The sequence below is a fragment of the Phyllostomus hastatus genome, unplaced genomic scaffold (genome assembly GCF_019186645.2).
Source record: "Phyllostomus hastatus isolate PE091 unplaced genomic scaffold, TTU_PhHast_1.1 phas_scaffold_78, whole genome shotgun sequence".
NCBI classification, from domain to species: Eukaryota; Metazoa; Chordata; class Mammalia; order Chiroptera; family Phyllostomidae; genus Phyllostomus; species Phyllostomus hastatus.
This window is the reverse complement of record NW_025334041.1, coordinates 106,416,983-106,489,071: the sequence shown is the minus strand read 5'-3', so window position 1 is coordinate 106,489,071 and position 72,089 is coordinate 106,416,983.

Below are 72,089 nucleotides of genomic sequence, written 5' to 3'. Positions count from 1 at the left end.
ATGGTAAAATTTGAATCCAAGTCTTCACCTGGTGCCCCTCACCAGATGTGGCCTCCTCAGCACTGCCCTGCTGGGACCGATGGCTCCTCAAGACTTAACCTGTTACTTATCCAATCAGTGGGGTTTGTACTGGGCTGGCCAAAAAGTCTGTATTTTTTTTCTGTAAAATAAAAGACACATTTTCACTTTCACCAATAACTTTATTGATTTGGATGTTTTGAGTATGTCAGCTATTTCTTGCATGGAAGAATGTTGATCGTTCTCAGTTAACGTCTCAATTTGTTTGCTATCAACTTCAACTGGTCTACCCAGCGGTGGAGCATCATCCAGCGAGAAATCTCCAGCACGAAACTTCGCAAACCACTTTTACCATATTCAGTCAATGATAGCACTTTCTCCATATACTTCATAAATCTCTCTTTTTTTAGCTCTTCAGTTGTGTTTTTACCTTTCTTAAATAATAAAGCATAATATGCTGAAAATGTTGCATATTCTCTTCCATCCTCAATACTAAAATGGCTGCACAAAAATTCACCAATTTCAGTAATATTTTTTAATATAGGCTGATATGACAGTTCTCACAATACAATCTAACAAAACTGTTTCAAATGAAGTTAAAGACAACTAAGCACTACTAGAACCATCTTATGGGGAAAAACCAGATGGACTTTTTTGGCCAACCCAGTATTTTAGGACCTGAGTGCCTATACCAGGAGAGGAAAGCAGCACCAGAGAGAAGCTGGCAGGGGCGCACAAGAGGGCTTTGCACACAGACCTCGGAGCAGATCACTCACACTTGACTTGCTCTGGAGAGAAATGAGTCTCCGTCATGCAAAAAGCCTCTGAAAGCTCTCTCTGCCAAATTCTAGAAGGCAAAGCCAGGGAGGGGAGATGCTGCTGGAGATACCTTTCTGAGTCATGACCTGAGGCTGAGGACCCCACAGACCCCTTTTCCTTCTCATCCTTTCCCTTTCTGGGAATTGATTCTTTGCTTTAAGGCGGAGAGGCCTCTCTCAGAGACTCTGGTTGTGGTTCCGAAGCTTACCCTCCCAGTTGGGAGTCTCACAACTAACTGTGAAACTGGCAACACCTCTCTTCCAGGCCCCTGGCAAGCCCCCAATTCCCCTTTCTTTATTCGTTGTGTGAATGAATGAATGAATGCTGGTCTGCACTTCTGCTCATGGGGCAAAGTCACCCAGACAGCTCATTTCCTGGATGGGGCCCCAGGGGCTTAAGAGGTTATCTTTTGCTAGAGAAATGCTTGATTTTAAGAAACAGATTAATAACATAAACCTTGAAGCTCTATAGCTCTAGTTGGAGAAGATAACTCACCAGAGGGCATTTTAGTTTACAAATGAATGCATTCAGATGAAAATTGATGCAGACTGCCTTTTACATAATTGGACTAGATGGTTGCCTGTTTGGTGTAACTGGAGAGGGGCTGGAATAGCTCTCATCTACCTCATTATCACTCACATTGGTCTGCCGCAGTGCCTGGGGTTCCACCATTAGAGATGCACTACATTGTCGTTTTAAGAAGAGCCTTTTGGACAAGCATGGTCAACAACACAAAATGTGGTGGTATGGTACTAAATATTCACATACATCCATTTCTCTGGTTGGGATTGCATGAAGATAACATCATCCTAATCAAATTAAAGAAAATCTGTGCAAGATGAGATTCATGTGCTTCCCAGTGTCTGAAACTGAAGTCACTTTGCTGACTGGCTCCGCCTCCCCTTTCTTCCCATCACCCTTTAATGTCTTCTATATTAGGGTATGAGCTCAGTAGACCTCCTGCTCTCTGGGATCTCCAGCAGGGCAAAGCCCTGAAAGGAGAGGAGAGTGTATGAAGAAGAAATGGTGTTGAAAACATAAAGAGTGGAGACAAAGGAGCCAAGTAAATAACAGAAGCAGAGGCATACAGAAAGAGGTGCTCATGGGGGAACAGGAAAGAGGACTATGTGTCTATCTTCCGTAGGAGGCAATGGTTTGTCCTCGTGGAGTAAGGCTCTAATCCTTTTTCCCTGGACTCACCTTAATGCAGTTTGTCCCAGGGCCTGGAATCCCACCTTTAGGGATGAGCTGCTTCATAACTTGCCAGCCTTCCAACAAACCTCTCTGGTCAGCTGGGGCTGGCTCCATGTGGTTGCTCATTTGCAGGGTCCTCTAGTTGAAGGTCAGGTGGTGAGGCTGGGCTATGTAGATGAGGCTGCTCGTGCAGATCTTTTGTTCACATCTTCCTCGACATCTTCCCAACCATGAAAGACTTTTTAGGAAGAACTAAATATGTGAGCTGGGTCTGATCAATTTGCCCAGTGGGGGTGTCTACCCCCAATGCAGAATGCTAGAGATAAAGATGGGAAGTTCAGCAGTGAGCTGGGTGCTACAACGTATTTCCTCCTTTGCAGCATTCAGCTCACAAGCCTCTGTTCTCCCAGTTCTTATTCACAGATGGGGGCAGAGGTTTGAGTGGGGGTAGGAGCGGGGGCATGGTGTCAGCTGCTTCTGGAGAGCCAGGCTGATGAGCAGATGTTTCTTTGCCTGTTTTCAGAACCCAACCTGTGTGTAGATATTGGGTCTTTGGAGATCAGCCCTTACCCGACGTCCTCAGATGTCAGGGCCAGGCACTTGTCCACCTGGGCAGCATTATCTAAAGCACTGGCTCTCCAGTCCACGCGAGAGGTTCAGTCTCTGCAGCAAAGGACTGCTGCCATAAACCCACCATGGGCAAAGCATGCACCTCACCCTTTGAACTTCTACTGGGTCTTCTGGACTGCAGGGTGGGGAGAAAATTCAACCTCTTGTTCGACTCTCAGTGAGTTTTTGCAAGGGGCTCTCTCTTCTCAGAACATCTCATTCCACCTCCTTTAGATTTTGAAATGCTTCCTGAAACTCGGGCAGAAGACTGATAGCTTCTCCCACTGAGCCAGAGGTTTCCACTCCATCCCCCGCCCCCCGCCCCTGACAGCTGTGGCACTGAACAGCAGCCGCTCTCAAAGTCTTTGGTCTCAGGACTCCTTCTCACACTTGTAAAAATTACTGAGGACTCCAGTAAGCTTTGTTTGTATGAATTATATCTATCCATGATTTCCATACTAGCAATTAAAACTATGAAAATTTTAAAGTACATGTTTAATAATTCATTTAAAAACAACAATTAAAAACAATTAAACTCATTATATATTAACATAAGTAACACTTTTATGAAAAATAACGACATATTCGGAAACAAGAACAATAATAAAACCTAGTGAGAAATCAACACTATTTTTCATCTTTGGAAATATTTTGAATGTCAGATTTATTAGAAGTCAGTTTGATTCTCAAATATGCTTCTGCATGCAGTCTGTTGTGATATCACCCATTATATAGCCCGTGGAAAACTCCAGTGTACACTCGTGAGAGAATGAGAATGACAAAAGCAAATCACGTCTTAGTATTGTTAATGAAAATAGTTCTGACTCACGGGCCATGCTGAGCACCACTGTGTTACAATATTAAAGTCGTGAGGTTTCCCAGTGTCAACTGCCTCCTCTTACACAGGTATACATGCACACACGTGCATGCTTGCCCATGCTTGTCTGGTATCTTTGTTTTGGTAATTTCATGACGGTCTTGGAATAACTGAAAACTGCATTGAGGACTGGCACTTGCACAATCTAGCTGGTAACAAAGTAGAGCTTATGGCCCCACTTAGTGCCATGTGGTCTTGGTTTTGGATCCTGGCTCTGTCACTGATGTGTTCTGGCCTGGGAAAAATTATATAAACTCTTTACCATATAAGTCTCAGTTCTTCTTCTACAAAAGGGAACAACAATAACTTCATAGAGGGTCAGGAGGATGAATATATGTAAAGCAGCAGCTACACCATCTGGCAGAGAGACAAAAGATGCTCAGTATGCAGTAGATAAGATGACTATCATTATCATTATTATTCAATAATAATGTAAGCTCATGGAGGTGAAGACTTTGATTACTGCTATAACTGCAGACCTCTAGTTAGTGCTCACAAGATATGAATGCATGGATTTTTGTACAAATACAACTTCCTTCAAAACTTATTAGCTTTAGCCCTGGCTGGCATAGCTCAGTGGATTGAGCACAAGCTGTGAACCAAAGCATCGCAGGTTCGATTCCCAGTCAGGGTACATGCCTGGGTTGTAGGCCATGACCCCCAGCAACTGCACATTGATGTTTCTCTCTCTCTCTCTCTCTCTCTCTCTCTCTCTCTCTCTCTCTCTCTCCCTCCCTCCCTTCCCTCTCTAAAAATAAATAAATAAAATCTTTAAAAAAAAACTTATTAGCTTGACTCAAGGTATAGTTAGGTATGTGAGAGAATAGGTGGCCCCTGCTCCTTGGAGATTTTGGTCTAATTAAGGGGGCAAAGACTCACACTTGAGAAAGACAGCCGTAACCAAAGGTGTGTGATGAAGAGTCAAAAATGACAGAGCTGCCAGCATCTGTTGCAGTGGGAACAGATGGGAACTTCTAACATAGGGCATGAGGATTGGCTCTGAGTTCTATTTGCTGGCTGCTGCTGTTGTTTTAATACCTCTGGCAGCTTACATGCACAACCATGCAGTGGGAGGAGAGAGGGAAGAGAGTCCTCAAAGATGGCTACCACCAAGTCTTCTTCTGCCTACACTGCTCCTCTCATCAAGAAGCCTGTTTCATCTGGGCTGGCCTTGTCACTTTGGCTCGAACAATAGAATGACATTTAGAGAACATTCTGAAACTCCCAGTAAGGCAGCTTGTGCTTCTTCCCTTTGGAAGCCAGCAGCTGTGTAAAAAGTTTGGCCATCCTAAAACCACTATGTTGTAAGAAAGCCCACCAAGAGGAAGGGGCACAAAGAGAAGCACTGGGGCACCAGGCACATGCATGAAGCTTTCCTTGACCTGCCAGCATGGCCCAGCTTAGCTGAATGCAGCCAAGTGAGTGATACCTGGCTGATATTATGTGGAACAGCACTGCCTGTCTAAACCCAGATAATCCATAGAGTGATAGAGAAAATAGATGGTTGTTTTGAGCTATTATGCATTGGAGAGGTTGGTTCCATAGCAATAAAAGCTGAAGCAGAAGGGCAGGAGCTGGACCGGAAGAGGGAAAGGTGACAGAATCACTGCACTCATATACCTCTGGGACTGGTAGTGGCACCCTTCCCCTCCAACCTCTGGGCAGAGATCAGATAAGAGAGTAAACACCACTTTGCTATGGTATTGCTGGATTTGAACTTATACCCTCAAAGGAAACCAATTAACAATTTTCAAGTAGGAAAAATGCTTAGGTAACAGATAACAGAGCTTCCAGGACGGACAGGATGGACATGCCTAAAGTTCACCATTAGTTAATGAACATATTCCTCCTGGTGGTAATTGCCACTACTATGGTTTCACTTGAACATTTTTACTTGGCATTTTACTTTTATTGGGACCACCTAATTCCTGCTACCTGGCCTTTGTCTGTGGTTTCTCCTTTTCTAGATAGCCCTTCTTCTCTCCCAATCGAATCCTGCCACCCTTCAACATTTCCCTTGACCTACTAACTCCATTGCAAGAGTTCTCTAACTTCTGCTCATAGTGGTCACACCCTTCATGAAAGCCCACAGCACTAGTTGTATGAGGTCTTTCCAGAAGGTATCCAGCCATGCAATACAAAAAATAGAGACATTTATTGAAGAAGATACAAGATACAAGAAACACTGTACACAGGACAATGATGCCTAAGTCCCCATCAAAGTAGGCACCTAGGGGCCTCACACAGTTTTCCCAGTCACCATCAGCTGCCCTGTCATATTTTCCTGAATCTCATCAACAGTCTGAAATCTTTTCCCTTTTAAAGCTGATTTTAGTTCTGGGAAATGCCAGAACTTTCAGGGTGCTAAACCTGGGCTGTAGGGAGGCTGAGTCACCTGGGTGATTTGATGTTTTGCCAAAAAATCTACCTGAGACATGATGCATGAGCAGGCGTGTTTCTCATGTCAAAGTGGTCAATCACCAGTTGCCCATAGCTGCAGCCTTCTGAATCATCTGAATAGTTTCCACAGAGGAATGTTCAAGATTAACACAAAATCTGATGTAGATTCGTTATCCTACTATCTCAGTCATTTTGAATGCCACAGTCACATAGTATATATGCTCACTCAATGGCATCTATCGCCTCCACTGACTAGTACAGTGAAGTTGTCATTGTTCACACATGCTCATTCCAGTCTACTCTCCTTGGCTGCCAGGTTACATCAATGTCACACAAACCATTCTCATTATACTAACAATAGCTGGACTTTTTCTGGACAGACCTTGTATGTTACATACACTCAGCTGCTCCGAATCCAAGCATCAGAGATGGTTAGAGCTGACTGGACTTCAGAGGTGGAGTATGGGATAGGAACCTGGAGCTCAGGGAAAGTGACTTGCCTAAGCTCCTATAGTTAGTAAAGCATGAGCATCAATATTGCAGTTTCATAATTTTGGTTACCCAAATTTACCAAACATTTGAGTTCAAATGGAACTGGAACAAGACCCATTCAGAACCAACAATTGTAAAACAGGCTCATACCTGTTGTAAAATAAAGAGAAGATATTCAGAGGGGGCAGTTACAGAGCCCACTTCTATAAGTCTATAGTATGGATAAGGTAAGATACTCAGAACAAGCACCATCTGAGGAAGAATATAAAATCAAATCAATAAAAATATATCTGTTTGGTCAGAGTCGATCATTTGGACAGTTCTGACATATAAATAAAGTCCCCATATAATAAAGTGCCTGGCCAACTGGACATGGCCCTTGGAAAACACCTTCATGTGTGCCTGGTCTGGAATCAGAACCACCCACCTGTATTTGCAAACTTACGTTGGCTTAGTAACTCTGACTCTTTAGGGTAGTTGAGTAAAAATCATACCAAACTGAAGAACAAAGAACTAAAGAAAAAAGAATAAAAAAAATGAGGATAGTGTAAGGAGCCTCTGGGACAATTTCAAGTGTATCAACATTCATATCATGTGGTTGCCAGAAGAAGAGAGAGAGAGAGAGCAAGAAGCAGAATATTTATTTGAAAAAATAATGACAGAAAACTTCCCTAAACTGGTGAAGGAAATAGACATACAAGTCCAGGAAGTGCAGAGTCCCAAACAAGATGAACCCAAAGAGGTCATACCAAGACACATCATACTTAAAATGCAAAAGGTTAAAGAGAAAGAGAGAATCTCAAAGGCAGCAAGAGAAAAGCAGTTAGTTACCTACAAGGGAGTTCCTATAAGACTCTTAGCTGATTTCTCAACAGAAGCTTTTGCAGGCCAGAAGGGATTGGCAAGAAATGTTCAAAGTGATGAAAAGCAACCTAAAACCAAGATTACTCTACACAGCAAAGCTATCATTCAGCATCAAAGGACACATAAAAAGCTCCCCAGACAAGGAAACCCTACAGGATTTAATCACCACTAAACCAGTATTACATGAAATGTGAAAGGGCATTCTAGAAGGAAGAATAAGAATAAGAATAAGAATAAGAAAGAAAATGAGAATGAGAAGGGGGGAGAGGAGGAGAAGAAGAGGAAGAAGAAGAAGAAGAAGGAGAGAAGGAAGAGGAGGAGGGAGATGAGGAAGAAGAGGAAGAAGAAGAAGGAGGAGGGGGACCGGGAGGGGAGAAGGAGAAGAAAGAGGAGGAGGAAGGGAAAGTATGAGCAATAAAATGGCAATGAATACATATCTATCAATAACTGAATCTAAAAAACAAAAAAGTGAACAAACAGAACAAAACAGAGTCATAGATACAGAGAACATTTTGACAGTGGCCAGATGGGAGGTGGGTTGGAGGGATGGATGAAAAATGTGAAGGGATTAAGAAGTACAAATTAGTTGTTACAGTATAGTCACAGGGATGTAAAGTACAGCACAGGGAATGTACTCAATAATATTCTAATAACTACATATGGTGTCAGATGGGTATGAGATTTGCTGGGATGATCACCTAGTAAGTTATATAATATTTAATCACCAGGGTAAATACCTGAAACTAATATAATGTGTCAACCGTAATGGAAAAATTAAAAATGATTTAAATTAAAAAATCACATATTTCCATGCCTTTAAAAAACAGATAGTTGGTAGAACAAAAAATGTTAATTAGAATAATGACAAAGAAAAAGGGAAATCAGCCCTGGCTGGTGTGGCTCAGTGGTTGAGCTCTGACCTTCAAACCAAAGGATGGCCGGTTTGATTTCTGGTCCCAGCACATGCCTGGGTTGCAGGCCAGGTCAGGCCCCCAGTAGGGGGCGCATGAAAGGCAACCACACATTGATGTTTCTCTCCCTTTCCCCTTCCCCTGTCTCTAAAAATAAATCAATAAAATATTTTTTAAAATACAAGAAAAAGGGGAATCACATTTAAGTGTGTAGTTTTAGTCCTTTTGTAATAGGTTTTAGTTTAAGTAAACTGATGAGTTTTGTATCTACAAATTACTGTCATTTTTTTCCAGTGTTTGCAGCAATTAGGAGAACCTGATATATTAGAATAGTAAAGACTTCCATTGCTTAATTGCATAAAAATGTTCACTTGTTAAGGGAATTTAATTAGTTAAGTTTATGTTTTTGAGTTATTATTCAGTAGCGTATGAATTCTCAAGATGTTAATTGCTTAAAAATTAGTAAATTGGACACTAAACGAAGTAGACATCATTGTAAACACTGTTTCCCATCCCTTAAAGCCTCTCAGACACAAACAAGCCTTGACTTCTCCCAGCGCAGTTCCTACCTCTAAGGCTGGACAGCCTAGCCCCTCCCTCAATCACACATCTCTCAGCACTCTTGCTTTCTTTCATGTGGGTTCATTTTCCATCATAAAGGCAGGAATGTGGCACCCTTTTTCCTTTTTCTTGCACTGTTCAGAGCAACCCAAGTCATCTTTACATTTTAAATTAATTAGATTTAACAGAATTGAGTGGAACTTTCAATCCAATGACAGCAGCATGCCTGGTTCTATCAAGAACCGAACTAGGCACAGTTCTGGTCAAGAAACGTCCCTATGGACACGACACAAAAGTGAAGGGGTTTCCATATCTTGAGAAGGAACAGTGTCAACATGCTCCTCTTGGAACATACTGTGCTTTCAGATAGTGGTGGCAGGCAGGTAGGTGGGGTTAAGCAGATATCCCAGAAGTAATCATGAAGGAGGAGATTATGACAGACTCCAGAATTGTCTTACTGGGCCAGTAGAAGAAAGAAGGCATGACAAACCAAGGGAGGCTAGCAATCATGGCTCCAACCTCTCCTTCCTCACGCCCTGTAGCCCTCACCTCTTCACTCAGGGACAGAGAAGTATCAGTATCATGCACAGGGAAAGCCAGAGAAGGGAGACAGAACAAAGATCAAGGGTACAGTGGGCTTGATTTGGGGAGCAAAGCCAAGAGAGGAACTTGGGATAATTTGATTTTTGAAAGAAGAGCTCTCAAGAGGGCCAATGCTCCTGACCCTAAAGGTGACACCAGGTTTCATGCCAACACAGTGGAAACTGAGACTAATGTTGCAGGAGATCTGGACGGCCAAGAGGGAGGAAAAGAAGGGTAGCTTGGATCACATGGAGAGAAAGGCTTTGGAGGTGTAGTGGCCAGAGTCAGTGCAGGAGATGCACAATGTTTCAAAGAGCCAGAGGCAGACCCAGAAGATGTGCGAATAGTGAGCCCAAGGAGGAGGCTCTGCCTGCACGGGGAGAAGGGAGATCAGCAGAGAAAGAAGGTGGCAGGGTCTTTTGGCCATCAGGCAATTCAGAAGCAGGTATAAGTAAAAAAAAAAAAAAAAAGCTGACCTGTGAGATTAGGTTGAGGTAAATAAAAACATGTGAGTCACTAGCACAAAGCCAGTAAGAACTATTCATAAAGGTCAGGTTTTTCAAAATATTGACATTTGGGACTAGCATTGGCCTTGGTGGCAAGAAGGATCTCTACGCCCATTGCAAGACTTTTAAAAGTTCACCCTATTGTGGTGGAAAAATCTGTTCTTTTATTTATACAGTGTGTGATTTTACACTTAGGGAAAAACATGGTGATGTGAATCACCCAAAATTTCCATCCTTGTTGAATTGGGTTGCTTGGGAGAGCCAGTAGACAAATTTCTTTTTTTTTAAAGGAGGTTACTGAAGTATTTAAGTATTTCAAGGTAATTCCTTGCTATCTGAACTGAATCATTAGATGTTATATACAACATGGCTGCTGATGTGGGAGGGACAGGAAGGCCAGGAATCCATACATCAGCCAGAGCTGACTGTGCTGAGCATGCAGTTGCACCAGGCATTGCTTGGAGCACGTTGCAGACATTGTCTCATTTACCAACCTGCCTGGTGAGGGAGTACTACTATTCACAGGTGGGGGACCTAAGGCAGAGAGGGGTTCAGTAACTCGCCGTAAGTCCCAGAAGTGCTGGGATTTTAGTGTAGGTTTGTCTGATCCCAGCACAGCTGATGACAGGGGTGGTAGGGAAGCAACGGGACTGGGATGGAGATGGCACCACAAACAGACGCATCTGCCTTAAACCAAGAACTAGTTCTGATGTACTTTTAATATGGGCAAAGGATGGATGATCCGCACATTAGTAGCTGTACCACATACTGACTACCCATGACTTCTTGCTTTCTTCCGTTATTTACATTTTCAGTATTTTTGCCTTGTCCCTTAACTGCTCCAACAGCTTCTGAAGAATGGGACTGTCTTGTGGGCTCGCCTCCCACCGATACCTATTGCATGCAGAAGCCCATCACAGAAAAGGTGACTGATTAGTTAGTCTTTTCAACTTCCTGCTCCACCCTCTTGTAAATGAAGAACAGTCAGACTTGTATATTTTTAAAATGTCATCAATAATTTTGTAAACACTTGATGAGGGAATTTTTAAATGCTCCACCAGTAGAGTGAATTTAATGATGCCTCAAAGTTTAGTGAAACTTCTTTCATGCTGTCTTCAGGTTGATGTTCAATTTAAAACTTTACACTAAACTTTTCATCTTTTTTTTTGCATTGAGATTGTCATGCTGTGGAGGTGAATGAAATATATATTCTGCCTATCAACATACCATTGAGGGCTATCCCACTGTCCCAAAAATTATGTTTTGCTTTAAAGAAAAAAGGGCTCTCTAGAGTTGTCCTTTAGATTTCCTGTGGAAAAACATTTTAATGCAACACTGAAAATATGATCAAAAAAGAGAGAAAGAAAAGAAGAGAAAAGAAAAAAGAAAACAGATACAGAAGCTAATGCTAATCCTCCACGGATGTGCGTGTGGGGAGCACAGACCCAACCCCATCAGGGTCTGGAATGGTCGAAGTACAGTCAACGTGCTGCTGACTTTCTGACCTGATCCCACTTGTTACTCTTTACCAGAACCAACATAGATAAAGAAGCACAAATCGTCCTACCGGTAGCAATAACTAGAACAACACCTTCCAGTTGAAGAAGGGAAATTCTCCCCCAGTGTGCTGCCGGCTTGGAACGCATGGAACTGCAAATACCCTGAGCTCATTAGAGTAGAACTGAGTCTGGGCAAGGACTGTACAGTCTCAGAGGGGGAAAAAAGGTTTCCTGAGGGAGTCTCTGGCAGGGGCGGTGAATCAACTATTGTCGCAGCGGACTTCAGGGAAGGCCCCTATTTTGCACAAACTGATCAAATACAGATGTTTCCAAGGAGTTGACCTTACTCACCGTGACTTCACTGGAGATTGAATGGCAGACAGCCGGTCAGCAGCGGGGTGAAGGCATGTTTTGGCGAGAGGGTGTAAATGTATACACAGTTGACAGGAAGTGAGTGACACTGGACAAACATCTCTTCTATTGATAAATATGTGTTTGACTTCCAAAAAGTTTTAGACCAGGGCGATGTGGTGAAAAAGAATATAGTTTTTGGCTTTGCTGGGTGTCTCCAGTGTACGTTGAACTCTGAAAGAGATGAAGGGGAAAAATAATAAAAATGGGTTCAACCTTCCGTCTTCCTGAAATATCAGTTTTCATATAAAACTCATCAGCTGAGCTGAGTATTAGGCTTGATCAATGGCAGGAAACTAGGGAATCAAATGCTAATAAATCAGAAACAGATACACGCCCCCCACCTCTAACAGAAAATATATCACAAAACTGAAAACAAGGAAATCATCTGATGATTTTCTATTGCATGAGCAAGGAGAAAATGAGCTTTTCTGGGGGAATATGGGGAGCTGCATCTTAAATAGCAACACAGGATAAGATTTTTAAAAACCTTAATCAGACTTGGTCTTTCATATATGCAAAAGAAACAAGAAAGATCCAGATATTTGGTACAGTCTGGACATTGAGGAATGTTCGTGGGCAGGCAGATATTAGGGTGGCAAAGTGAACACATAAAGACCTTGTTAATAATATTCTGCTATGTGTTTTACTGAATTTTTCTCTTTTGGAATTATATCCTCAGCCCTGTCTTTTAAAAATGTCTTGCCCCACAATCCCATTTCCTTACTTCTTAGTGTTTTTTCTCTCATTCATCTTCATTTTGTAAAGTAGATGTTTCATGGTAATAAAACATATATACAAAAATGCACAAATCACAAATTCCCAAATTCATAAGCTCAATGAATTTCCATAAAGTGGACACACCTGCAGAACTGGTGTCCAGGTTAAGGAGCAGAGCATTATCCGTGTCCTCAGAAGCCCCTCCTAATGTGTCCCAGTGGCAGACTTTTCCTCTGAGGGTAATCTTTATCATGAATTGTAACACTATAGATTCATGTTGATTGTTTTCGAGCTTTATATAAATGGAGGCATAAAGTAGGAATTCTTAGGTCTGCTTCTTTTGCTCAACATTATTTCAATTGTGCAATTCATCCATGGTGGTTAGCTGTGCACTTTATTAACATTTTCATAATACATACACATTCATTTCATTAATATAGTCTTATAGGTACAGAAAATTCTGTTTATTTCAACACAGTGATCAGACTTGACATGCAGAAGTACCGAAAATAACCCTCCCCCAGCAAAATCACAAAGAATCCTCTCTGCTGTGATAAAATTCTGCACTGAAATGTCTGCAATGAAAGACACATTATCACCAACACCTTTGAAAACTTCACTTTTTTCATTTCATTTTTTTCACTTCATTTATTTTTCTTACAAATACACACACAATTTTTTTTGTTTGTTTTGCCCACCTTAAAAAAGAACCTAGACAGAGTGGTCCTACTCTATGAATGGAAACCGTTTGTGTCTGTGAAAACAGAGAGCTAAATTAAATTAGAAAATCCTGGTATTCGGTAGGACTGAATTTCCCTTCCTTCCTACTTTCCCATTCCACAATCTATCACCTAGAGTAATTAAGACCAGGGAGGTATCATCTTCACTGGATTAACCTTAACTAAATTGTGCTCATTCAACATGTGCCCTTTTGATTAGTCCGAGCAGGGCCTGCTGTCTCGGATACACCCACCTTGTAATTCTACACACTTAATTAATTTCAGATGAATAGCAGAGGGGCTAAGCTAAATTCTCGATTAATAAACTATAAGTCCTTATGTGTGTCAGAGTAGCTCAAGATACTCATTCTTCCTTTATTTCTTTGCCCTGCCAAGGTGAATGGAAAATGAAACACACACATATAGACACACCATACACAGCTGCGATTGTGTGAGGTTGGTGAAAGGATCCCTGAGCCATTTCGTCACTGTAAAGAGCAGATCTTAAGAGAGAAAATGCTGCATGAATTGTTACTAAAATACATTATTTTTCTACCAACCATAATTTTCAATGTCCTCCCGCACCTGGACCTCAGCCTTCAGTTTTTATTTGCACGTATTTTCTGTGCCATGTCCAGATTCTTAGTTATGCAAGTTCAATATCAATGTCACATATTTTGTATTTTTAAATGCATTTCTCAGAAGTAAAATACTATTTAATAGTCTGAGAACTTTTCTGAGAAATGGTTTGAAATTACGTGTTTAATCATCAAATTTAACAGCTCTCAAATATATAATAAAAATTTGCCCTCATGGGCATCTCTGACAGCAAAGAAAATTATTTCCTTATAATAAAACCAATCCCAAAGATGTTTATATGCTATAATTTATCTCATTTTAAAAGATGGCTACAGAATTATACAAGATAGATTTACAGTCTCTCCTTCAACCCAGAAAATTTATATGTCTAGTTATTAGGGACTTAAAAACTACTACTGATCTACATAATTACATACAAAGAGTTTCCCCAGTAGCTTTCATGTCCTATGATTCAACCTAATGAGGTCAATTATATTCAGGGAATTTAAATTACTGATACTTAGGGAATATAGCCAACATAGCTGTTAGTTTCTTATGTTGGTATGTAAGGAATTCTAGTTACATAAGACAAAAATATGTATCTTAATATAGCCAATTTTATGTGTTTAATGAAGCAGAGGTTTTTTTTTTTAAAGGTCACTAGGCTATTTTATATAGAAAAATCATTCAAGAAACCATATACACAATTCATTTATGCCTTCAGATGTTACAACTGTTCTGGTTTGTTTCCTAAATTTAGCCTTTGTTCCAAAATGATTTTTGAAAAACCCTTTGAGTAATTCTGTTGGTATTTTCTACTAGTTTAGAAAATTAAACTGTGAAATCCTTGGACTCCGTTTTTAACTGCACCACTGTTTCCCAGGCTATTAGATATTCCTACAAGTTAAAGCACCGCTCAGTAATTTACCATTAAATGAGCAAGAGAGTGTGGAAGGTTTTACTGATCATCTCACTAATTGCTTATTTGTGAGAATTCTCCAAATGGTGGAGTCATTTGGCTAATTGAATGCAGATATTAAATAATTTTTGATTGATGACATGCATGCCAATAGGCACATTTTTCAGGATGCCTCAGCTCAGTGTCTGGTCAGGTTTGTATTATCTCCTCCATCTGAGGCTGGGCACGGGACATTTTAACTCTCGTCAGGAGATCTTATTCTCTCTGCCTTCCCTAAAACCAGATCCTACAATTTGACCTCTTAAAAAAACACAAAAGCAAGTAATTTAAGTCAGCCCACACCTGCACCATCTTCCAAAATATCCTGATATGAATGCTTAGCCCATCTCATCCCTGAGCACCTCGGGCGGCTAAAAAGGACCATTTATTCCCCAGGAAGAACAGAATACTGACGTTGCAGTCTGTCTTCTTGGGGATGGGAGAAAAATTGAGCTATCTTTCATGAAAGGGCAGCTAAGCTTGGCCCTGTGATTTAGACTTACCCTACAAACTCACAACTTTTGAATGGTGGAATTAGGTATTTACAGAAGGGGACTTAACAGTTCTTTAGCCTGGTTATGTTGGCTGTGTATGTGACACAGTCGGAAACCTCGTGAATTCCGTTTTAGGTGATGATACATCACCAAGAATTTTTACATAGGACAGTAACCGTACTACTTGGATTGTTTGCGGTTCGGAAAGTTGTTTAGCTAAAGTTTGCACTTTAAAAAGTAACACAAGAACTCATGAGGACGTCTCTGAAAAGTACTGTACGGTGGTCGCACCACCTATCTTAATTGCCATGTGTCTGCTACTCCCGTTGGCCTCTTTTAACAGGATTTGCAACACTAAATTCGAGTTTTTGTTTTTGCTTACAATCGTCCTTTCGATTAGGCCACGTCCGCAAACAAGAATTGAGGGTTTGATTTTTTAAATACAATTTGTAGCTGTTTATCATTCTGCCTTTGAGAGTCGCTTCCCTTTCCGTACACCCCCGCCGCCGCCTCTCCGGCTAGGTGAGTCTCCGCGCCCAGCAAGGTCGCTCTGGGCCAGTTTGTGTTTCTGTGTCTCTGCACTCGGATTGTCGTATCCCTCATTTCGTGCCTGCCTCTGAATTTTTTTTTTTTCTTTTAAAAGTTCGTGGCTTTACTACGCGCGAATGGAAAGGCAAACGAGAGAGAAGGGTGCAGGTGCCGGCGGGCGGCTGGCGGCAGCGGCTCCTTCCCGCGCCGGCGGCAGCTGGGACCCGGGCTGGTGCGCAGCCTGCTCGGCGCACGTGGCTCTCGGCGCCGCGGGGCTGGAGCGCAGGCGGTCGAGCGTCCCCGGTACTGTAGCCCTTCGCGCCGCGCCCAGCCGGGAGGGAAGCTCGGACGCTCGGGGCCCGCGGGCGGCTCCGGGTGACGCCGGCAACTCCGGGCCGTGGCGGGTGGCCTCTGCGCGGGCTCTGCGGAGCACGCCGGGCGGCCGGCGCGGTGTCCAGAGGCTCTGGGGTGTGGGGCGGAGAGTAGGATCCGAAAGGCGAGTCTCGGCGGCGCTGGAAGCCAATGGGATGGCCCGGGGCAGTGGGGCTGGGCTGCAGGGTGGCTCCTCGCGGAAGGCCCTGCACCGGCGCCGCGGCGGCCGGCCCTCTCGGGCTGCAGGTTTCCTAGGGGAGCCGCTCGGGCAGCTGAGGGGCGCGGGGACCAGGGTGGGGGCGGCGCGGTTTGGGCCACAATACACAGCAACGCACCGAGCTGGGGGGTTCCCGGAGCCCGGGCGTTGTGCGAGCGTGGCCTGAGCCCTGCTCCCGCGGCGGAGACGCGCAGCCCCCAGTGGCTGAAGCTCCGACCTCCGCCACCCTCCTGGCCGCCCGCCCGCAGAGACAGGAGGGTGGGCGAGAAGGGGTTTGCTCCGACTCGAAGGGCCCGGGTTGGAGGGCGAGACCGTAAGCCAGGGCGGGCTCGCGGCTGGGAGTCCCGGGACCGAACGGGGTTAGTGGAGCTCGGGGAGAAGGGTTGCGAATAAATTCGGAATCGGGCTCAGGGTGGACGAAACACCTAAGAATGCGCAAAGCTCCTTATTTCCCTCTCCTCCTTCCCCGCTCAGTTTTCCTCTAAGCCCTACAGACGCGGAGCCCGCAATCGGGGCCACGGCGGGGTCTCCGGATCGCGGGTTCCGCGGGCCCTTCGCGGGGATGAGGCTGCCCCGAGCCTCCTGCCCCGACGCCGCGTCTCGCTCGGGGCAGCGCACTGCCACTCCGCCTTCACCCGGGCCGGGGACTGACCCGGGGTTGACCTGCCCCTCCGCCTCCGCCCTCGCTCTGCGGACCGCAGGCCGGGGCGTCTCTAGCAGGGCTTCGGCGCCGAGCCTCCAGGCTGGGTTGGGGCAGGGAAGGTGTATTCCCCCGTGTGGGGTGGGGGTAAGCAGGGGAGACGCTCCAGACTCGCTGGCTTCGCGGCCAGGTCAGGCCCTGCCCTGGAAGAGCTAAGCCTCCGCAGTGGACTCGCCGGCCAAGTTCGGGATTTCCCGGCAAGGGACCCGCAGTCGGATCCTTGGAGGCCAGGGCTGGCGGCGAGGGTGGGTTACTCTCCAGCCACGTAGGGAAGAAGCGGCCTGGCCTAGAAAGTAATGGAAGACAGGGCTCACACCATCCCCATGCTGCCCACAAACTTGGGGGGGGGGGCGTCCAGTGTCTCTGCGGTTACTTGGTGAGAGCCCCATCCTCCCGGACATACTCCCCGCCGCCACCGCGGGCGCCTTGCGCACACACAGCGCAGGCCGGTGACGGTGTGCATCGGTTTGCCCTGAGAGGGAGGTGCGGGAGGTGGCCCTCCCAGGGTCTCCTGCCTGTCACATCTGCACTTATTTAAAGCTCGGCTGGTGGTCTGCACTCTCTGGAATGCCAATTGCGGGCCTGGCCTCCTACGACATTTGCATTGATTAGCCAGTCGGTCGTGGGGGAGGCAAAGTCAGGGGAGGTGGGGGACCGGAGGTTCACAATATTCTTCTGCTTGACCCTGCCCAGTGATTGCCACCGCACCAGATGGCTGAGTGTGTCGGGGAACAGAGAATCCAGCGTCCAGAACATAGGATGTGTATAGGAGCAGGCCATTGCCCGTTGTGGTCCACGTGCACACGCGACCCTAAGTCTTTGAAGGCTCCAGCGCTGAATTAGGCAGCGAAGGGGGACAAAGCGCTGTGACCGCAGGTCACCACAGGCCCCACACGTGTCTTTGCAGTGGCTGGGATATGCAGCTTCTTCAGTGCACGACTCTTAAGAAACGTTTGCTGGTGCAAGTCTATAAAATGAGATTGACCTTCCTTGTTTAAAATATTATACACAAAGGAAAAAAAAACAACCACACATAACCTGCACAGTGGAGTTGCACCCCAGGAGGCCTGGTGCAAATTCATGGGTGAAGAACAAGATGTGTTCCAGCTTAATGTGACTCCCCCAAAAGCTGTGGTGGGAGACAAGGGTAGCCGGGGCGGGGGGGTGGCGCTGTCTTTCTCATTCAATAAGCCTGGAAAAGTTGGGTCTGATTTTGCATTTGCCTTCGGACTTGGTATAATTGAGAGTGAAAATAAGGTCCCTCTGTATTTCTGTTCCCTTTGCTTTCTGTGTAGCCTTTACCCCAGAGAAGAGTTGTTTTAGTAATCTGGAAAAGAGAAACCATGTGCTGAGTCAGCGAAAACACTGCACCAGAGCCAGTTCAGTTCAATAATACTGTTATGTGTAATGTACACACTCTAGATATTTTTGTGGAAATAATGAAAAATATATTGGATTTTCGTGGCATGGAAATGCCCACAAAGCCTGTTGGCAGTTGACAGCCAGATTAAATGCTGTGTCTTCTAATACAAGAAATATGTTCTGAACATGTCTTCTAACAAGTAAGTGTTAGACCCAACTCCATTGAATGGGAGAGAGAAAAAGAGAAAAACAGTTTGCAAAACAACATGAAGTTTTTTTTTTCAAGTGGTTGTGTTGTGGAATGTTTAAACATGCCTTTCTGCTTGTGTTCTGGTGATAAATGTTTGAGGTGGCTCTAGTGGGTGCAATCTCATTTTCCACTTTGAATCTTTAAAAACATTTCTCAAAAATGCATCTTCCAAGGTCTGAGAAGTCTTGCAAATTCTGTTAGAGCCTCGACAATCTGTTGATCATATGTTCTCATTTGTGTGAAAGGAATAAATGTACTCACAGAGTCACTTGGAATGAAATTCATTGCTCAAGCAGTTAAGCAACTATTTTTTAGAATGATTTCAATTCACTGCCCAAGTCTTACCTGAATTTGTGGAATCTGAGCATTTCAGTGGTTGAACAACAGCCTAAATCATTGTATTTAGTGACAATATTTCACAATTCTTTTAATTCTTATACTCTAGTTAAAAAATGTATGGCTTTAAAAAAGCAAAAAAACAAAAACAAAAACAAAACTAGCACATGGCATAAAGAATCAACCAAAAGTTTGCTTCTATTTTATTCCCCTTTCCTATCTCAAAACTGAAATAAAATTGGTATAACTTTTATATTTGCATTTTTAAATTCTTAAAAATGGAGCTGACGTCTTTAAGTTGTTTCAGCATAATGCAAAAACATCTGGAAGTAAAGTGACAAATGCAGTCTGTCACCCAGGTTCCAGATGTTTGGTACTACGTAGACAAAACATCAGGATGAATGACTGAAACTTTTCTCTCCAATCCAGATGGTCAAGTGCCTGGTGCTTCTATAAGGAAGCATATTTTTCTTCCTCTAAACATCACATCCTACTGTATCCTATGTAAGGCATGATTTACACTCTTTCATTGACAAAAATGCGGGGCCATTTGGAGTGCAGCAAAGCAAGCAGTAAATAAAGCTCTAAGTATACATTTTGGGAAATGTAGTCCAAGTACCAGTGTTAGTGTGTACTTAGGAAGGAGGGTGGTGGTGGAGCCAGGAATGGGAAGGTGGGAGAGAGAGCCTTGGTCAATGGAAGAACGCCTTGACTGAAAGGGTGCAGTCTTCTAAAAGTCTGTCTGTGGTATTCCATAATCTTAACTAGGCAAAGTGTAGCTAGCATTCAGCAGCAGCTTGAATCAGGCTGCCTTTTGCCTGAGATGCAATTGGACTGTGAAATGTCATTGTGCCTTCTGAAGATTTCTTTCCCCATCATTCCTTCTTGGAGCATTCTAAAATCAAACAAATAAATGTAATATATCATTAAAACATGATTAATTAAGATTTATGAGCATTCTACAGGTGGCAAAATTTCCTGTTTGAAGAGAATTCAGTATGGTAAATATTTTAAACACTCAAAAATATAGTGACAATGAATAGATTTCTCTTCATGTGAAATGTCACCACAACTTTACAGTTGTTAAGCTTGGGGATAAAGACCCAGAAGCAATATTTTTTTCTTCCCCAAAGTCACAGAGATTGAAGGAAATGAGCAGAGTCTGAGATTTTCCAAGTCTCTTTGCCATAAACATGTCAAGAAGGAAAGAACAGATACGAGCCCTAGCTGGTGTGGCTCAGTGGATTGAACATCATCCCACAAACCTAAAGGTCACCAGCTTGATCCCCAGTCAGGGCACATGCCTAGGCTGCAGGCCAGGTCCCCCACTGGGGGGGGGGGCATGCGAGAGGCAACTGACTGGTGTTTCTGTCCCTCTCTTTCTCCCTCCCTTCCCCTCTCTCTAAAAATAAATAAAATCTTTTTGTAAAAAAGAACAGATATAAGAGGTCTTCCATTAGATTCAGCAGATGAAATCAAATCCAGAATTAATTCCATTCTACTTATTAACCTCACACACTCACTGGATTATAGAAAAGTGTTTAGATAATGAATGGCAATGAATGTTAAAACATCATAAAATCTGAGCACTTAACAATTGCTGCAAGAATAACATACCATTTAAAATAGACCTTCTTACAACTCAGAATCTAAGACTCAGATAATAAGACACAGGGTTTCATACTGGCCCAAAATCAATTTTTAAAAATAGTTTACAGGGGTCTAATAGAGTTCCAGAGGTACACATATTGAGTTCTTAAAAGACTCAAAGGTCCAAAGGGAATCTTTAACACTGTATAAAATAGAATCGCAGTTATTTTTCTTGATTTTTCTTCATAGTTGCTGTAATTGGGATGTTTTTGTGACTTTTGTGATTCATTTATTAAGTGATAAAATGAAAGAGCTGGAAAGGATTTAGAGCTCATCCAGGCCCCTTCTCTCCTTTTACAGATGAATAAACTTGGGACGAAAAGCATTAAAGGACCTATCCAAGGTCACACATTAGTTAGAGGGTCAGAACTGGAATCACTTGGGTTCCAGTGGTGACTCACAGAGTCCAAGGCTCGTTCCAGGAGAGCTTTTCTTGGAATCATTACAGCGCTGCTCAGTCACAGATTCTGAGTCGTGTCCAAGAAAATGACACCCATCACTACAGGTTGGAAACAGCTCAAAACCATTCATTTGTGTTGCACATCTAAGAACTATAAAACAAAGCCAGCATGAAGGCAGAGTTCTCCCATTTGTCTTCATAGTAAGAGAGACTATGGCAAAAACAGAACCAGTAAAAACTCTGTCAACTATACCAAGTTGGCTAGTGGTCCTGATAACATCAAGTGACAGCTTTGCTTTTTATAGAGAATTTGAAGCACCTTGGAAGAATGTCATGGGCAGAATCTGCTACAGCCTCTTTTCTTTGAAAATGACACATCCGGACATTAAAAATAAGCGACTTTAATGGGAAGAAGGGAGAGGGAGGAGGTGGTTGCAGCCACATCAACACCATTCTTTACAGAAGACAAAGGTGTCCATGGAACGTTCTCACCTGACTCACACCATCTCAAATCACTATTCCAGTGGCTTTTATACTGAAATGGAAGGTTAGGATGAATTGGGAAGGTGGAGGGTGAAGGGTAGGGGTAGAAGGGGCAAAGAGAAATATGCTCTTTAGGAATATTTAGATAGCAACAGGAAGCATATATCTCCAGTTTTTAGGATCTGGGAATATCATTGGTTCCTCATGTCATGAGTCACAGAATTAGACTAATATGTGTGTTACCAAACCTCTTTAATTTTATATTTTATGTGACATCAAATGAGAACAGAAGCATTTCCTTTTTTATATTTAAATCGTTTTTATTTTTCAACTACAGTTGACATACAATATTGTACTAGTTTCTGGTATATATCCCAGTGATTAGATATTATATAATTTACTAAATTATCATCCTGATTATTTTTGTACCCATCTGACACCATACATAGTTAATAGAGTATTATTGACTATTCTTTGTATGCTGCACTTTACATCCCCATGACTATTCTGTAAGAACCAATTTGTACTTCTTTCACCCTTTGCACCCATCCACCCAACCCCCCTCTCATCTGGAAACCATTAAAATGTTCTCTGTATCTATAAGTCTGATGAGTCTGTTTCTGTTCTGTTTGTTAGCTTATTTTGTTTTTTAGATTCAATTGTTGATAGATATGTATTTATTGCCATTTTCTTCTTCATATTTTCCCCTTCTTCTCTTCCTCTTCCTTCTTCTTCCTCTTCCTCTTCTTCTTCTAGAAGACTCTTTAATGTTTCATGCAGTACAGTTTGGTGGTGATAAACTCCTTTAGCTTTTCCTTGTCTGTGAAGCTATATGTCCTTTGATTCTAAATGACAGTTTTGCTGGGTAGAATAATCTTGGTTGCAGGTCCTTGATTTTGATCACTTTGAATATTTCTTGCCAATCCCTTCTGGCCTACAAAGTTCTGTTGAGAAATCAATTGACAGTCTTATGGGAGCTCCCTTGTAGGGAGTTTAATTGCCCTTCTCTTGCTGCTTTTAAGATCCTCTCTTTGTCTTTAACCTTTTGCATTTTAATTATGATGCCTTGTGTAGGCCTCTTTGGGTTCATCTTGTTTGGGACTCTCTGCACTTCCTGGACTTGTATGTCTATTTTCTTCACCAGGTTAGGGAAGTTTTCTGCCATTATTTTTTCAAATAGGTTTTCTATTTTTTGCTCTTTCTCTTCTCCTTCTTGCACCCCCATGCTGCAAGTGTTGGTACACTTGAAGTTGTCCCAGAAGCTCCTTATACTATCCTCATTTTTTAATATTCTTTTTTGTTGTTGTTCTGATTGGGTGTTTTTGGCTTCCTTATATTCCAAATTGCTGATTTGATTCTCAGCTTCATTTACTGTACTGTTGATTTCCTGTAAATTATTCCTCTTTCCAGTTAGTATATCCTTCATTTCTGACTGGCTATTTTTATGGTTTCCCTATCCTTTTTTATGCTGTTGAAGTTCTCACTAAGTTTATCGAGCATCCTTATAGCCAACATTTTGAACTCTGTATCGAGTCTATTGCTTGTCTCCATTTTAAAAAATTCTTTTTCTGGAGCTTTGTTCTGTTCTTTCATTTGGGACATATTTCTTTGTCTTCTCACTTTGGCAGCCTCCTTGTATTTGTTTCTATGTATTAGGCAGAGCTACTGTGTCTCCTAGGCTTGACAGAGTGGTCTAATGTGGTAGGTGTTCTGTAGGGTCCAGTGGCACAGCCTCTCTGATAATACAAACTGGGTACTCCAAGTGCACCCCTTCTGCTCTGTGTGGGCTGTGTACACCCTCCTGTTGCAGTTGAGCCTTGTTTGCTGTTCATATGTCAATAGAAGGGATTTATTCCTAGGCTAATCAGACGCAAGGACTGCCTATTACCACTGATTACCAACTGCTGACCACTGGTGTGCATCAGCTATGCAGGGCCCACCCCACAAACCAGGACTTACTTCAGTGGGGCTTTGGTGCCTGCTGAGTCTACCCCTTGAGTGTGTCACTGTGGAGGTGGTTAGGTGGTGGTGCTTCAATGTGGTCTGAAGCTGTCCACTGGGTACTCTCTCTGGGGCCTCCTGGGAGGTACAGGCCAAGGCCAGCTGCCACTTATGTTTTGCCTGGGGCCACCCAGTGTGAGCTACAAAGTGATCTGCATATAGCTACTATTTGTCCTACTCTTGGAGGTGCCCAGGTGAGGCTTAGCTCTAAACCAAAGTCAGCTGCTGCTAGTGCCAGGCATGGGGACACTTATCATAGGTACAAGGCATGTTGAGGACAGATGCTGCTTTCTTGAGAGATTGAGGGAAGTCTTAAGCATGAGCCAAGACAGGTCATTCTTATGGAAACACCACTGGAAATAGCTTGGTGGGCCCACAGGTTTGGTGGGCCAGGGCCTCAGGGAATCTCCAGGATAAAATGAACTGTGAGCTTGGTTGATGGAGATGCAGATATGGTGCCCACCTTCTGGCTCTGTATGTGTGTGTGTGTGTTGGGGTGGGTATCTCAGAAAAGGACCAATGGCCTCTGCCAGCACTTTTGTCTCGCAGAAAGCTGACCCTCCCATCCTCTCTTGCCCTGATGTCAGACAGTTCAGTTCCTCTCTATATGTCCCTGGTGACTTCCAAGCTGCTTCTCTAGTGCAGGAGCTCAGAGGGAGTGAGTCCAAGTAAGTACATGTGTGGACCCTTTAAAAGGAACTGCCTGAGACCCCAGAAGCCCTCCATCTCACTCAGCCACAATCCTTGCTGGTTTTTACATCCAGAAGTTATGGGGAACTTCTCTTCTTGGAACCTGAACTGGGGGGCCTGGTGTGGGGCTGGACTCCCTGTCCTCAGAGGGGACCTCTGTAGCTGAGATATCCCTCTCAACATTTATCTACCATACTTGGGTGTGGAACCAGCCTCTTCCACATCTCCACCTCTTCTACCAGTCTTGATGTGGCTTCTTCTTTAAATCCCTAGTTGTAGGACTTTGGGTGGTTCTGAATGATGGTTGTTCTGTAGTTTAGTTGTACTTTTGATGTGGTCATGGGCAGAGGCAAGAACTGCATTTACCTATGCTGCCACCTTGACCAGAAGTTTAGAAGCATTTATTTTTTTCTTTTTTTTTAAATTTATTGATTATAGAGATAGAGAGAGAAATGTTTATTTGTTCATACTATTTATGCATTTATTAGTTGCATAAATACATAAATTTATGCAATGAATGCATAAATGCATAGTTGATTCTTTGTATGTATCCTCACTGGAGATCGAACTTGCAATCTTGGTGTTTTGAGACAATGCTCCAATGAACTGTGATACCTGGCCAGGGCCTACCAGCATTTCTTCTGGTAGGGAAGACAACTCTTCCTCACAAGCATTCTGGTGAAAGCAATGCAGGGAGGGATAACGATGATGGGAAATAGGGGTGGAAGGGGTGAGTGAAGTCAAGACTCAGTATTTGGAGTTGTGAAAGAGAAAAAATCATGTTTTAATTGGCCCAAAGAGAGAAAAGATCCTGGTACAGCCTTCCCTTCAAGGTAATCCCAGGTCAGTGCCCCTTGACAAGCAGGATCTGGCCAGAATTTGAGTTGGGGATGGGAGAGATACTGATGCTGGGAGAAGAGGTCTGACAATCTATATTCTTCTTTTGAAATGCTTAGGGGAGCAACTAAAGCAGCAAAAGTTAAACCACATAAAGCCGGCATGCCTGCTTACCTCTTTAATTTACTCTCCCAAATAGATATCATTTGGGCTATTCCTCTGAAGTCAAGCATGAAATCTATTTAGCTGAATAGCTACTCATTCCCTCTGACTTGCCGAAGAGATGTCCTGTTCTTTCAGAATCTCTGGAATGCCAAGATCTGGAGAAAACTGGAGCCGTATGCCTAGGTTCCATGAAACCCTCTCACCTCCATGTCAAAGGAATGCATCACCAAAGATGGAGCGACTGTCAGCACCACTCAGCCCAGAAACATAGCTGCCGACACATCTGTGTAGACCACCGCATGACTTTAAGTTGCTGTGAGTCTAAGAGGGTGTCTTGTCAACAAGAGGTTTTTCATTTTTTGTGTGTCCAGGATCCTTTTGGTGGTTTTGTAAAGCCTATGGATGGCACTCAAAATAATGTTTCTAAGTGCATACATTATATTGAAATAAAGTTACAGAAATCTCAAAGAAACAAACATGTGAGATAGAATTATTTATATTTGCTTCTTTATTAACCTATTGAATGCAAGATCCAGTGGTGGGTCTAATAACTCCTGCGATATTGAAACAGTGATAAGTGTGAATGGTAATTCAAACTATAATGTGACGTGAAGGTGTCTGTGATTTCTGTTGGTCATAGTCATAGTCATAGGCATAGGCATAGGCAAAGTCATAGGCATTTCTAATACTGTGAGGACACTAATGCTGTAGTTTGTTGTTTATATTCATAGTAAAGAAATGATAATCCTCAAATGAAGGTTAACAGAAATGAAGATGTAAATTTTTTCACATCCAAGTTTATGGATTTCTGTATTAAATGACTGCATTTCTGAATCACTTCACTTCCCAGTAAAGAACCCTTTAGGAGGAGGAGGAGAGGCAGGTACCTTAGAGGTCTGCAATGAGACGGTTAGAGCCCCTTGCATGGATTTTGAATGAAGTATGCTGGGCCTACATTGGGAGTTTACATTGGGAGCTTGTGATACTAGGTCTCAGCCCTGTGGTGAAGAGTAACTTGATATTGTAACCCAGTAGAGTGGAGATCTTGAGAAGTGTTCCCTCACTGAGAGGACACTGAGACAAGTGCCAAAGATCACCTGTCAAGGTAGCAGTGGGCATAACCAGAGCCAAGCGGCACTTGAGAAAGATGAGTGAATCATCTCTGCTTGGTGAATGAGCCCGGGGTGAGGCTCGTGCTGGAATGTGGAATGTGGAGGGACCCAGGGAAAGAGTGCTGGCTGCCGATGGCAGGCAAGGAGACCCCTGGGAGGATGACATAGTTCCAGCATGCAGGAACTGTGGCCACAGAGGAAATAAGTCCAGGCATGAGTCAGAAAAAGAGAGGGATTCTGTTTATCCAAATAGGAGCCACAGCTCCAGCCCCCACCCAGGGAGTCCACAGAAAGCCAGCGGAGCAGAGGGGATCTGTGGGGAGGGGAGGGGAGGGTCCTGCAGGTCAGCACAGGTCAGCCTTCAGCCTTGGGAACCACAACAGAGAGAAAACCCAATGCAGAGTGTCTTTCTGAGGGCAAAGAATGAATGAATAAGTGAACTTCATCCAAATCAAGAACTTCTATTCATCAAAAGACATCATTAAGAGGGCCATGAGAAAAATATTCACAATGCATATATTTGATAAAGGATTCATTTCTAGACTATGTAAACAGTTCTTGCAAATAAATAAGAAAAACATAAACTGAAGTTTACGAATGAACCAGACTCAACAGGCACTTCACCAAAAAAGATCCAAATGGCCAGAAGGCGTATGAGAAGGTGCTTGATGCCATTAGTCATCAGGAAAATGCAAATTAAAACTTCACTGAGATACATACATTTGGCACAAGCCAAAATTAATAAAGAAAAAAGACATTGACCACATCAAGTATTGGAGAGGATGCGGAGCAACTGAAATTGTATGGGAATGTATGTACACTGGTACGACCATGCTGGAAAACCTGCAGAATCTACGAAAGCAAGCTCCCACTCATAGCCTAAGGCCCAGCAATTTCATTCCTAGACATAGGCCCAAGATTGCATCCGTCCATCAGAAGAATATAACTTTAGATATTTTATACGTTTATAAATACAGAGGGGGGCAAAAGTAGGTATACAGTTGTTCACATGAAAAATAGCACAATAATTCATAACTAATGATACAAGAACAAATGCTGTTTTATGTACTCACAACTGTAAACCTACTTTTGCCTACCCCATATAAATATTAGGTAAATTTATATAAATGTATCAGCTTTTTTATTATAGCACCAACCTGGAAACAACCCAAACTGCAGTCTCTTTATACAACAGAATATCACACAGCAACAAAAAAGAATACAGTATTGCTATACACAAACTGGATGAATCTCACAGGCAGGACAAAAGGAGCCAGACACTAAAGGGAACACTCGGCATGACTCCGTTTATGTGAAGGACAAGCACGGGCGAAACAAATCTATGATGGGAGAGGTCAGGGTGGAATTTACTTGTGCAGGGGGTATTGATTGAGAGGGGGCACAAGGGCACCTTTCGTGGTGCTGAATTATAAATATTATTGACTTTTTGAAAAGTGATTTGGGAATGCAATCAAGTAAAAGGAGCCAGCCATCCTGTGGACTCCTTCCTCCTGACTCTGAGGTTTTATATTACAACAAGATTTCGTTGGGCCATATGAGCAGGACCAGAGTGCAAGGCAAGCTACAGATTGGCAGGAGAATTTTAGAAGACGGCAGAAGATTTTTTACAATACAGGTATCTGACAAAGGGCTTGTATCCTGTGAAAATATGCAAATGACTTGAAATGCGCTTTACAAAAGATGACAACCAAATGGCTGAGAAGTATAGGGAAAGGTGCTCGACGACGTCATTATTCTTCAGGGAAAACAAATTAAAATCACAACTCGATACTAATACATACCCACCAAAATGACCGAAGTACCGAAGGCTGGCAATAACAGAGGTGGGTCGGTGTTTTGAGCAATGGAACACTCGCACACTGCTGCTGGCTGTGCAAAAATGGGATCGCTGGTTCAGAAATCAGCTGAGTCCACTGAAGCTAACTGTGTGCCTATTGGGTTGGGGCTCCGTGTGCCTGGTCCAGGAACTCAGCTAGATAGAACAAGAGAAGGACCAGGGATCTTGGCTAATGCAGCCTGCCAGTTTCAGACACCCTACTCCAAACGTTTGGGGTTTTCTTTAGATTTCTAGTGAAGTTTCTTGGGTAAAATCTTAGCATTATTTTAGTTTAATCAAAGGGGGAGGGAACTTTTCCAGGCTTAGTTCAGAATAATAAGGAAAATGAGAGATCAGGTTTGTGGATGGAAATGGCTGAGCCATACAAAACACAAAACAAAACAACAACAACAACAACAAAAAAAAAAACCTGGGGAGAGCCCCGGGAGCTCGGGAATGAGTGGGCAATCAGGGTGGCTAAAGGCTTCTCTTCTGCAGTGGGTGCCATGTGAAAGACAAAGCCACTGACCTCTTCCCTCTGCTGTCCAGGAAGTGGTCCTTTCCCGGCTCAGAACCCCCGCCACCCATGGGTGGCACGGACAGCATGGATGGGCGCGGTGAGCAGAGGTGTATTTGATGAGCCGGTGCTTCAAGCACTGAGAGAAGAGGTCACGTTCATTGTGAAAATCCAGCTTGAGGGGGACAATGAAGATGATGGAGGCTGAAAGTGGGGGAACAGGAATAAAGTGAATGAAGCAACTGAAGAGGCAAGGAGATGGGAGCTAAGGGGAGCTCAAGGCCCCGCCCGCCAGCTGCCCTCACGTGAGCCCATCAGTCAGCACAAACTTCTGGCCGCACAGTGATGTTTCCCATGGAAACTGGTGCCGGGTGGACGGGCTCCAGGGTGACTCATAGCAAACAGCCAAGGGCAGAAGGATGGCTGGGGATTTGACATCTGTTCTTTGGCCCATAATTAAGACTTCTTTCCCCTGAACACTGAAGACAGTAGTTATAAAAAGTGTCGGCCTTTGAGTGTCACTGTCAGAGTATTTTTTCCGATCTTGAAAATTTTCTGAGGAGATGCAACCAATGAAACAACCACGCCAAACTTCCCAGGTCACACGTCGAAACTCCAAGGTATCATTATCTCATGACAGCCAAATCCCCGAACAAAATGTGGAATACAAGACATCAGTCCTCTTGCAAAAGAAAGGTTTAAAAAAAAACTACTAAACTTAGGCTCTATTCACATGTCTTGATCTATTCATTTGGCTCTGAGGTGTGGGAGACTGACTTTTCAATCTCATGTTCATTGTCACCATCCACTGACATGTATTAGGCACCTACTGTGTGCAGAATGCTGTTTCTCAGAGGAGGGGTATGTATAAACTCTTAAAGGTTATCAGTGGAATGACCCAAGGTCTTGTACTAAATCCTAAGATAACATTCACTCATTCATTCATTCATTCATTCATTCATTCAGAGAGTGTTCATTGAGCGCCCACCACGTGCCAGGCACCCTGTCGATGCCAATGACACAGTGAAGAGTCACAGAACAAAAACAGCCTCTGCCCCTAAGATGCTTGTAGTGCAGTAAGGGAGGAAGATTTTAATGTTTAAAAATTATTCCTCTCTGGATATTTCACCCTTTCCTCAACCCTAAAGAACCCGGAAAAGACGGTTGTTGGACTTAGGAGAATCAGGGGTACATAGTGAGCAGTAAACTCACGGCGCTGGAGAGGGCTGCGGGCGTGGGGGGAAGGAAGCAGACAGGTCCAGGGAGCTGCGGCAGGAGTCCCATCATACATGTCACGGGCTTTGGAGGAGTTTGGTGGAGGGCGGCTATGGCCTCCACCAAGCTGAGAGACAGGACCCTGCAGGGAGTGCCACAGGGGTGTGGCTGTGGTTCTTATTTGGTGAGGTGAGGCCAATGCCCCCTACATGGGTGAGAATCCCCGGATGGGCTCCTGAGAATAACTGGAATCTGGGGTGGGGGTGCAGTAGGAGCTGGGGCCTCAGGACAGGCAGAGATCCTGGCCGACGTCAAGGAGAACACTGTGCTAGGTTTTTCTCACCTTGACTCCCTGTCTGGGACTCCACACACAAAGAATGAAGGATGAGAATCCAGCTAAAATTGTTCCCCACCCATGTGTTGGAATGCTGCTCTTCGGTTTACAAAGCACCTTCACGTGCATGTCACATTCCTTTCCCTTAACTGCCTTCTAAAGTCCACAGGGTGGGCCATTTCACAGATGAGAGCACCGAGTCTTCTTTCTGCAGGTTAAACACCGTATTTTTTAGACTATAAGACCCACATCCCCCCTCCCCCCACCAAATTTGGGAGGAATAATGGTTGTTAATGCTGCTCTTGAGTTCTGTTTATATTTACATTGGTGAAATATTATGTTATTTATGTTATTAAATATTTTACCATATTTTTTACTTTAAAATTTTTTCCCTATTTGCCTCCTCTAAAACCTAAGTGTGTCTTTATGGTCCAAAAAAATGCAGTCATTTACCCAATACCACAGAACTAATTAAGTGGCAGAGTGGGGATTTGAACCCATTTCTTTTGACTCTTAGTTCTGTGCCTTGCCACAGGCATAACTATTATTTCCTAAACTTACACTGTTAAGAGCATGGGTGAACCTTCCTCCCCCAAACCTGAGCCCCGTCCCCACCAAGGAGCCCAGAACCTCCTATGCTGAAGATTTGCTCCTGAACCTGGTGAAGAACAGTGACAGTCCTGCCGGGAAGGAACCTCACGTTTGTCGGACACTTCCCAGGAAGGCCTGTCACTGTGTGCGCTGGAGAGAAAAGGGGTGTCAGAGACAGGGCCTCTCCTCCCACACGAAGTCCCTTTTATGATTCTCTTCCCCAGGCAGAAGGAGAGAGAGCCTCGCCTGGCTGGCAGGGCCAGCTCTATGCACAGGGGAAAAAATAGCTGTTCCTGTCACATGAGTCTAGAGCCGTGGTCAGCGAACTTTCTGTCAAGGGCCTGAGAGTAAATGTTGTGGGTTTTGGGGCCACAGACGAGCTCTGTCGCAGCTACTTCACTGTGTCACAGCGGCACGAAAGCAGCGATAGCGAGTGTGCAAACGAGTGGGTGTCACTGTGTTCCGGTCAGACTTTTGGACACTGTCACATAATGTTTACATGTCGCAAAATATTATTCTTCTATTAATTTTTTACAACCAGTTAAAAAAGTAAACACCACTGTTAGCCCACGGGCCACATAAAACAGTCAGTGGACCGCCAAAGGGCCGTAGCTTGCCCAGCCCTGTTCCAGAGGACCCAAGGAGTCTCTCAGTCCTAAGTATTGTCCCCACTCACAGCCTAAATGCTCCACGGGCACTTCATTCTTTCTGGGGTGACGTCTTTCTCCACACTCTTCTTTTAAAATGCTGGCATCCCGAGAGAAGAGGCTTATTAAATTCCTAACAACTTCATATAAAAAGTTTATTCGGTGGGTTAGAATGTAAGCGCCATGGGGGGCCTGGCTTTTGTCTGTTTTGTTTACTGCTCGGTTCATTGTTAAGTGCCCTGGACGTGAACAGAGTTGTACGGATACTCTGCACGAATTCTGGTTGATGGGTGAATGGACTTTCTCCTCTTGCCCGAAAGATCAGAGCCACCAGCAGGGGCGGCTGGGAGAGGGCAGTGAAGGCAAGGGGTGCCAGGTGAGTGGGGCAGAGGTGAAAAAAGACAAAGCTTAAATCTTGATGTTCCCAAAGGCCCTGGGAGACACTGATGTCAGCCGATGCTGCGGGGAGGCAGCCGGCTTGGAAGAGGTGGGACGCTGGCCACTCCAGAGCCTGTGGAGCGTGGGAAGGGTGTCAAGAAGGCCCAGTGGCTACGCTCGGTGCCTGGAGAAGTGGCACCAAGGCCCAATGAATCACCCAACCCATCCCAGCAGAGAGGTGTTGTCTCTGCCAAGGAAAACGTCTGGACTTGACAGATTTGGCAAGTCCCTGGCACGTGCATTTGTGCAACGTAAAGGCAGAAGGGCCTTCTGGGAGAGGGGGCGCATCTGAACACATGACGAAGAAGTGTGCGTAAGACGTCAGAACCCACCGCCTCTGCAGGGAGGTGCCAAGGAGCAGGAAGGCTGAAGGGAGGGGGAAGATGAAGACCACTCACCCCCACCCCAGCAGCCACACATATTCCTGGGTCAGACACATCATAAAATACTGCAGGACTGAATGGATGCAATGGCAGTGCTGTGTGTCATTAAAAGTCACCAGGGTTCCTCACTGTGACCGCAATGAAGCATATCAAGCAGGACACTTACTGGATGGAAAAGTCCTTGGAGATGAGTTGTCCCAGCAAAGAGGCTCCAGCCTTAATTTCTCACCCTGGGTTCTCCACGTGCAGAGTAGACTAACAACCAGCTGTCCCTCTGGCTGCCCTCCGAACTGTTCCTTACTTTTGTTTGTGGACACTTAGATCGGACTCAGGGATTCCCAGCCTTGTGGAAACGTGGACCAAATCGGCCACTCTACTCCTGATTAGATAGGTCAACCTGGGGCCCTGTGTGACCTTCCAGATATTAGGACAGGATGGGGAGGAGCCGATAGAACAAACCAAGCTCACTGCTGGAGCTGGAGCCTGTACCTGCAACAGTGGAGGTCAACACTTGGGGCCAACACGAGAATCACAGGTGTTAGGGAGGGTCTATGATGAATCGTGAAGACATCTCTTTCTTCACATACCCATATGGCATAGTGTAGTAGGTAAGAGTCCAGTGGACCTGGATCACACCCTGGACCCTGATCGTACTAGCTTTTTGACTTGGGGTAAGTCACTTTATCTCACGGTGGCTTGGTTTCATCAGCTATAAAGTGAGAGTGATATTTAATTTACCTCATTGGCTATAGCAAGGGTTGGTTGAAATTATCTGTGTAATGTGAATGCATCCAGCACAGTGGCTGATGTGTAGCATTTGCTGTTGTTATTTTTTAACTGCAGTGTGATGGAACCACTTTTATTTGTGCTTGATCAGCAAGGCTTCGCCTCATCACTGACCAGCCTGGTGAAGAAAAGGGGGCCCCCGGTGCCTCCTGACATCACACCGCCTACTTCTCCAAGCCTCCTGCACTGGAAGAGGGGAGCCCTTTGCAGGGGAGAGCAAGCAGGTATCCAGGTGAGTACAGCCCAAAGCGACACTCAACCCTCACGAAATTTCTTTGAAATCTTAGCCTTAATTTAAATATTCTTACAAATTTTGTGTTTGACTCCATACAATGTTTCAATATGTTGACTCTTATAAATCTGTTCCCCCAGAATCTTTGAGCAACACTGAGGGTCTGAGAAGACACGCTTTGTCCCAAACACACATCCCTGGTGGAGAACCTGAAACCAACAGCACGTGTGCCTACGGCAGGCCCGCAGGTCAGGGGAGGTTGGCTCCAGGCTGGACCATCGGGATGACTTCGTGAAGGCCTGAGTTGGCCTGCTGGGATTTGGACACTTGGACAGAAAGAAGAAAGGTTATGAGCAAAGGTCTGGAAATGGAGAACACATATAAAACTCTCAAAAAAGCCACAAAGAAACTTTGTTCCAGAAACCAGGAACTGGGGTTGTTTCTCACCTGAAAGTCACTAATCTTCGTGTCTCCCTCCAGTAAAACCTGATTCCCCAGGAGCCAGATTTGCCGTCCTCAGGCCATCAGTCACCTCAGCAGCCACACGGTCCCCTTGCTCTCCTCCTTCACAACCTACACATTTTACATCCGGACAGGAGGCCCCGTGCGAGCGTGGCTGGCGCCAGGCACTGCTCACATGCCTCCCTCAGGACTTACGGTCATTAAGAGACTTCTCATAATGAGCACTCTGGCCCCGAAGCATCCAGCCTTCTCTGCCCCACTCAGCAGCCCGCATTTAGGTTCCACCCTCCCCTCGCTTGCTTCCCTCCCTCTTCCCTTCCTTCCTCTGTGCAGCTTCCTTCCTGGAAGTGTTAACAGGGCTGAAGGACAAGAGGAGGGTGAATCACGATGCTTGATCAGTGGTTCTGCTCCACAAAGCATGAGCTGTCTCAGCATGCTGAGCTAGCTTGCTGTTTTACTCTTCCAGTGTTAGATGGCTTCCTCCAGGTTCAAGTGGAGACAGACATCAAGGAAGCAAAGCGAGGCACCGTGAACTTGGGGGAGTGTCTAACAATACCTGCCTCCCACAGGGGTATTCACCATCTCTGAAGGAGGCTGCTCTGGGACTCACTGGTATAGGATGATGCTGTACTAAGGGGCCCCTTGGAGCTCACGGGGTTCTTAGAGTTATTCTGCGGTGTTTATTCTGCATCTTGAAATGACAGTTCATGCCTCTGGGGTCTGGCTGCAGGAAAGACAAGGCAAGCAGGCATATTTTTCTGCATGTTTTTCTCTATTCCAAAGCAGGTAGCTGTGTCCTTGTCGATAGTATCGGTCTCTTTGCTTGCCAAGCATATCCTAGGTCTCAGTGAATACTGATGAAAGATTTATTGGTTTCCAGCCTGCGTAGTTAGATGCGTAACCCTCCCTCACACGGAAACCAACATGGAGCACCAGAAGAGGATTCGTTAAGTTGGAAAGACGGAGGTCGCTGTGGAGCAGCATATAATGATATGATGGACTTGGCAGTAAAGTGAAACCTGGAGAAGAGGCTTAGGCTTTAGAGTAGAGATGATTCAAACCCAGCTCCTCGCCTGTAAAATGGAGATAATGCTGCCTAAATAGTAGGTTTGCTGGGAGACACTACAGCAAAATGTCAACACATAGCAGAGGGTTTAGTACATCGTAAATCCCAATCGTAATCATTTACTTCTCTTTGGTGGGTCATCAAATTCAAGCTGGAAAAGTGGCTCCTTTGGGAGAGGGTACATTTTAGGCAGTGGAAAGTCAGCTCATCAACTTCACTCTTCCTACATGTGGCCTTGAGGGAAAACACAAAGAGCTCACAGGAGAACTGGGACACAAGACACATCGAGAAGGCTGTGCCGTGGATGCTCAGGCTGTGCTTCATCCCTCAGGCCTGTGGAGGAGGCTCGTGATTGTCCCTGCCCCTGGGGTGCCGGCAGTCATGAGATTCTAGGCTGGACAGAACTCTGGTGCTGCCACTGTGGAGGCCTTCCCGCAGCTCTGATCTTCTTTGTCCCTCTCTGGTCTACCAGTGGCATGTGCCCAGTGCCTGAGCTTAAAGCTGACAGGAGAGAAGGAGTGGCTTCAAATGTCTCCGTAGGGCTTTGGGGAGGGACTTGGAGATGCTTGCAGGGAGCACAAGAAGAAGCAACCCCGTGGAGTCACTGCCCCTTGTCAGTCAGGGGGGTCACGGTTGATTGCACCCAAGGTGCATCGTGTCCTCTCCTCTGGCCTGGTCAACAGCTGGGGCCTTTCTGACCCTGGACAGTGAGCCTCAGCTCTTCTGGTCCTTTCTTCACTCTGGTCGAGACTAAGACATTGCCTCTGACATAAGAGGCAGCACTTGCGGCTCTTGTAACCAACTCCAGGACCCTCCATCAGTGCGGAAAAGACCTGACCGAGCTCTGGCAGGGTTTACTTTCTAGAACTGAACTGGGTAGAATTTGTTCAGTTTCTGTTTAGCTTTGAGAACACCCCTGAACATCAAGAACAAGTTAAAAGACGAGTGAGGTTCCAGCTAAACTGGGTTTGCTTGTTTGTTTTCATTTTGTTTTACCACTGCAACCTGAGGGCAAGAGCTACAGAGTTTTGTAGACACAAACGCCTTTCTTAGCAAGAATACCTATATTTAAACATCACCCTTTTTTTCCAGGAAGCTAGTAAATCAACAGAATGGGTCCCAGGGGCAGGCGGGTAGGAGCAACGATGTAAAAAGTTGAAGTGACTTGCCTGGATCACACAGCACAGGCAAGCAGAGCAGGAGGAGAAGCTGCAGGGAGAGTTAGTCTTCTAAATCTCTGGTTTACAGTTCTCTCTGGCAGGGGTGTGTATTTTTAAGTCAAAACAGAAATAGATTCATAGAGACAGAGAACAAACTGATGGTTGCCAGAAGGGAAGACAGTGAGGGGATAAAAGCTGAAGGGGAGTAAGAGGTACAAACTTCCAGTTATAAAACCAACAGGCCATAGGGATGTAGAGCACAGCACAGGGAATACAGTTAATAATATTGTAATACCTTTGTATGATGACAGATGTTTACTAGACTTATTGGGGTGACCATGTTATAAGGTATATAAATGTCAAATCACTATGTCACATATCAGAAACAAATATAATATTGTATGCCAATTATACTTTAATAAAATATAAATGTATAGGCAAAAAAAAAAAGACAAAAACAAGAAGTTTTCAAATTTGTTTTCGGGATTTCAGTCCAAGCCCAGGCTGTACAGGTCCTGGAGGTGGAGTTTTCACGTGTCAACTCAAAAGGTTCTTGCTGAGAATTCTCCCTGGTTGGCTCCTGTGGCCCTCGCTCCTGGCTCCCGCTGCAGCGGGGGTGCCCCTCTAGCTGGAGTATTTCCGCCACGTGTTCTGTCTGTGCCGCTTCCAAACTACCAGGGGCTGCTCCTGGCTGGAGCACGTGTGCCAGCCATGCACGCAGGCCTGCCTCTCAGCCAGGCTCCCACCTTCAGTTCTCAGTGCTGCTCGGGGCCCTGTCATCCATTCCTGCTCGACTTTCTGTCCCATGTCCTGCCTGCCTCAGACTTCCAAGCCGCGCTACTCTCACCATCATCTTCATCTCCACCCCTGCTCTCAGCATGTGATCTCGTCGGTTCCTTCCCCAGGAGGCTGCCAGTACTCTCGTCCTTGCCCTTGCCTTCATCTCAACGGTGTCTGGCCCATTACCCCTTCCTCCTGCTGCTTTCCAAGGTCAATCTCTCCACCCCTTTCTGCCTCTCCCATGGTCACCGTCCACCAGAGAGTCCCCTCTCTGGTGCCATTTTAATCTCTCCCTCCTTATTGATTCCTCATTAAACATCGTTCAAGGGCCCACCACACAAGAAAACTTTCCTTTCGCTCATCACTGTGAACCTTCTCTAAACCCACTCTCGTTGCCTCTTCTTTTCACTTCCCGTGCAACCTCCCCCTCACTCAGACTGTCCTCCCAGAGACAGCCAGGGTCCTCTTTATTGCCGAGCCCAACCGCCACCTCCCCTTCTGGGGCCTCCTTGAAGATCATAAATGTGTTCAGCTCTCCTTCTCAAAACTTGTCTCCCTTTTCTTCTTGGCCCATCTCCTACTTCCCCTGCTGTTCCCTCTCATCTGTCGCATTAACACTTCTCCACACGGATGCTCCTCAGAGTTCTGCCTTTCTCCTACTTTGGTCCATTTCTTCCTCCTGGATATTGTCTCATGAAAACCACGGCCAGGAACTCCAACTCCACCCGTCCAGTTGGAGCTGGTGTTTTCCTTTCTCCCCACCCCTAACCACTTCTTAGAGTTCCTTGTCTCTATCATGGCCATGAGCATCTTCTCAGACACCCTGAGGACAGCAAATGATTTTCGGGCCTTCCAATGCTCCCACCACAGTGAATGGGTTGCGCCTTACCTCTGCGGGGTCCCGGCATCCTTCCCTCCCCCCAGGAACACTGCCTGTGCCTTGCCAGCCCTGCTCCTCTCTGACTGGAGCTGCCTCCAGTGTCTTCCCTTCTCAGCCTACCTCCTGCCTTTTTTAATGGCTCACAGGGTCGATTATGAATATGCAGACGGGGTCACATCACCACTTCTGCACTTACTCCCATTGTCAAGGCTCCAAAACCTTTAAGGAGTGGCTGTGATTTGCAAAAGAAAGCATAGCTTATGTAGCCTGCTGATCCTGGCTCTCACTATGGCCCCACCTTAACTTCACTTCCATTTCCCATCACCCTTCCCACCCCTACCAACACACACACCCTACACAGGCACGTACCTTATCCTCCTTCCACTTGGGACCACACGTCATTCTCCAGATAAAACACTCTCACGCCTCCATGTTATGCTGGTTCATTTCGTGCTTAGCTGGTTCCTCACCTTGGAACATCATGCTCTCTTTTTGAAATCCTACTCATCTTATTTTTTAAGTTTTTATTTATTTATTTTTAGAAAGAGGGGAAGGGAGGGAGACAGAGAGGGAGAGAAACATCAATGTGTGGTTGCCTCTTGAGTGCCCCCTACTGAGGACCTGGCCTGCAACCCAGGCATGTGTCTTGACTGGGAATCGAACTGGCGACCCTTTGGTTCACAGGCCAGCTCTCAATCCACTGAGACACACCAGCCAGGGCTTGAAACCTTACTCATCTTTTAAGGCTCATCTCTTGCATAAGGCTCTCTCTTAGTCCTTCCATCACAGCTCACTGCTTCCTCCTCTGAAGTCATGTAGTGGTTTGTTTGTATCTTCATGATAGCACTTTCTCCGTCTGTGACATGGCTGACCACGTCTTGGTTATGCCTGCCCCCTGAAAGACGTAGCCACGTGGCTTGTTCATGGTGAGAACGTATTTGCCGGGTGCACGAGTGAATGAATGACTCAGTTCCAATGCTGCAGGGGAGCAACGAGGATGATCACTTCGGTGGTGGATGACAGCGCTCCCACATCGTATCTTAGCTTCTTCGGGATCCCGGCTCAGACTCATCCAAGGCTCACAGGAGTAGCTTCACTTCCTCACCATCTCTCCATTCTTCCTCCTGGGGCTTGGGCCTCCTCTGCCCCTTTATCCGGGATAAGATGAAGTTGCTACTTCTTCCACAAATCTACTAGCAGTTGTTTGATGAAGGAACTTGCTATTTCTTCACAGGACCACTGCGAAGGTATCTGTTGGCTATGATGCTAGTACCCCCACTTCTTTGCTCTCTCCTTCCTAGAGCTCTCCTCCCCCTCCTGCCACTGAGGTTCTAATTAACTAGGGCCCTTTCTTTCACCCGCTCACAGTGGGCTTTGCCTTGCCCAATTGGAGACCCAAGTTCCTCCCTATGTCTCCTTTCCAAAGACTTCGGCCTCAATCCAGTTAAAGGTTCTGTCCCTTGCTAAAGGCAATTCAGGCCTTAGGAAACAGGCAAAGGAGTTCTGAGATGTGAAGATCTTTGGTCATTCTCCTGAAAAACTGCAAGCAGCCATTTTCTGTATCTTCCACTGCAGTAAACTCAGGGAGGCTGGGACCACACAGAAGCCCTTCCCCTAAACACCAGCCTAGCATGCAGCAAGAGAAAGCCGTGCTGGGGTAGGACAGCTTGTAATTCTGGCCTGCCCTGCTGGGCGAGTCAGCATTCATGTGGGCAGCCCCTGGCTGCTCCTCCCCAGCCTGGAGGGAAAATGCTGAGTCGCGCACCTTGTGGCCAGAGACCCCAGTGTTCCCCATTTCCCCATGCTGCCAACAGCATGTGAGCCTTGTACCTCCTTCCTTGGCCTTTGATGAAGGGCCTAGGAGGCTCCAGAGCAGCCACTGCCTGGGAAGCCATCCCTCTAGTGGCCAGAGGAAACACAGGCCTTCCCGGAAGGAGCCGGCACTGAGGTCGTGCCCACTGCTGGTACCTGTTGCAGGCCGAAGCTGCAGGCTCCCCAACCCAGGCAGCAGTGGAGGTGGCCACGGCCATGGCCACGGCCACAGCCTGCCGTCCAAGTTTCCATTCATGAACCAGCTAACGCACAAGGCTGGAAGGCGCTGCCTCTGCCATGGCTTGACGTGGTTTGCGCAGGCCGAGTCCAGATATGTAATAGCCATTCTCGATTTTCTATGAGGAGATTTATTCAAAAATAAATTTAGCTAAGGGGGAAAAGTTAAAAAAAAAGGAAAACAGAGGGACAGATTTTCTTGTTGACTGGCTGCCAGGGACTGAGACGTTGAGGCAGCCAGTCCCCTCGGAGGAGCAGCTGCAACATTTCACGGTGTAAAGTCAGCGAATTTCCACCGGCACGCCTGCCAGAGACCACAAAATGGTTTCAAACAACGGCTTGCTTCATGATATTTGTGTGTGTGTGTGTGTGTGTGTGTGTGTGTGTGTGTGTTTGAGAAAAAGGCAAGGGTGGGGGTGGAAGGGCAAAGAGGGAGCTGGAAGTGTCCTCCTGGCCAGCGAGTGGGCAGGGGTGCAGCGAGCAGATTAATGAAAATGTTTCACTGGCATGAGGGGTTTGATTGCCCCACTGCAAAATTGCTTGCAGATTCGAAAACAGCATGTTTCATTTCAAACTCATTCTCTTGCCATACATTAGCACTTGTCAATGTGAGCATTAAGCACAGGCAGTGCAGAAATTTAATTACAAAACCATTTATTTTATTGAAAGAAAAATAAACCCAAGCTACCTCAAATGCATTAGGTAGGCTCAAAACATGTTCAGCTGATAACACCCAAGGGTAGGGAGGCGGCTGCAGGAATAAATGCGTCTTTCATGTGCGGTGGGGACTCGATATTAGAAACAGCTGCTTATAGGTCGCTCCTTATTTAAGTTCAATTATGAATTTAAAAACAACTGATTTAATGAAGGGACTTTTTATATCTTAAGTTACTCAACTTTGGTATTCCTTCTTCTCTTCCCGTGTTTTGCCTCCCCTTTTCAGCGTTTGAATTAAAAATGCTAATTAAGCAAATAGAACTTTTTATTGAATGAATCTCCCTCCCCCCACCCCACCTCAGGCTCGTCTTTTGTTCTCCGAATGAAAGAAGAACCAAGGCCTGCGGTATTAAAGGAAGTCACAAAAATGTGCTAAACACATCCGAAAGTCTGCAGTCTGTGTCTTATTTGCACCTTCTTCCCCTGTCCCCCGTGTGCATCTTCCACTGTATGGCTGGAGAGCCGGCAGCGTGAGGCTCTCTGGTGAAATACTGATGTCATGCGGGAGACGGCCTCTCCTTAGCACTAATGAGCTGCCAATAGCACGTCTGTTTTACTATTCTGCTGGAAAAGGAAAAAAAGAGTTATAACCTAGTGGTTTGGACTGATTTGTCAATTTAAAGTGCTTGTTCTTTTTTTCCTGTCTGAGATATCTACCCACAATGCCTTACAGACATCTCCTCAGGCAGTCCGCTCAGGGAAGGAATCGGGAAGGGAAGATCATTTTTTTAAAAAATCCCCTAGTGAGACTACTACAAATCTCTTAAATTTCAAGGAGGCATTGGCTGTCTGGTGGAGGGAGGAGGGAGGGAGAGGCAGACAGGCACGGGGGAGCCCTTGGACTGGAAGTTCAGTTTGAGCTCTCGTGACTCAGCCTATGCACAGTAGCGGATCCTTGTGACCCTGACACAGTGATGATTTTGCCTGTGTCATTTTTTTTCCCCAGGATGCAACCTAGGAAGGACATCCTGGCCTGTGTCATGAGGGCTCTGGACATTTGTTGCCTCCTGTGGGGCCATTGTGAATGCTGGGGCTCAAGGGCAGGGGTGGTTAGGGGGGTGGTCACACACATCTGTGTCCAAACTGCTCTGGGATCTGCCAGGAGGAGCAGCTGAGGAGCCACGCCACCCAGACAGCTTGGAAATTGTACCCGCTCCCTGGCCTGGAGGGCACCTCTGTTTCTGACCCAGCTGCTCTGCTCCCTTCTTGACACAGGCCCTCCGGGCCAAAGACACAGGGAGCCTTAAGCAAGAAAAACATTCCGAAACAGACTCACCACTCCAGATAGCAAACCCTTTACTGATAGATTTTATGTTATGTTTTATTAATTAATTTTTAATCATTGACACTATAACAGATGTCCCCCATCCCCTGCCCCCTTCACGACATTGTTGTCTGTGTCCATGGGACATGCACACATGCATATATGCATATAAGTTCTTCCACTGATTTCTTCCAGCGCTCCCCACACCCTTCCCCTCTGAGATCTGTCAGTCCGTGCCATGTATGCGTTTTAGATAATCATTTGATTGGGGAGGAGGAAAGGGGGCAGAGGGAAACAGGATAAGGAAGTTGGAGGTGGGGTTGGGGGGTTGCATCCTATTTTAATACTCTAACGGAGGAAGCCCCTTTAAACCAAGGAAGCCCCAGAGTAGAGTGGGCCTTCATCCTGTTATCACAAGTGCGCCCAGAGGAGAAGACGGTGAAGCACTACAAACACTCTCCAAGGGGGTCAGGAAGGTGCTGCCCCACTCTGACGCTGGGCTGGCGAAAGGCTCTTGCTCCATCGCTGTGCCTACGAAAGCAGAAGGGGCAGGGGTGGGCGGGCAGGGAGGGAGGGCTGGATCGTGTAACACGCTGTCCCTGAAAGAATTTCCTCTGGGGACTTTCTGAACTTCACCTCTCACTCAATAAAAGCACATGCCAACACCACTGGCTTCTTCTGTGTCTCCCTGGCCAGTGCTTGGGGCAGATGAAGGCATTCCTGGTCAGTGTGCATTTTCTAATCATGTGATGCCTCCTGGACTGGGTCTCAGGCAAGAGAATTCCAAAAATGCACCCCAGGTTTAGAAACATCAATGGGTCTTTAAAAAAAAATAAAGCAAATCAAATTATTGAAGAATGATTTATTTTCTCTTATTTTGCTGTTTTTGGAAAAAAGATGGAAACTCCTGAAACAGGTTTCCTCTCTTGTTGGGTTGGTTAAGTGGATGAAGCAAGCAAGCTCTTCAAAATCATCCTGTGGCTAAGAAGTAAGAATTGGGGAAGGGGCAATGAGCTTGCATCCAAAGCAGCCTTCTGGGGAGTGTGTAGGTCCAAGCCCTGCAGCGTGCGTACCCAAGTGGGCCCGGAGAGCAGGAGAGCTGGGTATCTCACCCAAAGCATCAGTTTCACAGGCAAGGCTGCTCCTTCTCCCTAAGGAGCTGCTGCGTCTATTGCAAGACCATGAGGGGCTGCCCCGCTTCAAATAAGGCTTGCTTCCCCCTCCTCAGATCCTTCACCCCCACTCATCTCCCCTTGTGTGACAGAGAGTTGATGACACACCCTTTGGCATTCACTTATAGCCATTTATCCACACCCATTTTTTGAGTGCCTCCCATATGCTGGGCACTATAGTAGTTGCTGGGCATTTCATGAATAAGACAGCCAAGCTCCTCGCCCTTGTGGTTTATATCCAGTGGGAAAGGCACATGTGAATCAGGCAAACAAGTTAAAAGGCTACAGCTTATCCTTAATGCTTACATGGAATAATTTGGGCATTGTGACAGGTTTTAACAGCGGAGATATTTGAGGTAGGGAAGGTCTTTCTGAGAAGCTGGGACTTACGCTAGAACTAAAAGCTAAGAAGGAGGTAGCCTCAGGAAGAGCTGGGAGGAAAGTGGCAGCAGGGACTGGGGCAATGGACAGCACAGAGCCCTGATGCCCACGAGAGCTTGGCCCGACTGGGACCAGCCAGGAGGTCACTGTGGCAGAGTGAGACGAGTGAAGGGAGTGAGGTGGGGCGTGAGGCCACGGGACATGGTGCGGACTCAGAGCACTGTGAGTACAGCAGGGAGCCATTGAATGGTTCTAAGCAATGGATCAACAAGATGACGGACCGCAAGTGTGACGAATGGACTGAAAGTGAGCACTGCAATAATGGGAGACACACTGGGAGGGTGTTAAGAATCTAAGGAAAAGAATGACAGCCGTGGGTGTTTGACCTCTTCTTGTTGTTTGATGTAGGTTGACTTGGCTTCTTGACCAGTCTGAGAGCTCCTTGAGGGTGGATAGCTTGCTTTAGTCTCCCCAGGGTAAAGGAGGGATCCCCTCACCCCACCAGGGCCTTTATACGTTACAACAGGGGCACACGACTCCTCAGCCTGATCTTCAAGGCCGCCCGACACAGGCTACTCCTCGAGTCCTCCTTGTGGACACTATACTCCATTTCCTCTTCCCCCCTCTTCCCAAACCTTAGCCGGCCTTTCCCAGAGCATCTGAGAAAGAACATTCTGTTCTTTCAGCTTTTTGACAGACCGTGACTCTTCCTGACAATTAAAATGCCCAATTAAATGCCAACCCTCAGAAGGTTTTCCCTGACTCCCTGGGGCAGTGGCAGCCAGGTGCACCTCTGCGCTCTCAGGGCACTTTGTCACATCTGGATTTCAGCACCCGGCCACACCATGCTGCAAACTCTTCGCTTGGTGTCTAGCTCCTAACCAAGTTCCTAACTCCTAGTCAAGTTATGAACTCATCACAAAAGCGCATTTTTGTTTTAAAGAAAGTTGTCAAACTGAGGACAGGTTTTGAACTACATTATGTATGCAGTCACAGTATTACGTGGTTAATATAAACAAATCTTTGCACTGTGGACTTTCATTATACTTTCAAAATCTGAGCTGAGGCTTCTGGTTTAAATAGTAAACAGGCTATGCTAGGAAGCCAGTCTCCTAAAGAAGGGGAGGGCAAGTGACGTGCGTGGAACACAGATCGAAAGAAAAGACCCAATCTGAAGACAAGAAAGAAAAAACATTTGAAAAACTGAATAAGATTCAGGGACAAGTGTGATAATATCCCAAGTTTCAATATGCAGTTAATTAAAGTACCAGAAGGAGTGGAGAGAGATAATGGGGCAAAAAATATATTAGAGGAAAGAAACTGGCTTAAAAAATCCTTAAATTTGAAGACATAAATTACAGGTTCAATGCATAGGGAGTTCCAAACAAGATAATTATGAATAAAATCACACTGAGACATATCATACTTAAACTGCTGAAAACTGAAGATAAAGAGAAAACCTCACATGTGTGCAAAGAAAAATGACATATACATATAAGGCAACAACGAATCAGATGACTATGGACTTGCGTTGGAAGTGGTGGGGGCGGTAAATCGACTTATACTGTCCCAAGGTTTCTGTCTTTTCTGTAGTAAAGAAGTACAGTATTAACTCTAAGTACACTGTGAAAAATCTAAGATGCTTTTTTTGTAATCCCCAGATTAACCACTAAAGAAATAATGGTAAAGTGGTATAGCTAAAAATCTAAAATTAAGTTAAAACAATATTATAAAGTATAAGGTCTGTCCAGAACATATCCAACCATGTAATAATCAAAGAAGATACAAGATACAAGAAACATTGTACACAGGACAATGACACCTCAGTCCCCTTCAAAGTAGGCACCTTGGAACCTCACAGTTCTCCCAATTGCCATCAGCTGCCCCATCATATTTTCCTGAATCATCAGCAGTCTGAAATCTCTTACCTTTCAAAGGTGATTTTAGTTTTGGGAAAAGCCAGAAGTCACAGGGTGCCAAATCTGGGCTGTATGGGGGCTCAGTCACCTGAGTGATTTGATGTTTCACCAGAAAGAAAACTCTGCACAAGACGTGATGCATATGCATAAGCGGGCATGTTGTCACGATGAAGCTGCCAATCGCCTGTTGCCCATAACTGCGGCCTTCTGAATCATCTGAATAGTTTCTGCAGAGGAATGTTCAAGCTTAACGCAAAATTTGATGCATATTCATTGCTCTACTCACTCAGTCATTTTGAATGCAAAAGCCACACAGTACACATGCTCACTCAGTGGCACGTACCACCCCCCTGACCAGGACAGTGAAGTTCTCATTGTTCACACATGTGCATTTCAGTCCACTCTCCATACATCGGTGCCAGGTTACATCGGTGTCACACAAACTGTTCTCATTATATTAACGATGGCTGGACTTTTTCCCGACACATCTCAGTATATTTAATCAATCTAACAGGAAGGGGGAAACAGAAGAATTAAGCACTAAGTGGAGTCAACAACAGAAAAGAAATAATAACCTAAATATAAAAGCTTTAATTATACAACAGCTAGAAGGAAGCAGGAGAAAATTTTTATGACCCTTGCAAAGTTCTCTTAGACACAATATCAAACACACAATCCATAAAAGCAAAAAAAAAAAAAGATAAATTGGATTTCCTCCAAATTATGCAGGAAATAAAGTATCACTTTTTTAAGAGCTTGAAAATTGAGGCTTGCACCGGGTCATGTAGCTGGCAAATGGCAGAGCCTGGAAATGAACTCGGGCAGCCTGACTCCAGCATCTACAGTTTTATGCCTAGTACGTATTGTGAAACAATTCCTTTTGCAAGACACAATGCAGGGAGCATAGATTTTGATGGCACAGCTGTGCCTCTGGGATAATGGGCCTGCACCCCACAATGCCCCAGTCCCCTACCCTGGACCAGGGAAGGCATGAGTGCTCGAGCTTTAGGATCACTGAACGAGCTTTCAACAAACCCTGCAATGCTTCATCGCAAAAGAAAAATGTTATGACGGAGGTTAGGACTGGGCTGTCTTCCCTGAAGATTTGCTAGCTCAATCTTAATGACTTGTTATTGCTGAAAACAAGGGCTGTCCATGTGACGGGTGTCACCCCAGCGGCTATGCTATAGAGAATTCAGTTGGCTTGAGCCCAGTGCTCAGTGCGGGCTTGTGCAGGAAGGTGTGGGCAGTGTTTAGGGTTGAAATCCCACCCTTATTGCTGGGCCTACCCTTGCCTCTTTCTTTCCTGGACTAGGCACATAGTAGATTTCCATAAAGGCCCATGCTTGAGAGATGGTTTGTAGATGCCATTATTCATACTAGGGATTTATTTCTAGTTCCAACCCCCAGACTGAGATCATTGCATTATTTTCCCTGTGTTCTATAGAGCAGTGCATACAAACCTTTTTATAATGCAAATTTGAATTCAGTAGGTCAAACTGGGGGCCAAGAGAACTTGAACTCCAGAAGCAACTTCTCTTCCCTTTCAATCAAGAGAGAGTTCACCACGAACACTGCCTTATGATCATTATCCAGCTGGGAGAAAAAGCCCGGCCAGTTTGTTGCCATTCCCTTTGTGCATTCCTTTATTTTTTTAAAAATGAACTAAGAATATGCTATGTTTGTCATGCAGCTATCAGGGCAGATGGAGACCTGTGAGAGCCCACGCAGGCTCACGGCATGGTGTTCCTCAAACATATTTGGGCACATGTATGTAGAGGCTACGCCCACTCTGCTTGCTGAAGGTTGGGGCAATCTCCCTTCTGGCTTCCTGACTAGTGTGGCTCTATTCAACCTTGCAATCCCCTCAGAGAGAGCGTGTAGCAGTTATCTATGGAATGCCCACCAAGGTCTCTTCCAGCCACACTTTCTTTGGCTTTCCCCATGAGACAGATCAAAGTGAATGCTGGGTGTCCTTCATTCTTTCTCTGGGAAGAATCAGTTAATATAAGTTTTCCATCTTGTTAGTTATAATAGATCAGCATCCTTGGGAAGGGCCTTTATACTCAGCCCAGTGCTGAGAAAACTTCGTCTTGGCCTTCAGCAGGCTTTCTCTCTTCTTAAGGAGAGAAAGCTCACAGCTAAGCAGTAGGAGCATGAGCTAAATCCGGGTCACGCTGGACCCGATCGGACGCTGGGTGAGCAGGGACAGGCCACTGTGGCCTGGTGGGCCCGCGGAAGGCTTCACGGGAAGGGCCGGGCCAGGCCTGTGAAACAGGAACATAAACTAAACCCAGGGAGTGTAAACCAAGGCTAGGGAGGAAGAAAACTTGCAGTTTGGGCAAATGCACACACAAGCTCCCTCGCGGGTGTCGGAGTTTTTGGAGCCACTCCCGCCACCTGCTCCTCTTACCAGCACGCGGCCAAAAGTTCCACCAACGTTTCCATCCTGAATTCAGTCAGGCTGGGGTGTTTCATTCCGCCAAAGAGTGGGACCAGAGGCTTAGGCCTGAATGCATAAAACGAAAGTGAAAAAACGACATTTTGATTCTTTTTCAGGAAAAGGACGCAACCACCAGTAATCTGGAAATTCTCAATAGGGCAGCAGCTCAGGACAGCCGCTGACAGGCCTTGACAGAGTGGAACATCACGCAAGGCCCCTCCCTGCACTGTGGTGATGATCCACTGGTCCTGCAGAAGAAGGGCTGCTGACAGGACAGTGCTGTTTGGGGCTTTAAAAATCCAGGTCTTCCTCCACTATCTGATGCTCCCGCCAGCCCTCTTCTTCAAATGCGCCACAGTAACGCCATCCAGCGCATTCTTGCCATTCTTCTGCCTTGATCAGGCTTCAGGTCAGAACAGTTGCAAGATTGGATTTGTTTGTGATTTTTTTTGTAGAATAAAGTGTTAACAGTTTGGCAGAAGGAGGGAAAGATGAGACCAAAGTGGCTGGAGCACTCATACCTGATGGGCTGCTCTTTGCAAGAGCAGAGAACCAGTGGGTAGTGGGGCAGAGGGAGGCCTAGGGCCTCCTGTGGGCTCCCAACTTGGGGCAGCCGCCCAGCACCTTGGGCTGGTCAGGTCCCTTTGGAAGGGCATCTGGGCAATGAGAGAGGCCCTGGCTGTTTAAAGCAACTGCAGAGAGTCAAAACCACAACCTGGGCAAGCCACCCCGGGTGACCAGGCATTCCGGTTGCTGACTAGTTGGAGCTTCTGCTCAAAAGGGCTTTGAGTAGCTTGGCTGCCTGGTACTCAGATTTGGGGGAGGAGAGACAATGACAGAAACAAAACTGCACCCACCTCCCATCGAGTCTCATTGCTTATGGGATACATTATAAACTCTTTGACCAGGAACTCAAGGTCTTTAAAACGTGGCTGCAATTAGTCTGCCCACCCTAGCTGCTGCCCTGCACACACCACATGCTCCAGCGAGGCCCGTGTGCTCACTGCTCCTCCCTCCAGGCTCATCCTTTCCTCTTCTGCCCCCTTCCTTAGCCCTACCCATCCTTCAGGATCCATGAGGCTTGCTGCCTCCACAGATCCACGGCAGCCCTTCCTTCCCCAGAACGGGATCACCCAAACTGCAGACCAAAATTGGCACCAGCAAGGCAACCAAAAGCGTTGTTTGGAAAGAATTTGTTACCAGCAAATTTCTTTAGAAGTCGTTTATAAATCAAAATATGCATTTTTCTTATAATTCTTTACTTTTTTTAGTTATCATATTGTTTATTTTTTATATGTAAATTACCTTCGAGACTGGGTGGGGGGGCATCCTGTAATCTTTCCAAGGTTTAAGTGCCCTAGATCTGAACTCAACCTGTTCCTCTCTGACCACTTCACCTGTGTCAGCCTGTCCTGTATGTACACACAACAGGGCCCCTAATTCATTCACATTTCATAGGTGATTATGTAACTATTTCCTGTCCTGCTTTCCAATTAATCAGAATCTCCTTCCGAGCAGGCACTAAGTCTTCTCCAGGATCAAAGGACAGTGCCTGGTACATAGTAAAAGCTCACTGCATGTTAGATATTGCTGCTGTTATTGTTGTTGTTATTTTACTTCTTTGCAACACCCCAGAGAAAAGAGTTTCAGTTTCTTCAAAGATTGCATGTGGGCAATCCATAGCATAGCATACTGGTTATCTGCACAGCCTCTGGAGATATGATACTTAGGTCCAAGTCCTGGCACCACCGCTTGAGTTCGATTACTTAATCTCAGGGACTCTGTTTCCTTCTGTGTTGCCCAGGTCATAGGTTTGTTAGGAGAATTAAACAGGCTAAAATTTCAATAGTGCCTGTGCCTGGAACGTAGGAAGCCCTATGTAAGTATTTTAAATACAAACATTACCAAATGAAGCTGGGTAGAAATTTAGCTTTGAGAAAAAGTTTTCTGAGCAATACCAAGAGGATTGGTGCCATTTTATTAATTTGAGAAAGTAAGTTCCCCTTTCTGGAAATATCATTGGCAGATAAGCAATTGGTATGCTAATCACATTGTGTCTCAACTCTCCTTCAAAGCAAATGCTATAGGAACTCTCCCTGACAGGACCCAACTGATGATCGAACGTAAAGCGTATATCTTTATGGTGTGTTTAGTCAAATTCTCCTCCCCCTTCATGGCAGGGCATGCTGTGATGCGCCACCCTGATGCCTCTCCAGGACTGCGGGGAGTGCTGTCGGCTGTCAGCCTCTCCAGAAATCTGCCCTCAGCTGGAGAGAGCCCTCAGGGACAGCCATGGCTGAGGACTGGTTGGTGTGGACAAGAGACAGTCCTCCTCATCCCAACTTGCAATAACTCTGAAAGTCACCCCAGCCCCAGGGCTCCCTGTGGGGTCAGCTGAGGTCTTGGATGCTTTGCAGTCCCAGGTTCCCAGGTTCCCCATCCTGCTTTTCCTCCTTCCCTTCCACAGGTGTAGACCCCGGGAGCACTCCCTGCTAAACATCCCTACACCACTCTCCACCGCAAAGTCCACTTCCAGTGAACCCAGCCTGCAGCTTGGTTAGGGCAAATTCATTTATTTTCATTAACTCTGACGTGACCTCTAATTTACAGTTACCTGTTGGGAACCGCCCTGCCTGGTTTCAGAAGCTGTAACCCCACCAAGGCTAAGGCTGAGGGAGTGATCTTGGACCGTAAGCCACTAAGGAGACAAAAGCTTATCTCTCTGGCAGGAGCGCTGCTTCTGCTTCTTTGACTTCATCTTTAACTGGCCCCCAATGCTTGGTCGGTTAGCCAATGATGGGTAAGATTCTCCAAGGAGGGAATGATCTAAGACAGGCATAATCACGTGAGATACCCCCAAGGAAGGACTTTGGGGGCTACAGCAGAAGGGGGTGATGGACCCTCAACCCTGGGCTTTAACAAAGCCTGAGTCCTCATTGCCTGCAAGAAATCTCCTAATCTCTTGGTTGTCTTACTTCCCTTACTCCACCTAAGTCTGAAACAATGAGAGGGTGGTGCAGCCCTGTGCTGGAAAGGGCGTGTTCCCCAGACAATCAGGTCTAAGAAAGAATATGTAAAATCCTGTGAAACCTGCTTTGTTTAGAATGCTCTCAATTAACTGATAAGGGTCCAAGGAAGAAGTAGGTTTGTTCCTCACAGTTTTACAGCTCTTTAGCTATCTGACCCTGACTCAAAATAGGCCCTCAGAGTTCTTTGTTATATATTGTTTGATCCTTACTGCCTGGCAATGATTAATGAGCTTTACCTGAATTCTTGTGTAAACGAACCCAATAAAAGCCCATTGAGGAACAGGCTCCTGGCCCTTCTCCCTTGAGAGATCGGGCACCTTTCCTCCCCAGACAGATCATGTCTTGGTAGACTTAGTCTCATCTGTGGTGACTGGAGGGGCCCTGTGGGTGGAGCCCCCCCCCCCACAGTTACCTGGATTTCATCTGTAACTAAGGTGAGTGTACAGTGTGGTTTGTCTGAGATAGTTTGTGCCTTTAATTATGAAAAGGTTTAGTAATTAGTAGCAATCCCTTTTACTTTAAAAATATTCCCACTCTGAACAATCAATCATGTAGCCACCCTATTTGTAAGCAACCCCAGTCCCCCAGGTCTTATTCCCAATGTGGAAAACTGACACACGTTCACGTGGTCTGAATTCCCCCAGCTTGGAGCTCCCCTTAAGTGCCACTTTGGAACCTCAGCCCCCTTGCAGACCTCTTACCGCTCTGCTTCACCCCCCACCGCCCCCCACCACGCCCCAGCAATCTGAGGACTCTGGAGCTCACACACTCCCAACAGAGCAAACTGCCATGGCTCAGCTGCTGCTCTCAACTCTTTTCTCAGGCCAAGGCTCGCACCCCAGCGCTGACTGCCCCTCCACTCTCCCCGGGAGCCACACAGACACGCTGCTCTTGAGCATCACACAACCTCTGCATGTTCCGTCATTGCCTCAGGGCCCAAATGGCCTGAGGAGTCCCTGAATCCTCAGCCTGGCCAGGGTTTGAGTCTCTATTTTGGTTGTAGCTTGCTATATCTGCCCTTCCATGAAATGAGTAAAGAAACACATCCCCTTGGTCTAGTACACACTTTTTAGCTGGAGCCCACAGCAGGATGGCATGGACCCTAAATGGGTGCATTTGGTGGCACATTGCCCACAGGGCTCTTTCCCACTCTGGTCACACATTGGCCATCAAGGTGCCTGGATCAGGTTGGGGTTGAATAATGGCCACCAGACTATACCTGGAGCCCCTATACCTACTTAATCCTAATGGTTCAAGTTCTTTTTCCAGAAGTTTCCTTGCACTCCACATAATTGAGTTAGCATGATAGGATGTGTAGGAACTGTAATCTAACTCCACCCAAACCAGGTATGTACACTGGCAGCCCTCACTTTGCACAACAGCGCAGGACCACAGACATGGCTGTGTGAATTGGAGCTCTGCCAAGTGATGATGCTAATCAATGGGAAAAATCACAGTTGGTCTGTGACTTTTGCAAATGGTTGCCAAAACATTTAAAACTCTCCTACTGTCAGTTATAAGTGCACTGGAAAATGAAAAATTGGGAAAACTAATATTTACTTATTACACTGTAATTTAAAACATTAGAAACATTGAGAATTAAGTGTTAAAAACTTGAGGAATTTGAACAGGTCTTGCCCTCTCCCTGTCATTGGGTAACTTAGGATGCAAAGAAAGCATTTTTCCTGTGCCTTGGTGCATTGGATCGGCCTGCAATGTTTTATTCTTTGCTCTTGCAATGCAATGAAATAGCTATGAGCATTCTTATAAGGTGAAGATTTTTGCTGGTGTCACTTCTCTTGGGACATTTTCCTTTTCTTGGAATCTGGGTGTAAACTTCTTAGCAACCCTCTTATCCATGCCTGAGCTTCACCAGTAGCTTAATACCAACCAGCTTATGCTGAATTCTGAAATGATGAAACCAGCACATATTGGCAGTAATAGGTTCTTCTTTGGTCTCCTTGTAACTCCTTGTAACTACCATTTTTTTCATTGAGGCAACTAACATCAATGCTTTGGCCTGCATGCTAGCCAGACTACTTAGGATTTTCAAATATTACAATCTTCTGTGCAAAGTGGAAGAAAATACTCCACTTCAACCATAAGTGGCTTTCTGTTTTTAGTGCAACTTAAACTAAAAGATGAAGTGATTTTACCATCTTTTTCATACTTTTTTATTGGATTTTTCCAATACGGTTAGCCTCACTGTTTCCAGCAGCCCCATGCCCTGTCCTATTTTTGCTTTGTTTTTGCCATTTTCAAATCTTATCACATCCAGTGTCTCTTCCAGCATTATTAGATATTTTTGTCCTTCTTGTAGTTTAATTTTTGTTAGCTAACCCTCTTTAGATCATCCATTTTTGGGCTTATCACTGGGAGACGGGAGACAACGCAGCCCACGCTTTGCTGTCTGCGCATGAGCCACGTAACAGATGCTTGGAGACCAATCACGGAGAGATGCAGGAAGGAGTGATGCGGCCGCTCACATGGAGGTATGCCTCTGTTGTTGTGTAGTGATCTGCGGTCTGAACAGCAGGCAGTGAAATTTGTACTTTATGCAATTACAGTCCTGTGCTGTGGTGACTGAAATTTGAACCATTTTGTTGGGGATTGGTATTATTTAACTAAATCAGGGTAATTGAAAATTGTGCATATTGGAACCATGCAAAGCAAGGGCTGTTTTATGAACCTTGTTTACCGAATATTTCTGAGCACATTAATAGCATGGCACTTCACCCACCTTGTGGTTGGGTGGCTGCATGTGATTAGTTCTGGCCAATGAAGTGTGAGAAGAAGTTACATGTGCTACTTCTATGCCAAAGCATTTGACTGCCAGTGAGTACTGGCACAGCCCCCGAGGAAATCTGAGAAGGTGGCTGCCCTGTGAGCCTGGGTCCCTGGGTAACTAAGATAAGCAGAGGCTTCTGCTACGATGTCATAGACATGAAGCATAAGCAAGAAGTGAACCTTCCTTTTAAGCTATGGAGGTCTTAGGGTTGTCTGTTTCTGCAGCGCTGTAGCCCATTCTGATGGACACAATATAGAATTAAGAGAGAATCTAGGAAAAGGAGGATAGAGAACCAAGCAGAATTCAGAAGCCATAAATGGGCAGGTAATAGGCAAAAAGGCCTCCCACTAGGTGGGGGGAAGGGTAGAGAAAGAGTCAGGAGCATTTACTAAAAAACAAACAATATGTCTTTATATGGTAAAAAAAAAAAGCACAAATACAGAAAACAGGTGTCTAGCTGAATCAATTATTGAAAAGTAAATACTCAAACCTGCACCTAATCAAGAAACAGAACTCAGTCAGCCACCCAGGAAGCTCCCGTCCCTGTACCACCTCACCACGGAGGCGCTCCGCCCCCATCGGTTACCCCGTCCCATCTCTAATGATAATGAGCTCCCCCGCTTTCTCCATCGCATTGCCTCCTGCTCACTCCTCCCACAACACCGCTGCTTAGTTTGACTCATACTTTCACGTTTCCTGCAATGTACAGATTTCCTGTCCACTGCTTTCCCCTTCTGAACTTATTTGCTGAAGAATTTATTATCTGCAGTATCTATGACACTCATGGTGCAGTGGGTATCTTCGCCCGCAAGGGGAAATCCACCCCAGAGCCCCCTGCACTGACTCCCCGGCATTGGGGCTGAGTCTCCCAGGAAGGTTCCCCCACTGTGAGGGGAAATCTTACCCGCGTGAGTGCCCAGACCTGAGATTTATGTGGTGCACTATGAGTTTTCATTTAGCATTGTGTTGATTTTATTATATTTAACATTTCTAAATGCATATTACAATATTTATGTGTCTTACTACAGTACCACAGTCTTTAAATATTAAAATAATAAATTTTTATAGTTTCCAAATAAAGTAAAATTTGAAGGTGATAAAAAGGGGGTCATGGAGAGTTTTCTGTGGGGTGGGTTCTGTGGCTTGGTGCCCCTCTGACTCTGCGGTTCCTCTGCATTGCCAGTCAGATCTACAGTTGATCAAACTTGGGTTGGACTATTTCTGGCAAGATGACTTCATAGGCAGTGAGGCATTTGTTTACCAAAAGGTACACACTCATCTACAAAATGTTTTGTATTATGAACAGCCATTGGTGTTCAATTCCAAGACTTGATCTAGCTCCATTAATTCATCTAGTGTTCAGAATGATGAAATTCTAGTGCAGAACTTCCCATCTTGTATCGTCTGGTTATTCACAATATACTTAATTCACAGAGGAAAATGTGGGTAAATGCTTGATTTTCGCTTCCCAGAGCGCAAAGCCCTGTCACATCCAGGTAAGCTGGGACGGTCTGAAATCGGCCAAACTGTCATACAAGCCCAGACGGCCTCCATCGGCCCAGCCTTCTCTCACTATGCCTTTCACCCATGAAGGGTTCGCCCCAGGCCCTGAGCACCCCATGATTTTCTCTCCATCTTCTCACCGCATCAGAGCCCACCTTCAAGAAGGAAGGTCCTCATTTCCTTCTCTCTTAGGAGATAAATTGGGGGCATCACGCACACTACCTAGAGGTACATGTATTCTAAGCCTCCTCTCTCAAACATTCTGTCAGTTCTTGTGGAGTTGAAAACAGGTAGTCACAAGCCCAAACCCAACTTGTGATTACGTTTTGTTCTGGTCAGCAAGAGTGTCTGCTTGTTAAGGCTTTGTTTGTTTGCTTGTTTGCTTGTGTTTAAGCTAAATGAGACCACATTTGGATAGGGGAATTTTTTGCTCTGGTTTCTTTGTTTTTAGCTGAATGAGACTATATTGGAATAGGGGGGATTTTCTCTCTGGTTAGATCAGAGCCCAGCGCCCCTCTTGTATTATACCTGGACTGTGTACTGCCTCACAAAGATACATGTGTTTGCCACATCTGTCTTCCAGTAACCTTGCTGACAGGGGTTAGCAGCCCGTGTTTCAGGTGAATGCACCAGAACTGGAGAACTGATGAGAAGGGCCCAAGTGAGACCTCAGTGGACACGGGACAAAGGGTGCACGCTCCGGGAGGCAGACCAAGCTGGAGGGAATGGGTGCTGGGACCCTCTCCAGCCCCACACCAGCCAAAACCCACATTCTTTTCTCTTCTCTTTCACAGCAACAGCACAAGGAAGCATGATAAAATGAGGCCTAAGATAATATTTGGGGGGAAAGTTTATTTTTTTATGGTCTGTTTGCATTAAACCGTCGGGCAAAGAGAGGCCGTTAAAGACTTGTCTCAAATAGCTGGGCTGGAGAAGCACAAATCCAATGTCAATAGCTGGAAATACAAGTGTTTGGTTTCATTAAACTTCTCTTTAAAAAACATTTCTTTCCTTTTCCTGAGGCAATCTGAGGGAAGGGGATGAGGAGCCGGAAAGAGACAGAGAGGAGGAAGGAGCAAATCGAAGCCAGAGCAGATGGGGGTGGGAGTGATGGTCCTGAGGTCCTCACCGCCCTTTGAGTGTCTCCAGCCAGCCCAGGAGGTTGTCACACCTGTCCAGGAACAGTCACCTTGTCATCTGCTGGGTGCAAGCACTGCTGCTAATTGAGGGAAGGGAGCAAAGAGCAAACAACAAAATGAGTGAAAATGAACAAATGGTCAAATCAGGGCCAGTGCCGGGCAAAATGACTTGAATCCTGTGCTCTCCTGTGGCCCTGCCACCATGCTGGCCCTTGGCTGCCCCCAGGCAGAGGCCACATCTTCCATAGAAGCGGAAGAGGACAAGTTAAGAATCTCGGCTCGAGTCAGACAGAGGGGGTTTTCAGGTTAAAATCCTGGCTCTGGGACTTATTGGCTGGGTCACTTTGGGCAAATTCTTTGTGTTAGCATGGTACCTAGCACTTAGTAAGAGTTCAGTAAACATTGGTGGTTGCTATTCTCTTAGTTTTAGAACTCCTCTCTTTTTCTCTTTGTCCTTCCATTACACACCACACCCCAGCAATCCCACAAGGTTTGTCCAAATAATGAAAACACATGTTCTCTTGCAGGGTGTTTTGCACACCGCCCCAGTCTGTTTCCATACAGCTCCGTGGACACCGCATGCTCATCCTCATCAACGCACCAAGTTCATGTGCCCCATGTGCCTGGGCGGCCCTGTTCACTCACCCACATTGACTCCAATATGGCTCAAGGCCCACATTGTAATGAAATGTTTTCTGTTTCAAGAAAACCAACCTATAGAGCAAAAAAGGAAATGCATTGACTACACAGTTGCCAAGTCCAGGGGACCGGTCTGTCTTTAGCTGTTTCTGGATTCAGAACCTCACTTGAAGTCACTAGAACCTGGTGTCATCTCTTGGTCTTGCTTCTTCTTCCATTGTGTGTTCTCACCGACACAGAGCAAAAGTGCCAATTGCTCCACATCCTCACCATATACTTCTGTTTGTATTTTTGATAATAGCTACCCTAACAGTGTGAGGTAGTATCTCACTGGGTTTTTAGGTTCTTTTCCCTGATGGTTAGTGATGTTGAGCATCTTTCAGGTACCACATTGGCCATTTGTATGTCTTCCTTGGAGAAATCCTATTCGAGTCCTTTGCCTATTTGTAAAATTGGGTTATTGGATTTTTTACTTCTAAGTTATGGGCATTCCTTATCTAGTTAGGACATTAACCCCTTATCAGATACATGGTTTACAAATATTTTCTCATATTCCACAGGTTGCCATTTCATTCTCTCGACTGACTGTTTCACTGGCTGTGCAGAAGCTTTTTAGTTTGATGAATTCCCACTTGCCTTTGTTTTTTATGCCTGTGCCTCTAATCTACTTTGGGTTGATTTTGTATATGGTATAAGATAAGGTGCAATTTAAGTCTTTTGCATATGGATATCCAGTTTTTCCAATAGCATTTGTTGAAAAGACTGTTCTTTCCCCACTGTATATTCTTGGTACCTTGTCAAAGATTAGTTGACCATATATGCATGGGTTTATTTCTGGGTTCTCTATTCTGTTCCATTGGCCTATATGTCTATCTTTAGGCCAATAACATATCATTTTGATTACTGTAGCTCTGTAATGCATTTTGAAATCAGGAAGTGATTGCATCTTGTCCCAAGCATCACTGGAGCTCCAGTCTGCCTGCCTGGGCCTGTGGGCTAGGGGCCTAGCGGCAAGACCATCTGAGCCTAGCACAGGAGAAAGGAGTATAACCCTTAAACAAACAAAACAAACAAACAAAACACTTATCTGGCCTTTCATTCCTTAGAGAACAGAGATTAAGGTAGGGCAGGTCCTTAAAAGGTGGATGAAAGAAACCCACAAAATAAGAGAAACACCAAAATGATGTTAAACCAGTTCGGACACTTCATCCAAAGCCTTTGCCATTACCTGCAGTGATTACCTGGCAAAGTTCCTCTACATCTGGAGGTAACTACCCCAGACCCAAGACTCCTCTCCGGGACCTGGTTAAGGGCTTTATCCCAATGCAACCCAAGCTGACCACTGGGCAAGGCCCAAAGAGAGCCCCACCTGACCTGGTTCTCCTGCCGAAGGGCCTCCAGAGATATCACCCAGCCCTCAGTCAAGGGGAAGGAGAACTAGGGAGGCATGCCACTCAAAAGTCTCTCTAGTTCTCTTCACTCCTCTTTACCAGATGGAGGGGCTCCCCCAGTGCCAGACTTGGGGCAGGCACTGGTGATCAACTCAACACAGCCCCAGCCCCACAGGAATCCCCAGCAGATAAGAGCCACCCACCACCCACTACCCCTGCCTTCTGCTGTGGGAGCTTAGATGAACAGGGCAGGGAAGGGTTTCAATTACTCGTATGTGAAGTAATTGAAAGGATGCTGTCAGTAGACCTCAGATCAGATCCTTGTTCCATCATTTTCTAGCTGCCTGACTCAGACATCCTCTCCAGGTCTGGCTGCTCTAACTTAGGAGAGGTGGGATTGGGCGGGATCCCTCCGGCGGGATCCCTCCTAGCTCTGAGTTAGGTGATGGTCAATTCTGATGCCATGCTATCACCTGTACCAACCACACACCCACAGGCCACATCTCTAGGACATTTGGTTGCTCCAGGGACATTTAAGGTCAAATCTCCCCTCCTGCTTGTGCTATGGAGGAATAGCCAGTGCCACACTGGCTGTTGGAGCCAGTGAAGGGCATTGCTCTGAGCCAAACCACATCTGCCCCCTTTCCATGGCCCAGTCCCCCGACCTAAAGATACAGACAACAGGGATGATTCCCATCTTGTTGGGTTGTTAGGAGGGTTCAATGAGATGGTTTAGACCAAACCTCTGAGAGCAGCACCTGGCTCTCAGTAAGTACAGTATAACATTTGACCGTTATTACCATGAGCATTCAGGAGCCTGCAAAGCTCCCCAAACCACCATCTGAGCTAACAGAAAGTCCAAGTGTGGCAACCAAGGTCTTTGTCTCAGGGAAAGTTGAGCCTCTCGCAGATCTGGGGCCAGAAGAAAGTAGTCTTGGATGTTCTCCCCTTCACTCTGGAAGGAGAGAATTGGCGGGCTCTCTGGCCTGCAGACCAGAGCCCCTCCCAGCCTCCGGCTCCAGGGCCCATTAGGAACATGCTGTTGACACTGAGCAGCCGCACCTCACACTTGCACGGCCCAGCCTGGCAGGCTGCATGTGGCCTCCTTTCCCAGCGGGCTCGTGCCAGAGGGCTCAATTACCCCGGGGTGCATTTCAGGCCTTCTCGCTATTATCAGCTTCTCACTTTCAGCTGCTGGATGGGGGCAGGATCCTTCCCTTCCTCCCTCTGCCCCAGCGCTGGGTGTCTGTTTTCAAGGCAGCCTGGACGGCCCAGGTGAGCCATCTCCTGCCCTGGGGAAGGCTGCTCCCAGCGTGCTCGCTCAGACCGGCCCCCGGGGGGAATCCAACCCTTGCCTCTCAGTCCCAGCCCCAGATGAATCTCTCTTGAGTAGGGGGTGGGAGGCGAGGAAGGGGCTAGGTCATAACTGTCCAGTCTGTGCCACCAGCATTTCAAGGTGCCTGAAGGAAAAAACTTCCCTGCCGTAATGACCAGCACACCCACTGGGAAAGATGGAGGAGGAGAAAATGACAGAGAGCAAAAGAGCGCGGATTTCCACCAGAGCCATAAACATCAGATTCAGAAAAGGTGCCATTCCTCTCTCTCCTCCTTTACTCAGGCGGTGTGCCCTCTTGTTGCACCCTGCCCCCTCTTGTCCCCGGAGCTGCTCCATGACCGTGGCTCTGAGGTCCCTCCTCCCCTCCTGGTCATTCCTTCCCAAAAGGCTGCAGCAGAAGCTGGGAGTGCTGCCCCACCGTACCCAAGCCCAGGAAACTTCATGTTACATTCATTCCTTGAAGGGGAGGGGAATGTCATCTCTGAACAAACAAACAGACAAACAAGCAAACCCATCTTTCATTAAGAGCTCCACAGAGAAGCCTTTCCGGGGGGGAAGGGACAGGTCGGCAGCTGGTCCCTTTCCCTCCGCCCGGGGTTTTGTCCTCACTGGCAGCGTTCTTTGTTCTCATTGCCACTACATCCCCTTGTCCACCTGGCTCTCCTGCCCAGGTGCGGACCGCACCCCTGGGCCCCCCTTTGCAGAACTCAGACGGGCTGGAATTCTCTAAAAATATCCTCACAGAAAAAAAACAATGAAATGAACAGAGAGAACACAAACAGCTGAACAACAGATGTGCTTGCTGAGCACAGGTACCTAATCCTAAAACAAGCAGAGTCTCACTGCCCCTGTGCCGGTCAGCTCTGGTTTCTTCCCTGCCTCTGCCAGGAAAGACCCTCTCAAGCAAGGCGTTCTGACACTCTCCTTCCCCCTCCGCGCCCACCAGGGAGGCAGCAGTGGGAAGACAAAGGGCAGGTGGTGTTCAGGGTGCAGCCAACACCTGGCCCTGTGTCTGAGCTGAGGTCAAAGTGTAGGTGGACTCCTAAGTCCCCCTAAATTGGAGCAGAATCCTACTGGTTGACGCAGCCCCGCATGTGGAGAGGGGTAGTATCCAAGAGGGGGGCCAAGCAGGAGGAGGAGGGCCGGTGGGGCCAGGCTTGGAGGCAAGGCCAAGCCTAGACATTGGGAGCAGGTACCTGGCTGCAGCTCTGCTTCTGTCACTCTAGCCATGGTCCCATCTCTTCTGGGCCTCCGTTTCCCCGCTGGTAGAAGGGGGCGGTCTGAGTAGGTAATCTCTGAAGGCTCTTTCATCTCTAGCACTTGGCAGTTTTGCCATTCTCCACCTCCCAGCACCACTTCTCAGAGATGAGACCACGCCAGTCTGCCCAGACAGGTCTCGTGCGTGCCGCCCGGGGAAAGGCATCAACCAACCCCCAGCACAGTCACAGCGGCTCACCGGCCTGAGCAGGGACCGGGCACCTTCACACACGGGGACTCATTTTCCCCTCGCCAGAGCCCTGAGCAGAGGGCCTAGTGTCCCCATTTTTCACAGGCGACCAGACTGTAGCCCTGAGCGGTAAAGAGCACTCCAGGGTGGTGGGCAAAGGCAGGGGCTTCGGGCAGGGTGGTTCCGGGGCCTGTGCTCTGGTCTCCACACTAAAATACTTCTTCACAGGAGCTACTGTAGTGTCTAAAATGGACACAGCAGCCGAAAGGTGGAAACAACCCAAATGCCCATCAGCAGACAAATGAATTACAAAACGTGATATGGCCATCAATGGAATATTATTCAGCCTTAAAGAGGAGTGAAATTCTGACATACACCCTGAATATGCATGAACCAGGAAACATCACGCTGAGTGAACTGAGCCAACACAAAAGGACGGATGTCGTACAGTTTTGTGCACAGGAAGTAACCGGAGCCCACGGTTCGGTGAGAGCAAACAGAACCGTGGTTACCAGGGACTGAGGGGAGGAGAGATTGGGGAATTACTGTTTCATGGGTACAGAGTTTCTGTTTGGGATGATTAAAGAGTTTCAGAAATAGATAGCAGAAAGGGTTGTGAAATATTATAAATGTACTTAATGCCACTGAATTGTACACTTAAAAATAGGATGGCCTATTTTGTTATATTTATATTAACAATAAATTTTAAAAATATCTATAATAGAATAGACACCACTTATTGAGCACCTACTATGTCCCCATAGCTCTAGGTGCTTTATACATTGCCTCATGTAATACCAACAACATCCCTGTGAGGTAGACTATGGTGTCATTCCGCCTTACTTTATCGACAAGGACACCTGGCCTCAGAGAATAAATTCCCCAAGGGCCCGAGAGTAGTCAGCAGCCAAGCTGACATGCAAACCCAGGCAGTGCTGAGCGCAAGCTCAGAGAGGAGGGCAGAGAGAAACCTGAGAAGGCGAGGAACAAGCTGAGGCGAACCAGGGTGTGGGGCCACTCACACTCCTACCTGTGCTTGCCAGGTTCCACAAATTCCTCCTTTGTCTTTTCTCACACCTCTCCCTGCATTGGTTACATTCCCCCGTTTTACAGCCAACCAACACCTTCCTGCCTCACCCCTCCACGTACATCACCAGCTCTGCCCATGATCCCTCCGCATCCACCCCCAGCACAGCAGGGAGGCCTGTCAGGGCTGGGGGCACAGAGAGTGCTTACAGCCCACAGGGTCTATTCTGTGCCGAGGGACAAAGAGGCCAGATCTCTACTAAAGGTGACCCCTGATCAAGTAGCCACCTGCCCACACTCCTGCCCCCACTGGGGAGGTCCTGCCAGGGCCAGGGGCAGCTGGCTGATAATTGCCTGTCCCCAGAAGAACCTCCGGGAGGCTAGGCAGCTGACTCCAGGGGTGCCAGTCCTGTGGGTTACCAGTTTATCCCAGGCTCAGTTGACCTCGAATGGGAGTGCGGTCCAGGCGACAAGTTTCATTTGCCTTTTAAATAATGAACTGCCCATTGCCCCCGAAGCACGGGGCATTTCACATTCAGGTCACCCAGGAGAGCCAAGCACACCTCCACCTAGGCCGGCCTGTCCAACACTAGCCTCCTGAGGCATTAGCCTAACCCCGAAGGTCGCTCACAGGCACAAAGCTTCCTTAGAAACTCCTCGCACGGAGGATGCAGGCAACGTTGTCAGGTGCCAAGGTTGGGACTGGCCTGTCAGCAGGGTTTGTGTGTGTGCCTCACAACTTGCTTTTCCTACCCCACGTGCCCCACCCCCGACATTTCCCTGGCATTTTGTTCCCTAGGTCTTGCACACAGCCAGTGACTGGGAATCCCCAGAAATCCTCTGATGAACTGGGACTCCTCTCAGGGGACCCTGAACAGCTAACAATGACCCAAGAAGTAAAATGTGGGGGGGGGGATTCTGACCTCAGGCACAGTGTGGAGGAAAGGTTTTGAAGCATAGGAGTCTTTCCAAATGCCCCTATAATCATGACCAGGAAGAGGGACCTCTCCCAGCTGGCAGACTTAAAGTATAGGCGCCCTGCTCTCAGGAGAGTCACTGTGGCATCGCAGAATGGGCTCCGGTGTCAAACTTCCAGATCTGACTCCTGACTCTGCCGCTGACCAGCCATGTGATCTTAAGCCTGTGGCAGCAGAATTTTCCTCCTTTATAAACTCCCTTAGGGTACTAAAAAGGATGATGGAGAATGAAGCACATAAAGTATTTAAGACAGTGCTTAGCACAAAGGTCCTAGTCAATAAATATTGGCTTTTATTGTTATGTAGATTGACCTTGGCAGTCAGTTAGGGAATCTTTCCCTCTGAAACCAGACCTGGTCTCAGATTCCTCAATGCAGCAGAGCAAGTAGCCGCTACCAATCAGCAGAGGAATAGCATCTAGGACAAAATCCACTGGCGACCATTGAATCTATTTTTTTCTTCAGTTGGCATTTAGTGCTCTTTCCCTCTGTCTGAGCTGGGACCCCTCTGCTTCCCCATCCTCATCTCCTATTATTCCCATGCTAGGACCACCCTCCTCACAACACACACATGCACTTTAGATCCTAAATTGATCCCCAACTTCCCCATGCACAATTTTGAACAGCTTTAATGAAACACAATTCGTATACCATACAATTCATCCATTTCAAGTATACATCCACTTTTCATGAAGATGGCACTGAGAGCAAGGAAGGAAGCTCCTGCCCCTCCCAAAGCCAAAGCCAAATCCAAATCCAAATCCAAACCAAACCAAAGGTTTTGAAGGCTAAGCAAGCATTGCTGAAATGGGTCCACACTGACAAAAAAAAAAACGATCCACATGTCTCCCACTTTCTGATGGACGAAGGCACTGTGGCTCTGAAGGCAGCCCCGATATCTTAGGGAGAGCCCCAGGGGAAACAAGCTTGACCACTACGCCATCAATTTCCCCCAGCTACCGAGTCAGCTATGAGGAAGATAGAAGACAACAGACTAGTGTTCATTGTGGATGTCAAGGCCAACGAGCACCAGATCCAACAGGCTGTGAAGAAGCTCTATGACATCAACACGGCTGAGGTCAAACTCCTGATCAGGCCTGATGGAGAGAAAAAGGCCTACATTCAACTGGATCACAACTGACGCTTTGGATGTTGCCAACAAAATTGGGATGACCTAAACTGAGGCCAACTATCCACTTCTAAATATAAAAATTTTTCACTTAAAAAAGAGCAAATAAATGAAGTGTGCAATTCAATGGCTTTTAGTATATAGAGAGCAGTGCATATATCACCACAATCAACATGACAGATTTTTATTGCCTTTCAAAAAATTCCCCACACCTGTCATCTACCACCTTCCAAACTCTCTTCTTTCTCCTCTCCCCACCCCAGTACTAGGCAACCACTAATCTACTTTCTGTCTCTATAGATCTGCCTACTCTGGACATTTCATGTAAATGGAATCACACATTATGTGGTTCTTTGTGTCTGGCTTCTTTCACTTACAGTGTTTTCAAGGTCCATCCACACTGTAGCATGTATCAGTACTTCATTTCTCTTTATGGGATAATATTTCATTGTGTATATATATAGCATATTTTATTTTTGATGGGCATTTGGATGTTTCCACCTTTTAACTATTATGAATAGTATTGCAATGAATATTTATGTAGAAGTTTTTGTGTGGACATGTTTCATTTGTCAGGTAGATATCTAAGAGTTAAATTGTTGGATCATATTGTAACTCTATTTCAAAAACTGCCAGAATGTTTTCCAAACCAGCTGTACCATTTTAAATTTCTACCAGCAGTACATGAAGGTGTGACTTCTCTCCATCCTTGCCAACACTTGTTATTATCTGTATTTTGGATTAGAGCTCTCGTAGAGAGTGTGAAATGGTATCTTACTGTGGCTTTGATTTGCATTTCCTGATGGCTAATGATTTTGAGCATGTTTTCATGTGCTTATTGGTCAGTTGTATGTCTTCAATAGAGAACTCTCTATTCATGTCCTTTGCCCATTTTTAAGTTGGGATATTTGTCTTTTTATTATTGAGTTATGAGTTTTTAAAATGTATTCTAGATACAAATCCCTTATCAAGTATATGATTGGCAAAATTTTTCTCCCATTCTGTCACTTTGTCTAGTCACTTTCTTTATGGTATTGTTTGAGGCACTAAAATTTTTCATTTTGATGCCATTTTGAGTAAATTTTGTATGTGGTAAGAGGTAGGGGCTTCAACATCATTCTTATACATGTGAATATCCAGTCATCCCGGCACCATTGAAAAGACTATTCTTTCCCCAATTTAATTGTCTCGGAACCTTTGTCAAAAACCAATTAACCATGAAGTTGAGAGTTCATTTCTGGACTCTCAGTTGCATTCTTCTGCTCTCTGTATCCATCCGTCTGCCAGCGGCACAATGTCATGATCACTGTGGTTTTGCAGTGTTTTGAAACCTGGCAGTGTTAGTCTTCCAGGTTTGCCTCATCTTCAAGGTTATTTTGGCTAATCTGGGTCCCTTGCATTTTTGTGTGAATTTTAGAATTAACTTGTTGATTTCCGCACCTGGGATTTTGATAGGGATTATATTGAATCTTCAGATCAATTTGGATAGTATTGCCACCTTAACAATATTATCTCTTCTAATCCATGAGCATGGGATGTCTTTCCATCTATTTAGGCTCGCTTTAATTTCTTTGAACAATATTTTGTAGTGGAGTATAAATTTTTTACTTCATTTGTCAAATGTATTCCCAAGTGTTTTTTATGCTACTATAAATGGAATCGTTTTCTTAATTTCACTTGCTGTTTAGTCATTGTTACAGTACAGAAATGCAATTGATTTTGCTTATTGATCATGTATCCTTAGCTTTGCTGAATTCATTTCTTAAAGCTAATAGTTTTATTGTGGATTATTTAGGGTGTTCTATATATAAGTCATATCATCTCTAAGTAGAGATAATTTTACTTCTTCCTTTCCAATTTTGGTGCTTTTTCTTTCTTTTCTTGCCTAATTTCCCTGACTAGAACCTCCAGTACAATGTTGTATAGATGATGAGAGTAGATATCCTTGTCCTGTTCCGAGTAATTCACCCAAGTCTGGAACTAAATATAAAAATGGGTGGGACACTGAGTGAGGTAGGGGTTCAGAGGGGACAGAGAAAGGACTGAGGGCTGGTAGCCAGGGAGAACTTAGGGAGAAGGTGGAACTTGACACCAACATGCACCTATGAGAATAAGGTCTCTCTTCCTTCCTCCCTCCCCCCAGGCCAGGAGAAGACCAAGCCTGGGAATGGAGGAAGCAGCTTCTCTTCTGGAAATTTAGAGGGAAGGCTCTAAGTGAGAACTCTCTCCTGTCCTACCTTTTTCAGTGTTGTCTGTTGTAAAAGGGACCAGACTTTCCTGTTAGGACAGCCAAAAAACCAAAATAAATCAAGGAAGGAATGGCAAGGATGGACCTGGAAATGAAGTTAAAATCTCTAGGCTTGGTGAAGACACCACAAAATGGTTTTCTCCTCAAAGGGGCTGCTCGGGTTAGAGCTACGGCAGACTGGACCGCGCTAATGGGTCTGGGGACACATTCTTCTCCCTGTCAGCTCCACCCACCCCTCTTCCCAACCCATTTCCTCCAAAAGCCTTTTGCAGATGGTGCCTCTCAGTTCCCAGAACCAGTCTGGAGCAGTGATTAAAAGATCAGAATTCCAGGAACCACTTTTTCTTCTTGTACACCTTGGCAAATGCTTAAGCTACAGTAAGACACAGTATACCATTTAAGAGTGACAATCAAGATCCTGCAGAAAAATCAAGAATTCCACTAGGCATGGGGCCAGCCCTCAAAACAGTAGTTGTTTGGGAAAGGCAGGATCCCATGAACACTCTGTTGGGGAACGCTGTGCCCCCGTGATACGTGGACCTCCCTCTTGCCTCACTGATTCCCTCCCCTGTCTCCCTTTGCATGGACAAGGGTACCGTACATCACTACCAGTTTTCTGCATATGACTAGTTAAATTAAATCCATACATTGGATGAGCTAAATCTGCAGCTCAAAAGGTGTATGTATATGTGTGTATTTATATAGAGAGATATATCTATGTATGTACTTTTATTAATATTTTTATTTTAATTGTTGTTGCAGTATATCTTTCTATCTTTTACTCCCATCCCAACCCACCTACCCAGCCCTCCCCTCCTCCCTCCCATTTCCACCCACCTCTAGTTTTTATCCATGTGCCCTTTATACTTCTTCCTGTAAACCCTTCCCCTTTTTCCCTGAAATTCCCCTGAAATTCTATGTATGTACTTTTTATTTTAAAAAATTCTGTATTAATGAGATATATTAAGATTCACATGTTTATTATCCTAACCCTTTTAGAGCATATCACACACTTGTTTGTGAAAAAGTACAGGATTATAATTAACAGTCATCCCATAAGTCAGAGTAGAGCCCTTTTGATAAGCTTTCTAGAGATCGAGGAACTAAATGAGCACAACCACCAAGCACAGAATTTCCCAGTGAGTTGATCTCCATTCTTTGAATTCATTCTGTACTGATGGGGGACCTAACTGAATTGTCAGCTGATAGATCATTGAAAATAATGTTTGATGATAGATCACCATGTGTTTTTGGTATGTACCTGGGAAGGGGCTCAAAGAGCTGAGTATTACTATTATCACAAAACTTTCTACTCCCAACATATTTGTGTGCACATGTTTTCTCAGCATGTATATCTACAAGAAAGGGAAAATAGGAATAGAATTGAAGCTAAACACTGTCTCATTTAAAAATAATACTCATTCATGTCATGAAGAGATGCATTTCCAGTAACACTGTATTTTTGTTAAATATTTATTAAAATGTGTATTATATTTCTGATATTTTGACCAATTGTATAATAAAAATTACTTTAATGAATAATCTAGAAGTTTTTTAACACTTAAAGCTTGCAATCACAGGAGACTTTTTAAGTTAATTTTAACATATACATACATTTTTACTGCAGAGAGTATAATAAGCATAAAAATATATCAGGATAAAACTTTATGGGAGAAGTGGAATGAAAATGCAGATTCAAGGAGAAACAATAGTATAATAGTAAGGCCATCATAAAGCAATCAAAGTCTTTAGGAACAGCAATCCAGGAAGGCTGCCTAGAGGAAGTGAGATAGTCATACTCATTTTTAAAAGAGATTTGAGTCTCACCGAACCTACTAAGCAACAATCCCAATGTTTATTGCCTCCCAGGATATTCTCTGTGTGGTGAGGAGTTATAGCATCATGCCAGAGACCAGCTGGAATCAGATAAGCTGAAATTTGGAGGAGAGAGGTGAGAAGGGTGGAATGAGAGGAGAGAGAAAAAAATCCTATCTCAAATTCAGGAACATTGCCCCACTTCATTTCATTACCAGAGATGAACAGTGCTTACAAATGACGACGTTATAAGCTGAAACGTGATCTCCTGGGAAAGAGTATCAGCCGCCTCAGTAATTATAGATCTGCTCCCTGCCTGCCTTCGATAGCCATCTATGGGAGCTCTGAGAGCCAACAGGCAGGAGCACCTTCCACGGAGACCAATGATGTTTTAGCTGGAGAGAACATAACCCAGCACAGCTATTTGGCCTTGGCCAGTGAGCCCACAGGAGCTGTGCCCAGCTGCAGCTCAATGGACTGGCCAAGGCGGGCAGTCAGGCCCATTGCTCAAGCCTGAGTGAAGAAGGATTCTTCACTCAGAGCAGTGGGCACCCATGGCTTTTCCATCCAACCCACTTGGCTGCTCCCTCCCAGGCACTCTTGGTGCCAGACTGACCAAGCTGCTTGCTCTTGCCCTGAGCCAACCTGCCCTGTGTTCTCCTGCTCAAGTCACTTCCCTCCCTGAAATGCTCTTTGTCTGCATATCCCCATGACTACCTTCCACCATTCCTTCAAGCCCCATCTCTAAGGCCCCTCCTCTGAAAAGACTTCTCTGATTTCCAACAACGCACTCAGCCCTTAAATTGAGGATCACCTGTCAGGCTCTGTGCTGCAGTCCTGAACCCTTGACCTGCAATCCTCTCATGGAATGGATCCCTTTCTACCTTGCACTATGGTGTTTATTTACATGGTCTGATTTCCTCTCCTAGCCCTGGCCTAGGCTTAGCTACCCGTTTTCACTTCAACTCTGTGAGCATGAGCTGAGCCCCTCCTAGGTGCCAGGCACTGTGCAGGGTGACTAATGAGGGAGGGAGAAGGCCCTGCAGCCAGGCATTCACACCCCAAGAGCAGCGCAGGCCCCAGGCACAGCCCAGAGCACCGCCCTCCATGGCCAAGCTCTACGTTTGTTCTGTGGTGTTAGCCCAGACTGTGGCTTAGTTCTAGGTGGTTGAACAGTGATTTATCTTTAGCTGAAAGCAGACCAGCCTGTGACCAAGAGAGGGTCCAGGGAGCAGTGGTTGGAAGGCAGTCAAGAAAATACTGCTCAGTGCTCAGTGACTGGCACAGGCTTCGGGGAATGGTAAGCACACCCCCGGTCATGATATTTTATATATCCAGGGTCCCAGGAGGGACTCCGGAGCCAAGACTCATTCCTACGGGCCCCAGCCGAGTACAGGGAGAGCATCCAGTTCACATCCAGAAGGAGGTCCCTCAGTTTCTGGGAAGCTCATGAAAGTGCTGGGTGTTCTCCCCAGAAGGGCACAGGCACATGCACGTACTGTTCCGCACGCAGTTTCAGGAGATTCATCTACTCTTGGAAACCCTTCCCTAGGCCCCTGGATCAGTACCTTGATGTAAACAATGGGTTCTTTAGTACAGCAAAACCTATATTGGGCAATGAATGTTTGTTGTATTAATGAGTGACCTTGAATTTGACGAGGCCAAGTTCCTCACTTGTCTTCACTAATCACTGTTTCTTGTACTGTCTGGTGGAGCCAGCATGAGGTCTTAGCCAGAGCCCACCCAGTGTTCGGGTACAATGGGTAGCCTTCTCTATGGTGGCATCTGTGGGGCTCAGGGAATCCTTTGCCTCTCAAAAGCATGCATTAATACCAACTACCAAGAGCCCTCGGCCTCCAGAAAGTGTGAATCGATCTAAGCAGGAAAGGCCTCCCCAAAAGGGGTGTAGAGGGGCATCTGTTGGGTACTTACTATGTGCTGGGGGATTTCCACATATCTTTCCATTTATTCTTCACATTATTGGGACAAGAAAGTACACCATTTTCCCCACCTATAAGTGAGGAAACTGAGGCAAACGTGCCCAAAGTTACCCAGCTAGTGAGTTGAAGAACCAAGAATCAAACTCAAAGCTGTCAGCTTTCAAAGCCCATGAATTTCCCCCTGTACTATAAACCAACAGTTTGTTTTGCTCCCAGATAGAACACGGACCAGGCCTGTGATCACTTCAGCTCAGAAACAGGAAACAATCTGGGGAGACCACGGTTGCCCTGAATGACATCAGCTTCCCTATTTGGAAAATGACCCCAAACCTCACTATTTCCCACAGAACCAGTGCGGGGTTTGCTTCGTGACCATGAGAACTAATCACTTTTCTTTTTCAACACACACACGCTGCAGACCTTAGGGTCCTCATGCCATCTGAAAAGGGGAAGATTTTCCCTGATGGCCCAAGTCCAAAGCCGAGGAAAATGCTCTGACACCCATGTCTGCAAGAGGCTGGGTTCTGCAGCCTCCATGGAGCCCGAGACGGCAGACCCCTGTGGCTCCAGGTGCCCGTCACCGGGGACTCATCTACTCATCTATGTTCTTCACAGTACAAGAAAATCACCAACCTGGGAAGATATTCATTTTCAACCTCATTTGTTATTTCAATAGTGTTTGTTTTTCCTTTCTGAAAATGTCGTTGTTTACGCTGCCTCATTGGCTTTGTCCATTGTCCTTGTGAACAAGCACACTCCCGTCCATGCAACCACCATCCTCATCATTGTAACAGCCACCATCCGGGACGTCATTTGCTGTTGAAAAGCGCTTTCCCACACAAGGCAAATCGTGACCATGGGTCACAACCAAGACTTCCTGAGACAGTCAGTGCTGAAAAAAGGACACTTTGTTTTTCCCTTTGGTAGTAAGCAGCTTTGAGTATGTTTATTAACTTTTATTCCTGTATTTTTCCTCCTCTATCTCTCATTGATCAATTTATTTTCAACTAGATGTTTCTGAATAAGTCACTCTCCTACTAACCCCATTAGACAGAAAAATAGTGATCTGTCAGGGCATCTACATGCAAACAAATATTTTTGCACACCAATATTTGCAAACTGATGACTTTGAAGTCTAGTTACGGCATTTTCTCAGACATAAAACATTAGGATAACATTAAAGGCAAAAACCCTGACCTTTTTTTTCCTCTTAATAGAGGTCTCTGCAGAAAGTATTTCTGGCACCTCAAATTGTCTTGTTAATCAGCTATTACTATAGGGGTTCGCACCAGAACGATGTTCTAAAAGCTCCTTATCTCATTACATAAGCAGAATGGCATTTCACAATCTCACTTTTAAAACACATTAGTCACTAGTATAACAAAACACATGCTCCAAAGCAATAAAATTTAGTGTTCAAATAAAAAATGCTTGTTTACATGTGCTTTTATATGGCTCTCTATATAAAAGAAACCCTGTTTTCACAACATAGTTCCCTTAGGTCAGTGGACACTCCCTCTTATTCTCTGTCTACGGGGAAGCCCGCCCTTCCCATTGTCATCGCTCGGAGGGAGGCAGACGTCCAGGAGGGGAGGAGCAGATTGGGTAGTTTCGACTTTGTGATTTGATGTGAAACAGTAGCTCTGCCTTCCTCCTCCTCTGACTCAGTCTTGTGTAAGAACCATCTCTATGCCCTGGCTGGCATAGCTCAGTGGATTGAGTGCAGGCTGTGAACCAAAGTGTCGCAGGTTCAATTCCCAGTCAGGCCACATACCTGGGTTGCAGGCCACTGCCCCCAGCAACTGCACATTGATATCTCTCTCTCTCTCTCTTTCTCTCTCTCTCTCCCCCCCACCTCCCTCCCTTCCCTCTCTAAAAATAAATAAATAAAAATCTTAAAAAAAAAAGAACCATCTCTACAGATGGGGCCTTCTGGGAATCTTCATCACTTCTTGGCCCCAAAGCCCCCTGGGTGTGGACCCTGCAGTAAGGTCCCTCCTCTCTACACCAACAGCAAAGAGGGAACCAGATGGGTGTGCTGTAACAAGAACACTGAAAAATAGTGGAGTGTTGTTGTTTTTTTCCCTAACACTC